The 72,089-nt window shown below is 41.2% G+C and overlaps 1 protein-coding gene across 2 annotated transcripts; it reads right to left on the reverse strand.

The window, feature by feature from the left end:
- Nucleotides 1-8,644: 8,644 nt before the first annotated feature.
- On the reverse strand, nucleotides 8,645-53,079 carry RBM19 (RNA binding motif protein 19). 2 transcript variants are annotated; one of them, XM_063454704.1, is made up of 24 exons: nucleotides 52,973-53,079; nucleotides 49,106-49,288; nucleotides 48,894-49,019; nucleotides 48,212-48,238; nucleotides 47,508-47,712; nucleotides 46,385-46,587; nucleotides 43,558-43,632; nucleotides 43,069-43,147; nucleotides 37,351-37,422; nucleotides 36,226-36,426; nucleotides 35,127-35,257; nucleotides 34,283-34,401; nucleotides 29,742-29,838; nucleotides 29,414-29,524; nucleotides 28,996-29,196; nucleotides 28,557-28,680; nucleotides 28,203-28,366; nucleotides 27,632-27,692; nucleotides 27,421-27,500; nucleotides 27,007-27,062; nucleotides 25,563-25,679; nucleotides 24,265-24,370; nucleotides 19,054-19,174; nucleotides 8,645-10,821 (listed from the first exon to the last, which is right to left on the reverse strand). In XM_063454704.1, the coding sequence occupies exons 1-24, from the start codon at nucleotides 53,006-53,008 to the stop codon at nucleotides 10,739-10,741; spliced, it is 2,778 nt and encodes a 925-aa protein (XP_063310774.1). In that variant the 5' UTR covers nucleotides 53,009-53,079; the 3' UTR covers nucleotides 8,645-10,738. The 2 variants fall into 2 exon arrangements, with proteins under 2 accessions (XP_063310774.1, XP_063310773.1); XM_063454703.1 differs by having other exon boundaries at nucleotides 46,385-46,590.
- Between the last annotated feature and the right edge of the window lie 19,010 nt (nucleotides 53,080-72,089).

The following is a 72,089-nucleotide window of genomic DNA, read 5'->3' on the forward strand; positions in this document are numbered from 1 at the left end:
GCCGGGGATAGGACCAGGGGGCACTATAGTGTTAGGAATACAGATAGTCTCCCTTTAACTCTTTTCTACTCGTCTTACCAGCTTCCCCAATCATTTCTGACAAAGGAATTCCCAAATACTAATTAAATGTAATACGTTCAATTGATGATTTTCAGTATCTATTTACATCTACTTAGTGTTCTCTTCTCAATGTCTTGCTCCTCAAATTCCATTTTCTATACTCTTCTCCTTTCACTCAAGTGTTTCCTATTTACCATGATATAACCATGTCTCTTCTTTGTAATTCTTTACCAGCATATCTCAATCTCTCAATTATTATGACATGCAGGTATATGAACCAGAACTGTATGTCTCAAGTGTGAAGGTATTCCAGCACTAGAATTATAAAGTTTTCCTGTCTAGTGCTGTTCAATTTTAACAATGCTACTACTGAATACTTTTTCATATAAGACACATCTCCGCCTAAAAGGAAATAAAGTATATACAAAACTCTATCACAGTCTATGTACAAACACCCATGCATGTGTCTGAGCACAGTAGAAATAAGTACCTTCTACAAATATATATATATATATATATATATATATATATATATATATATATATTTCCTGGCTAATCATGGCAGCATATACACATGGGTTAGCTCCTTCCCTACAGCCGATAGGACAGGAAAACCACCAAGGTTTTAAAAGGAGGCTCCATCCCTAAGGTCCTCAGTCTTTTTCCTGTCCTACAGCCCTTAGGACGTGAGCAATTTGCTCCCTTTACTTACGGACATGTACGTTTTTTTTTATCTTCATTACTTTATTTGCCTGTTTTACTGTAGTACATTATGCAGTTGTGCTTTTATGCTGTGATGCATTTAAACTTCGATATCTTTAAATTAGTGCATTATACAGCTGTACCTTATTTTTAAGATTGTGGTACATTAGGCGGTTGTGCTTTTGCTAGGAAGCATTTAACCCCTTAAGGGGAATAAAAGGGAATCATGACATGTCCCACATGTCATGTGTCCTTAAGGGGTTAAGCTGTGTTGCATTAAAGCTGAGTGGCATTTAAAACTGTTTCATTAATACTGTTGCATGTAATACCGCAAGTCATTGGAAACTGCAGTACATTTGAAAAACTGCAGTGCATTTGAAGACTGATATATTTTAAAACTGTGATACATTTTGAAAACTGTGTTACCTTTTATATCTTGAGGCCTTTAGACTGTGGTGCCTTTAAACTTTGACTTTTTGCACGTGGTTGCCTTTTCAACTCCCTTGGTACCCTAGGTGTTTAGAGGCCATGTAGGCTTCAGACAGAGTCCTCTCCCTGGTCTCTAAACAGAAAACACACTCGGAATAGGCCCACATGTGTGCAGTTTGTGCCTTATTGGGCCTAATACAGATGACTCGCATTGTGGGAATACAAGTTGTGGCAGCCATCTTGGATAAGGGCAATTGCCAGAAAGTGCCTAAAATAAAGGGAAAATTACAGTAAACATACCACACTTATTTGGTAAGTATTTGCAGGGTCTCCAGACATGGATAAGTGCTGTCTTCAGCCTGTTTTAAAGCTGTTTCGCCTGTTTCTTATCAGGGCCGGACTGGCCCACCGGGATACCGGGAAATTTCCCGGTGGGCCGCGGCACCTGGGGCTGGGCTGACAGCCCTTATCAGTGAATAGGCTCCTGTGATGCCGGCCGGCCATGTGTGAGCTGTGCGGCCGCACAGAGCCCCATGGGAGCAGGGAGAGCCAGGCGGCCGGCACAGCTCACACATGGCCAGCCGTGATCATTTAAAAAAAAAAAAAAATGTGGCGGGGTGGAGTCTAGTTTGTGGCGGGGCGTGGCCTAGCGTGCGGCAGGGGCGGAGCTTGCGGTGCGTCAGGGGCCTGGCTGACTGCAGCATGGGAAGCAGGAAGGAGTCCCTGCTTCCCCAACAACCAGCCTTCAGGAGCTCCAAGCAGGAGGTAAGAAGCAGGTCAGTGTGACTGTGTGTGTGTGTGTGACGGTCTGCCTGTGTGTGTGACGGTCTGCCTGTCTCTGTATGTGTGGATGTTTGCCTCGGTGTCAGTGACTGTCTGCCTTTGTGTGTGTGCATCTGCTAGTGAGTGAGCGAGCATCTGTGTGTGTGTGTGTGCGCGCATCTGCTAGTGAGGGAGCCTCTGTGTGTGTGTGCGCCTGCTAGTGAGTTTGTGTGTGTCAGTGAGCTTGTCTGTAGTGAATCTGTGTGTTAGTGAGCTCTTCTGTAGGGAGCGTGTGTGTGTCAATGGGCTTGTCTGTAGGGAGAGTGTGTGCGCATCAGTGAGCTTGTCTGTAGTGGGCGTGTGTGTGTGACAGTAAGCTTGTGTGTATCAGTTTGTCTGTACTAAATTTGTGTGTGTGCCCTGTGTGTCATTGAGATTGTCTGTCAATGAGCCTATTTGTGTGCATTAGTAAGATTGTCTGTGTCTGCATGTGCGTATGCTTTACTGTATAATTTAATTACCCTGAAAGAACTAATATTTTGAATTAGAAGAAGAAATGTATCAAAATATACATATATATATATATATATATATATATATATATATAAAATCTGTTGTACCTTGCACTCAGGCTTCAAAGTTGTGTGACCGGGTGCATCATCAGGGCTCCAGTATCCAGGCAATTGAAACAGTTGGCTGCACTCTCAGATTTCCTTAAAACGTAACTTTTATTGAAATATTTAAGAGAAGATCAACGTTTCAGTCCCTCTTGTGGACTTTCATCATGATCCTGATAAAAGTCCACAAGAGGGGATGAAACGTTGATCTTCTCTTAAATATTTAAATAAAAGTTACGTTTTAAGGAAATCCGAGAGTGCAGCCAACTATTTCAATTGCCTATATATATATATATACCCTACATAGCACAATGACTTATGGGGCTGGCATAGATTTTTTTCCAGGGCTGCTTTGTATCCCCAGTCCGGCCCTGTTTCTTATAGAATTTAACAGTGCACATTTTTTCTTAATACTTTACCACAGGTAATATTTAGTTATTATTATTTGTCAGGTGTCTGATTCTTCACCAGGATCTGGTTATGAGGAGAAAACAGTGGAAGGAATTGGTTATGCACTGACTTCCTCCAGAAGGTTGTCGCTTCAGCATGACCTATCACTGTGCAGCCACATGACATGCGGGCAGGCCTTAGGGGTAAGAAAAGAGGGCAGGCTTTACCCTGTGGAGGAAGTTATTTCCAACCCCAGAACTACACCACCTAAGTTGCACACTTATGGATCATAGGTGGACGCAGACCTGTCCAACATTTTACGCCTACCATTGCAGGAGGCCAGCCAGCTGTGACTTCCGCTGCTGTTTTTAGGTCCCAGAACAAGAGCAGTTCCAGGGACAAGTTTCGCCTCTCTTCTGGTGCTAAGAGGAAAAGCACATGAAAGCCTACACTGGACATAAGAGGGGCCAACAAGAGGCTGAATGTCAGAGTCTTCGGGATGGAGTCAATCAGATCCATATCTCAAGCAATCTGGAAGGATAATTACCTTACCTCTATATATCTCAAGGATGCTTACTTTCAGTCCAAGCTGCAGAGATCTTCGGCATTAGCTCAGAAGAGAACCTACCATTTGGCCTCAATGTGGCCCCAAGAATCTTTATATGTGCTTATAGTGTTATTGAGAGTCCAATACTCCTGGTTCCATTATCTGGATGATCTACTTCTGATAGCCTTAGACCCTCAGAAGGCAGGCACACAGAGGTATATAGTTCTTTCATAACTCCTAAAGTTTGGCTGCTTGATGATTATCAAGAAAAGCAGTTTCAGACCAGCTCAGTGGTTGACATTCCTGAGTGGAAAATTCTCTGCTCTGCTTTTCCCTATCTCGGGAACAGTTCCACAGATTGTAAAGGTTTTCTCTCCCAGTTTCTTCATTTCTGCTTGGTAACAGCAAGAAAATAGATGCAACTACTAGGAAACCTGGCTTCCACCAGCAGACTTGTCAGATGGGCCCAATGGCATCTTTGGATTCCTTACAGATCCTTCCTATCTTGGTCTAACAAGAGAAAGATTATTGGAGCCAGCCACTTACTATGTCCCCATCAGTGGAGTTACACCTTACCCTGGCAGCTGAAAGAGGGATTAGATCTCTGAGTTTCCAGTGAACAGAACCTCATTGGTCAATTATTGGCTCGAATTCCAGTTTTTATAAGATTGGTAGCACAGTGTTTGGACCATGTTGCACAATATTTCCATTCATTTGTATGGAACTAAGAGTAATTTTCAAGGTTCTTCTTCACTTCAGAGGCTTGCTGAAGAATGAGTGGGTCCAAATGTGCTCAAATATCAATGCAACTGTATCCTATATCTACCAAGATGGGTCTCACAGATACGTATTGATGGAATTCCAGCCCATAATGATCAGGGCACAGAAGAACAACCAGTGGCTCAGAATACAATGGCTGTTTGCTGGAGCCGAATAACTGTGGACAAGGTGGATTGGCAACCATGTCCTGACGTATCCTCAGGGTTGACGCAGATTGGCTGATATCCTACATAGATCTGATGGCCATTTCTTGGACCTACCAGGTCCAGAAGTATTTTTTACATGCTAGGACCAGAATGCTCAGGTTCAGGATACACTGACTCAAATTTAGAATTTTAGTCTGATGTACATATTTTCCGGTTTTCGACTTTCCTAAAAAGGCAATGCAAAAGGTGACAGTGGAAGACCGTGTCGACTCTAATTCCTATGATGAATAAGATGATCCTGGAACCTCCAAGGGAAATTCCTGTAGGTCCAGACCTATTACAAGGCCCCATGACACACCAGGATCCTCAAGTTCTGGTGTTGATGCGGGAGTCCATATTAGTATAGGCATCCCTGAGACGGTCATTGAGATCCTCTTACAATCCTATACAGGCTTTACTAAGCTTGAAATGCTTTTGTCTGTGGGAATTACTCCTCGTTCAGGCCTTGAAAGGTTCTGTGTTATAACACTCTAGAGGAGCACTTAGCTGCACTTTGCTTCATATAGGAATCGATTGGTGAAGCCAATATGTGACGTACCACTGGTCTCACGGGCCCTGACTGAACCATTATTCGAACCTCTAGAAGGAGCTTCCATGGTGGTAGCACAGAAAGTGCTGGTGGCTGGTACCCCAGCAAGGAAAATGGGTGAACTCCAGGCTTGATCCTGTGAACCCCCTTTCACTACTTTTCTGAAGGGTACCGATTGAGCGTTGATGCCCCTGGTGCTTTGCTTCATGTAAGCAACAATTGAACTCAAGCCTCCGCTGAGGGTGTTGAAACCAATATGTGACGTACCACTGGTCTCACAGACTCTGAACTTCTAGCAGGAGCTTCCATGATGTTAGCCCAGACGTTGCTGTTGCTGGTGACTGGTAACTCAGCAAGGTGAATGTGTGAACTCCAGGCTTGGTCCTGTGTACCCCCATTCACTGAATTTCAACAGGATATGGTTGTCTTGCATGTAGCACCAGAGATCCTGCCTAAAGTGAGAGCCTTTCAATGCCATTCTCTACCTGTACCAAAGGATTTGGGGCATTCTTCACTAGTACTGTTACAGCATCTCGTGGGCTTCCATGGCAATGGTCTCTGCTGAAACTTTGTAAAGTTGGCATTTGGACCTCTTTGAACTAGTTTGTCCTGCATTACATATTGGACATTGAAGCAATTAATGAGGCACAATTTGGACGTCACGTCCGTTCTCTACCTGTGCTGGAGGGTATCAGGGCACTCTCCTCTCATGCTGTTATAGCATAATGGGTTGGTTTCTGCTGGCACTTTTTGTAAGCTAGCATTTGAACCTCTTTAGACACGTTTGTCTGGCATTTCATACTGTTCGTTAAAACAGTCTATGATGCACAATTTGGTACTCAAGTACTTAACTCAGTTCATTCTTCTATCTATGTTGAATTATTCTGATTATTTGATTGGCTATTCTGTCCCTCCCTTTGTAAGCTTGGGTATTCCCCATGTGTATATGCTGCCATGATTAGCCAGGAAAGTGGAAAATGTATTCATACTTACCGTAATTTTCTTTTCCTGGCTATTATTCATGGCAGCATATACTTCCCACCCATTAATGTCTCTATTTATGTACTGTAGAGCTTGTAAACTGACTGAGGACCTTAGGGATGGAGCCTCCTTTTAAAACCTTGGTGGTTTTCCTGTCCTATAGGCTGTAGGGGAGGAGCTAACCCATGTGTATATGCTGCCATAAATAATAGCCAGGAAAAGAAAATTACGGTAAGTATGAATAAATTTTCCACTATATTATACATCAAGAATACTCCATTTCTCAGGCTTTATTGTGCATTGCCCAATAGGGAAAATAATCACTGCTATATTAGCTGCACATATCTCAATCTCTTACCTTGAAATCTAACTTTTTGCAGTCTCCCATATTCTCTCTCTCTTACCCCCCCACCCACACACACACACCTGTTCCCCCTCTATTGCTTCATTTTCTCCACTTTCTCTTTTCATCTTTACTATCCCTTCCATACTTTCCCCAACTCTACATTCCATCCCATATTCTCATCCTCACCATTGATGCCTGCTCTCCAGTTTATCTATTTATTTTGCTTCTTCCCATCTGTTTTTTTGTTTTTAAAACCACCTTGGACACAACTGGGTAATCCCTAAATCCTGGACTGGTAGTGGAGCCTTGAGGGCTGGTTTGGGAACCACTGGCTTAACCAGTACTCTTTCATTCACGATCACAATATCTACTGGAACAGCTATCCTTCTTTTAGGCCACAATGGATGAACTGTAAACACTCACGAATGCTATTTTTGTTGTTCAGCTAATTCGCATTAAATAAAATAATCATCAATTCTCTCCACCTTTCTTAATTTAGTAAATAAACCAAAATATATGTTCTTGCATTTAGTTCTAACCAGTCACTTCTTATTCTTCCAGTGAACCAGCAATTTGAAGCATCCTAATACATTCCACCTCATTTGCACTATTGCAGCCACCTTGCCGCCAAAGGTCCAGCTCGGGCTCTTAATATTTAACTGATACAGCACCATAAATATGGAGAATAGGAATTTTAATTAAACAAGAATACTTCTAACTGCACCCTTGGGTTTGCACTCATTGGTATAAATATGATTAATATGACATAGGCTCCTTTCCCTGGAAGTCAGAAAGGTCTTTATCTCCAGAGAGAGACTACTGATAGATTCTAGAATGCAGTGGAGGTGCAGCAATAGCTCACTTTGGTTAACAGTAGTCCAATACTAATTTTAACCCGATACACATTTTAAATTCCTTTGCTATTCTTCTGCAGAGGGTAAGAAACATCCACTATAGTTAATTAGGGTAACACTTTGCATACTGCATGGAAAGAGCCTGTTGTGAATGGTCTTTAAAAGTGGTACATGTATGTGAACAATTAATCAGTCCTACAGTTTGCAACAGTACAGCATTTCCAAGCCATTCTTCGGACTCCCATAATTTGCGTGGAGCCTTCTCATTAAATCCAATAGGCACATCTTGAGATATTTTGTGTAACTATGGCAAATAATGTCGCAATTTAGGAAGTTGGTGTGAAAAAGCAAAGATCCCCAGAGCTACTTAAAATAGCACAGTGATGGCTTGCACTTTTTTTCTTATCCCTGTACAGTAAGATGCACTCCATACTTTTAAATCAGTGGGGATACAGAATGAATTGAAGAAAATACAACTTGTGTTAAAAGACAAACAACTCTAGTCGTCTGTGTCTGATCTTCACAGCAATATGCATAGTATCAATGTAACTGGTAAATTGGGAGGAAAGTCAGCTAATATAAAGCCATTTAGAGCAATCTACATCTAATGGACATAGTGGCAGAACAAGGAGTGTGGATCCAAAGACATGTCAACAGAAATACAAATGAAAGAGATGAGGAAAATGCACAATGCATGCCACAGTGTTTGGCACAGAAGACAGATAACGGGAAAGACAAGAGATAAAGGACAAAAGAGGGGGTGGCAGTAAATAAGGGAGAGTAAGGACCTCTAAAACGTGCAGTAAAAGACAATCAAGAGGAAAAGCTTGGAATGAGGTAAATCAAAATGAAAGGAAGCAAGAAGATAGAGGACAAGAAATGGCTACTTAGAAGGGATGAGAGGGTTAATCTAGAAAAATGGGGTTGTCGTAATGAACAAAAAGGTAAGGGAGATCCAGGGAAAAGGCTTTGAAAAAATAAGGGATTTGGGATTCTGAGATGAGAGCATTTAGAAAGGAGAGATATGGGATCCGGGAGGGAGACTGTAGATGAGAGGAGCCCATCTGGCCAGTGTTACACAGAGATTGCTGGTATTAAAGGTTCTCTCGGCTGAGTGGAATCAGGGGACGGCTGGTAATGAGATGACAAAACGCTGGCAGTCTGGGAGGAGCAGCTCGGTCACAGTGCTGCGCGCTCAGCTGGGTCATTTGTAAGTGTCAATCACACAGGGCCCGGGGGGAGGGCTTCATCCTACTTCATCTGTCCCTGCCTAGAGCCTTCTAACTACCTGCACAACGCACGTACATACCACCTGTCTGCATATATATGTCTACACACTGCTATGAAGATGTGAACATACAATAAACAAACAGACTGGGCTGAGACACATCGAAAAAGAAACTGATATTGTGCAAAATGGCAGCAAAAATAAATGTAAATATTTTGTATTTGCATCAATTTATTGATGTTTTTACTATTAAATTACAGATTTTGTAAATTCTGCAATATCATTGGAGAACATGGTTGCAAAATCACAAGACCATCTTGGCAGGTTAACACACAGTAACACGTCAGTGGTAGAAATGCAAACACAATCTGCAAATATTTGCAAGTAGATATAGAAATAAATACGTGAATGTTAATACTAAACAGACATGCGTCATAGTACATATAAAAATAGATTTATACCAATGAAGAATTTCTTTTTTTATTTTTTTTTTAACAGCATGAATTTAAATTTCCACATCTTCTGGTTTGCAATCCAGATGACAACACGGGAAGAGTGGTGTACTATTCAGTCATTGTAAAGCGACTTAAAACAAGTCACGTTTGTCAGGTTCAAAGTTACTGAACTGAATCTGTCATCTCTGGGCTATTTGTATATTGTTACAGATGAGTGGACGGTGCATTTTGTCTACCATTTTGTTTTAATGTTTACTTTTTTGCATGATATTTAAATTCCAGTAAGGCCAAGTTCAGCTTCTACACACTGTTTCGTTTATCTATTTAGTCTCTTTGCATGATCCCTATCTTTCCTTGACCTTCAGCATTAGAGAGCACACATCCAGGGCCCTTCACTGCACATGGTGAAAAGGAAATTATGGCAGCATTGTGCAAAAAGAGTAGAGCACACATCGTGAGAAAAGTGTGGGTGATTAAGGAAGAGGATAAATAACACAGTAAAATTTGGTTATGTTTAGATCTGGCTTTTTTCATATTCCTCCTGGGTTAAACAAACCCTTTTTAATCAACTCAATGGTACTCATTTAAGTAACCTCACATCAGAGTAGACCCTTATTTAAGCAACTTCCTAACTGGCTATGCAGGAGTTTAATAGAAACTACAAGCAGAGTTTGAGTATGTTCATTTGCAAAAAAGAATTAAGCTACTTGGTAAGTTATTATAAGCTGCTTGGCAGCTCAGTACTTTCAATCATGACTAAAACATATATCCTATGACTCCCTACTGCGCTTCGTGGGAGTAGTGGTAAGGTCACTTCCTTTTTTTCCTTAGATTTGTCAAGAATGCATTATAAAGGGTGGGGGCATCATTATGGAGTCTGTCTTTGGAATGGTCACCCCATATTTCCATTAAAATATCCATTTACCAACACCGCCTACCCCCCCCCAATTAATAAAAATGATAAATTAAATAAAACTGCTTACCATTGACAAGCTGACACTTTTAGGAAAGCCCTAGTGCACTCTGCCTCATAATCAAGAAATGGCTGGAACATCTCAGCCAATTGAGCACTGTTTTCAATGTGAGCCCTGAACATATGACTGATTTCAGTTACTTTACCAAGCAGCTTCATTCATGTTTTTTCATGAACAGAGCTTGTTCTACTGCAGGCTCACTAAAAGCGATGAGAGAGACAGTTGTTGCTAGAGCAATTCTTTCTTTGCTGTAAGTCTCAAATAATATGGATCTCCATGCAATCTATTTAAGGAGCATACATTGTTATGGTGCCTTTAAATATAACAGTACAACAAAATGTTACTTTTTAAACACAAGTGAAGGGAACTTTTTTTTAGTGCTTTTTCACAACAGTTAGCACAAACATGACGCATGTTATAAATATTATACATACATTTGCAAATTCTCATCTGTTCAATTATACATCTTTAACTTATTATTTTAAGCTAATTCACCCATAATCAGGACGCTCCGTGGCTTAAACTTTTGAAATGTTATTTAGTCTTTATTGCTATACTGATGTATATTTGTTGAAAATTCTTAAGTAATCGTAAAAAAAGATATATACATTCATGCTATATATAAAATGTTCTGTGGATTGATGATTAACACCACCTGCCCAAGAGGGAACAGTATAAGCCTTCGTGTTTATGTCACACTTCTCAAACTTTCAATATACAACCATAACAAGGTAAAAAAAAAAAAAAAAAGGGCAAATGTCCTTCACCCTGGCTGGACATCTACATGCATACGGGTTTGAAGAGCAATTGTGCCCTCTAAAAAGCCATGGTCCTGCCAGCTGTACCAGTTGATCTGCTTGCGAGCGTGAATCCATATCCTATTCATCCAAACTATCTGGCTCCATGCTCTCCATAAAATCGTCCATCACTTCAGCAGCCTTCTTTTTCTTTTTGGGGGTTGCTGTACAATAATAGAAAGAAATGAAAGTGAGACAACCAGTGAACATACAGACCAATGTAGACAATACAACTAATAGTCACTGGTTAGGCCAAATAATAGCAATAAGCAGCACCACCACAGAGCCCCATCCTCTCCAGGAACTGCTAACACTCCAAATTGCAACTATATTGTCTCAAAGAGGCATGTGGTGAAGCAATTTATTAAGGCACACAGGCACCAGAAATATAAGTGGGCAATGCCAAGAAGGAATTGAAGGAACCTCGAGTTTTCAGCCCCTTTCCCATTAACACATTATTATATAGCTCATTGGCTATAAATGTAATTATTTATACAGTAAGTATATTAAGTGTATTTTATTTTTACAAACTATAATGAGAACGGTCACAGAATCTACATTGCTGGTGTGTTAACCTAAACCATGACTAGTGAAAATAACCTGATGGATATGGTAAGCGAGAGTGATTTGTTCTGCGAACAGCACAGCCAATATTCCCCAAATCCCCTGGATTATTCCTCACTGCTGCCCTGTCGACTTCTCTCGGGAGGTTCCTTCCTTTGAGGATGAAATGGGAGGCCCCGACTGACTGACATGTTTACAGAATGCAGAAAACTAGTCAATACTAATTAACCTGCTAGGAGACACCGTTGCTGACAGAGAAATAGAGGGAGGAGGGATGGAGGGGAAATATCCAGCGCAATGAGGATAAAAGCACGAGTAAGGATGGTAAAGCAATAAATGGAGAAGCGGGAAAGAGGAGAAAGTAGAGAAATGGGAAAGGATATCAAGATAGATAGGTGGGTGGGAAAAAGGGGGATTTGAAAGGGGGACAACAAATGTAAAATGTACAGAGTGAATAGCACAAAAACAAACTGCATGGATATAAATATATATTGTATAGACTGGCACCAAGCATTACATCACTTAGAACCCAAAGTTTTTTTTTTATTAAAAGTAACATAGCTCTCCAAAACAGCGCAATCATGGGATCAGGGGTTTCCAGTCACACAGTAAGATCTGAGCCAATCAGCATCTGAAACACAATTAGCCACACAAACATTGTCTGCCATTAATCCCGTTTTGGGGTTAAGCAAGGTGACTGTGTCTCATAGGCTCCTGATGAAGCTAGACCTTAATTATCAGTGGCTGGCCAATTTATCTGCTTAACCCTTGAGCATTGGCTATCCTTTCACATGGGTTTAAAAGAACTATAGCTATAAGTGGCATTTATAGTGGATTTTCCCATACAAGTATCATTACACTGTTATGGTAAATGTTTTTGCAAGTAGCTTATTTTGGCTTTGAAAACTGCAATTGCTAGTAACCAACACTTCAGCACTGACAATGTCGAGCATAAAATGGCATGAACGAATGTACGCACGCACAGTTTACGAATGTAAATGGCATTTTTCCCCCCAATACACCATTCAGCTTTATGTAGGTTTTCTATAACATGATATGTTTAAAAATTACTGTTTGGACTAGTGTTTCTTTGAAGGGGCACTTTAAGAACAATAACTACAATAGCTCAGTGTAGTGGTTATGGTGCTATGTGTTTACATGCACCATCACCAGGTAATTGTGTCAAAAAGTTTTGGAGCAGTTGGACAAAACATAGGGTCCTCCCTGGCACTCCTAGCCCACTCCTTCAGCAGCCATACTGATAACACGAAAATTACATAGTTACATAGGCTAAAAAGAGACGTGTCCATCAAGTTCAGCCTTCCTCACATTTGTTTTTTGCTTTTGATCCAAAAGAAGGCAAAAAAAACACAGTTTGAAGCACTTTCAATTTTACAACAAACTAGGAAAAAAATTACTTCTTGACCCCAGAATGGCAGTCAGATTTATCCTTGGATCAAGCAGTTATTACCCTACATTGAAAGATTATATCCTTGAATATTCTGTTTTTACAAGTATGCATCTAGTAGCTGTTTGAACATCTGTATGGACTCTGATAAAACCACTTCTTCAGGCAGAATTTGATATCTTATTGTTCTTATGGTAAAAAAAAAAAACACACACAAAAAACACCTTTCATTTACCTTAGACTAAATCCTCTTTCTTCCTGTCTAAACGCATGACCTTCTTGCATGTACAAACACATCCAACTTTGAATGACATGGTGGGAACAGGGTATTTATTCTTCTGAACTTACTGGTGTTATTAAAGGAATCCCTGAACATGCACTCATTCAGCATTTCTCTGCAGTTGTCATTTGATGCTGATCAGTTAATGTCACTGGGAATGTGTGCCATCTTTGGTGAAGTATTCCTAAGCAGGGCCTATTGTGTGGTACGGGTGGGACAGGGCATATGTAGCGGCTCAATGTAGGTGTTACATTATTATAACTCTCACAAATCCAACATTACAATGGCGCTGGAGGGAAGGTAAGCATTGGCTAGAAAGGTGCCTTGGCGATTAAATATTTATTTTACCCTATATGATAAATAATATATTTATTGCTTGCAGTTAAAGTAAACCTGGTCATGTTACCATAAAGCTTCATTTCACCCAGGGATGGATGCTCAGATTAGGTATACAGACCTTGATATAGAAAATATTTATTGATTTAAACAACAAGAGAGACTGCGTTTAAAACGTGGTCTAGTCTAGAATAGGTACAGGAAGCTTTGGGTGGGTCATTATTTCAAAGGCTGCAATTCTTTAAAACCAGGACAATTCATATTTTTCCAGTGCTTTAAATCCTGCAAGCTTAGGGGTATTGCAACATTAACTTTGTGAAGTGATTAATAACCAAATTCAATGATCATATGGTGCAGGTTGGGATGGAATTCCATGGGACTTATATTAAAAAAAATAAAAGGACACAACCGGCAGAGTCTTGAGCCATTTGTCATTGGAAAACTCAGGGAGAACAAATAGCATTTTGTCAGTTATTTCTGGTTTCTAATAGCAACAGAAGAAATGGGTACAGCAATAGTTAGCGTCTCCCACTGTGAACTGAATACATTTGGTGCCTGTTTATTTTAATATTGTTTCTTTTTTTTTTAGATTCTATCAGAGTTTAGGGTGTATATTAATTTGGTGATTTGGTGTTTTCAGTAACATGATTAGGGCCTCAGTGAAACGTTGTGTGTCCTGGGCTCGACTACACCAATCAAGCTCTAGTGTTTAGAGATATTTGTTATGGGGGATTGGCAGGTCCACCAGGATGTACCGTAATCTCACTGATGTGAAGGATTGTTTCGCCCATATTATCCCACGTGCATTATGCGTGCTCACTTTTTCCTACTCACACTATCCTGCATTGACCTTTTCTCTAACAGACAGAAAGAGTAACACTCAAGACAATCAGTAACAGCATGTGGGGGCTGCCTCTCCCTCTAAAGCAGAAGAGGTGACAGATAAAGGAAATGATCATGATGAATTAGAAGTCTGAATAAAGTATACAACTCTTTATTCAACCACAGCAACATAAGCATTATGGAGAGATGAAACCGCCAAATCTTTTTACATGTGCAAACGCTTACTGAAAAAAATATGTTTAAATGGCAACCATCCTTTTTTTTTTCTGTAAATCTACATCTGGGGGTCTCAAACCTTGGGTGCACTCAGGGCCGGATTAACATAGGGGCTGATGGAGCTGCAGCTCCAGGCCCAGGCCCATGGAATAGGCCCATTGATTTAAAAAAAAAAAAAAAAAAAAAAAAATTTTTTTTTTTTTTTTTTTACATTTTTTTTTTCACACACACACACACACACACACACACACACACACACACACACACACTACTCTTAGGGATTCCACCTTTCTTTTATTTTATTGGCACAGCCAGTATTTGAGGCTGCCTGGCTGGTGCCAATATTGCAGTGATACTGGCAATACAAATGCTGGTATTTTTCTCAGTATAAACAAGAGATTACTCTGCAATACCAGCACTGGCCAGTAGAGGTCGCTGTATGTGGAGACAGGCAGGGATAGGAAGTTCCAGTATATCCCTCCCTGCCTATCTCTACTCACTGATCTGCAGGGGTGCAGCTACAGAGAGTCCAGACAGCAACACCCACCCTGCAGAGACAGCCTACAGCTCAGCGAAGTAAGGAATGGGGAAAAGGATGCAAGGAGACATACACTGAGGCACAAAGGGACACTGGGAGACATTATGGCAGACACTGAGACACTAAGGGACATTGGGAGACATTATGACACAGACACATGGGGACACAGTGTGCCTAGTCTCCCAGTGACCCCTAGTCTCCCAGTGCCCCCAGTCTGCCAGTGTCTCACTGTCTCCATGTCTCCTAGTGCCTCCATGTCTCCCAGTGCCTCAAGTGTCTCAATGTCTCCAAGCTAGTGTCCCTGGTGTCTGTGGCCATGGTGTCTCAGTGTCCCCATGTCTCAATGTCCCCATGTCCCCCAGCCAGTGTCTCTAGTGTCTGTGTCCCTGGTGTCTGCGTCCCCATGTCTTCAAGTGTCCCCTATTTTCCCAGTGTCCCCATGTGTCCCAGCCAGAGTCCCCTAGTCTCCCAGTGTCACTGGTGTCTCCAGGTCTCCCCATCTTCCTAGTGTCCTAGTGACATGGGGACCCTGGGATACATGGGGACACAGGGAGACATAGGGCATTGAGACACTGTGATACATAGGATCACTGGGAGACCTGGGGACACGACACTAGGGGACACTGGGAGACATGGGGCAATGAGACACTGATACATAGGAACACTGAGACCTGGAGTTATCAACACATGGGGGCACTGAGTCATGAGGGCAATGGGAGACATGGGGGGCACTGGGAGGAATCCATCTATACAGCAGAATCAAACTAAGTAGTTTTTTGGTGATTTTACAGCATTTTCTCTTATGTCACTCCTTGTGATTTACATCATGTGATGTCACCCATACATATTTAATTATGCAAATTAGTAAGGCCGGTATGTTTTTTCCAAGAAAGGTGGCAACCCTAACTACTTTTCACATACTCTTACTTAAGTATGGAAACTTAAGAGGGATGCATGGAAATACAACTTGTGTGGACAGGCTGACAGTGAATATAGTTAAAGGGACACTATAGTCACCAGAACAACTGCAGCTTATTGAACTTGTTCTGGTGAGTAGAATCATTACTGTCAGGCTTTTTGCTGTAAACACTGTCTTTTCAGAGAAAATGCAGTCTTTACATTACAGCCTAGTGATAACTTCACTGGCCACTCCTCAGATGGCTGTTACAGATCCTTCCTGTGTCATGGTTGCCTAAAATGCATCCAAACATTCAGTGTCTCCTCCCTTTGCATGCAGACACTGAACTTTCCTCATAGAGATTCATTAATTCAATTCATCTCTCTAAGGAGATGCTGATTGGCCAGGGCTGTGTTTGAATCATGCTGGCTCTGACCTGACTCTTTGTCAGTCTCAGCCAATCCTGTGATTGGATCGGGCCACCACTTCTAATGATGTCAGCAGACTGCTTTTTTATGAGGCAAACAGCATGCAGAGTTACAGCTTCAGGCTTGAATATAGTAAGATTTTGCTATATTTATGGAGGCATGATGGGCCCAGGGGGGCTAGATGGTGGTGTTAACACTATAGGGTCATGACTTCATGTTTGTATTCCTGACCCTATAGTGATCCTTTAACCCCTTAAGGACCAAACTTCTGGAATAAAATGGAATCATGACATGTCACACATGTCATGTGTCCTTAAGGGTTTAAGGTAATGCTGACTTTGGTCTCTCTAACACTATGGCGTGTTCCCTTTCTTCTACACTCACTACATACAGCTTTTCTCTGTCCCAGACTATATACCAGGAGCTTATGCCTGCTAGTAAGAAGGTAAGGAGACAAGTGGACCAGCGATTGCTAGGGGACAGTCCTTAGAAAGCGCTGAGCGAGCGCATCATTAGATGCATTTATGCCAAGCTCAGGGTGCTGCCTGCATAGTATGCCCTTAGTTGGCCAGCTGCATGATTGGCAGGTAGCCTGACATGCATTCATGCCAGGTTGGCCTTCTAATTCTTTGTGCAGACGTGTCCTCTTTTTGGGCATGTTCGCCCCTTTTGGCAGGTTACGTGATTTGTGTCAGTGGCACACCCTTTTACCGTGCCCATTGACTTCCTGCTTGATTGGACACTGCTGTTGGGGGTTATGGATTTACTTGAAAGATGAAAACATAAAATAGAGAGAGATTAGCATAGAGTGTTTGTTTTCTTATAGCTGCTTTTTTATTTCTCTCCAGCACCATCTCCATCAGATACGTGACGCTTGGGAGTGTTTTACTGTTTTTGGTCGATATCATTCTGTAATTGGGCCCGTCATAATTGTCAGCACCAGGCCCACTGGGCTCTTAATCTGGCCCTGGGTGCACTAGTCATCTTCTCCCAAGGTGACTGCTCTATAATGTGCACACACAGATATACTCTACTAGGCACTCAGAGATTAACATTTCTAGGCACACACACTCCAATACACATACAACTGCAGCACTAACAACGCACAATTCTGAATTAACTCCACGCCTACAGCATTAACGCAACATCGCACTTTATTACTCCCACAAAGTCATTCATTAACTCTGCACACATTGATACACACTCCCGTACAGAAAGAAAGGGGAAAAAAAAACACCACACTCAGAAATCACATGCATACACACAGAAATCATAGGTGGTCAAAAATGACCTGTGAGATGGTAGTTTGAGACCCCTACATATATAATGTTTCTATTAAACAAGAAAAAAACATGTACATCTTCTGGTTTGCAATCCAGATGACAACACGGGAAGAGTGGTGTACTATTCAGTCATTGTAAAGCGACTTAAAACAAGTCACGCTCGTCAGGTTCAAAGTTACTGAACTGAATCTGTCATGTCTGGGCTATTTGTATATTTTTACGGATGAGTGGACGGTGCATTTTGTCTACCATTTTGTTTTAATGTTTACTTTTTTGCATGATATTTAAATTCCAGTAAGGCCAAGTTCAGCTTCTACACACGGTTTCGTTTATCTATTTAGTCCCTTTCCATGATCCCTATCTTTCCTTGACCTTCAGCATTAGAGAGCACACATCCAGGGCCCTTCACTGCACATGGTGAAAAGGAAATTATGGCAGCATTGTGCAAAAAGAGTAGAGCACAAGTATAGTCACAGCTCTATTAGTTTTACCTAAATATATTTCCAATATTGTGTTTAGAGCATAAACTCCTTAATGCTTTCGTGGATTAGAATAAATTAAATTCCTATTTTTTTTTACTTTTACTAAAAGATATGACTTCTTTTTAATATTTTTTTTTTCCCCAAAGATGTACAACCCTCTGAACAAATGGCTTTCACTTTTGAATATGTTATCTTCAGTAACTTGAGATAGCTTTTACATTGAACGACTGAAAAAGTATACATGTATATAGGAATAATGTAGATGTATAGCTAAAATAGCGCTGCAGTATACGTTTAAAGTGGTCTAAGAAGTCATTGCATAAATGTCCTTAAATTACGGAAATATTATTCACATGGGATTTCCAGGAGATTTGTTCGTTTTAGACAGTCATTCACAGAAAAAGTGAAAAGTGCTCTTTAACGCTGTAGTGTATAATTAAAAAATAATATTCATTTTCTAAAGGAGTAACACTTGAAAGCATGTATTAAAATTGGGACAATGCACAAGTGATTCTCAAGTGTCGGCTGTGCGCATGTGTGGAAGGCTGCAATAAAATGGTCCCTGTTCGGCTCTTTCACAGCTGTTGGTTCCCATAGCAAGTAAATGTATAATGAGGTATGAGGGCAATAACACCTCTCTTTTCTTTAATACAAGGTGTGCATAACTACATTTTATTTTGGTGGCAGGGGGAGAAGAAACACAAAGGCAAAGCAGAATAAAAGAAAGACATTACATGTTTAGCTCCTACCTTGCCACGAACTATAAACGTGTATACACGCACATGATTATTGGTTTATTCACAGCTATACAGTTTAGTACTGTTTTACCTTTAGATTATCAGAGAGTTTGGGGTAACACTGACAAATAATGTTAAAACAGAGTTATTACCTAAAGAAAGGATTAGGAAAACAATTATAAATGGGGTACAGGAAAAGACGTGACAGAGAAGTGAATGGGAGAGCTAGAGGAGCAGCACTAATATAACATGGACATGAAAAGTATTGAAGTATGAATGTCAGAGGTAGGTCAGAGGAGCTCATGTTGTATAGCAGGAGAATAAGGATGGATTGGAGAAAGCTGGAGAAGAATGGAAAGTCTCATGATGAGGTCTTTGCTTACCATGGTAGTTTTCGGCTGTTTTTCGTCTCAGTGTCTCCAGACTCTCCTCAGCCTCTGCCCACTCCAGTACAAGTCTTCGCCCATACAAATGGGTACTGTGACACAGGGCATTGAATGCTCTCTGTACAGACAAATAATCATGAATTAGTCAGACTCGATTGTATAGAAGGTACATCATATAGAATATGCAGTTGTATGACAGACTTACAGATAACAACATTAATGTAAGTTTATAACATACATTCATTTTTCATATATTGGAGCTGTGAATGCCTGCTACTACCAGATCATGAACGATATTAAATGTCAAAATTCATACATCATCTTCTTTAGACATTTATAAAGTATTACATATATCTATATATACACAAAATATAACACACACAAACCACTTTTAAATGTACACACGGACCTATTGTTGTGCAAAATAAATTTGCACCAACCTGTGAGCACCAGTGCCTTGTATTATATTATTTTTATAGATGCTGTTGGAAGGTGTGTATATTTATATATCTATCTATGTATATGCGGCTGACCTGAGGAAGAAAGGAAAACCCTCGAAAGCTTGTATTTGAAATATTATGTTAGTTCAATAAAAAAGGTATCATTACATACTGCAATACTTTGGTATTTTTGCATATATCTATATATACACACACATATACATGATATAGAATAGATAGATAGATAGATATGCACGTCCATTAAGGGCTCTCTCTTTGACTTGCAATGTATAATGTGGATGTGGTTCTATTTTTTCTCAAAATGTATAAATACACACCTACACTTTATAATTTTAATCAGGAGACAATCTGTGAAAAAGTGGATAATTTTCCTAGCAGACTGCTCTACACCACTTGATCCTTTGCCATGTCTTACATATTTGTTCCTATATCATGCAGATGTCTAGTGCCCTTACTGTATTAGTCTAGGTCACTTTACCAAGAGCTTGAATCAGTGTATCACAACACACCAGAAGAAAATGGTTTCAAATTGGTTTGAATAGCATATTTTGCTGCTCAATCACCACTGCTATCACATACGAACAACACATAAAAAGCCCTCTAGAAATCAGATAGCCCAGTCCAGCACTAAGTTGTAATGCATGTTAAATCAAATACTGCTGATATATTTAGGTTTGTCATTTTTGAGCAGAGTACCCTTATTTCTACCCACTAATAACTGCTCTAGATCGATGACTTTCCTGGGAACCCCCTTTTTTAGTGATTTCATTTATTGACAAAGGAGGGTGAAAGAAGACCACATTTGACCGAATTCCACACAAAATGAAAGGACTACATGGCAAAACATAATGCTTAACAAATCTAGATTTTAACAGCCCATACCGAGTAGTTAAAGAAACTATGCACATCACTGTTTAATGTGCAGTTCCACAAACAATTATGATGAAACACAGGATAATTTGTATTATTATTCATGGAAGCCATATAACATTCCTTGAGAACTGCACAACAGTTGGATAAGAAAGCTACTTCATCAGCCATTTCCTGAATCCAGTTATCACTCTCTATTCTTCTGGTCTTTTTACCACCTACACTACTGCAGTCTATCCCACCCCTATCCCTTCCAACCCCATAATTCACTTCTTCTGTTCTGTCCTGCCATCCATCGCACTCTTTACCACTCTTCTTTTTCCAATCTTGCTATGCCTTCTCCTTTTCCATCCATCATATCATCCTCTCTGCCCTCTTTTTCTGGCTTTCATTCAAACTTTCTCCTCCAACACTTTTTTTATTCTATTCCTCCCAATCACTTTACCAAAATTTAAACCCTCTTTCTTTTCAAATTAACAATTTGGCTTTTTACCACTTTTAGCCCATACTTCTGTAGCCTTTTTATTTATTTTTTAGTCCCCGTTGTTTTAAACTGTGGTTTTATTCATGCAACAATCTAAGGCCTTGATTTTAAGGTATTACAGAAGAGGAAAATTGTATGCTACTAGGTGCTCCTGCAGTGTGACCTACTGACTACAGCTGTCATGGGGATCAAACAGGGAACATTTGATAATTTGTGCTTCCCGTGCTTATGGACTTGTGTGCACGTAACTGCTTTACTTAGTAAACCAGTCCCATCATAGGAAGCAAGAGCAGTGAGTACACAGGGCATGTTTCAAAGTGATCACTGCATCATAATCAACTGAAATAATCACAGAGAAAAATATTACAATAATGGAATAAAATAGGATGCATAATTGAAGGTTATAACTCAACAGAAGAACTGCAGATGACATATATTATGGTGTCAACCCCCCCATAATGAGAAGAGACTGTGTGCACATATCTTTAAAATTTTGATTTACACCATTATATTTAAATCTTGTTAAATGTAAAAAAAGATAATACAAACAAAATGTATTTGATTACCTTTTGTCAACGTGAATCTTGATGTAACAAACAGGACTTAGGCATTCTGCCATGGTAGAAAATTCTAAGTGGGAATATTTTCCTCAACCAACATTTTCAAATATTAGGCAGCATTATTCACTAAAGTGTGAACTGTCAGGAATTCAAGGTGAATTTCAAGTGTCATGTAATATTAGAAACATAGAATGTGACGGCAGATAAGAACCATTCGGCCCATCTAGTCAGCCCAATTTTCTAAATACTTTCAATAGTCCCTGGCCTTATGTTATAGCTAGGATAGCCTTATGCCTTTTCCACACATGCTTAAAGGGACACTATAGTCATTAGAACAACTACAGCTTATTGAATTTGTTCTGGCGAGTAGAATCATTACCTTCAGGCTTTTTGCTGTAAACACTGTCTTTTCAGAGAAAATGCAGTGTTTACATTACAGCCCAGTGATAACTTCACTGGCCACTCCTCAGATGGCTGTTTGAGATCCTTCCTGGGTCATGGCTGCCTAAAATGCATCCAAACATTAAGTGTCTCCACTCTCTGCGTGCAGACACTGAACTTTACTCATAGAGATTCATTGATTCAATTCATCTCTATGAGGAGATGCTGATTAGCCAGGGCTGTGTTTGAATTGTGCTGGCTCTGCCCTTGATCTGCCTGCTTGTCAGTCTCAGACAATCCTATGGGGAAGCATTGTGGATCAGGCCCCCACTTCTGATGATGTCAGATGAAGTTCACAGACAGAGGCAGCAGCTTCAGACCTAAATACAAGTAAGATTTTACTATCTTTAGGGAGGCAAAGGGGGCCAAGGGGGCTAGATAGTGATTTTAACACTTTAGGGTCAGGAAAACATGTTTGTGTTCCTGACCCTATAGTGCTCTTTTAAACTCTTTCACTGTGTTAACCTCTATCTGCCCTTGATCTGCCTGCTTGTCAGTCTCAGCCAATCCTATGGGGAAGCATTGTGGTTGGATCAGGCCACCACTTCTGATGATGTCAGAGGAAGTTCACAGACAGAGGCAGCAGCTTCAGACCTGAATATAAGTAAGATTGTACTATCTTTAGGGAGGCAAAGGGGGCCAAGGGGGCTAGATAGTGATTTTAACACTATAGGGTCAGGAAAACATGTTTGTGTTCCTGACCCTATAGTGCTCCTTTAAACTCTTTCACTGTGTTAACCTCTACCACTTCAGCTGGAAGGCTATTCCATGCGTCCACTACCCTCTCAGTAAAGTAATACTTTCTGATATTATTTTAAACTTTTGCCCCTCTAATTTAAGACTATATCCTCTTGTTGTGGTAATTTTTCTTCTTTTAAATATAGTCTCCTCCTTTACGGTGTTGATTCTCTTAATGTATTTAAATGTTTCTATCATATCCCCCCTGTCTTGTCTTTCCTCCAAGCTATACAGGTTATGATCTAGGTAAAATTAGCTGAACTGAAACCATAGCGGGCTTGGAGAATTTCTTTAATTCTGCTTTTTATGGCCTAAAAAGTGAAATTCACTTTGTAGTTTTAAAAGCTTACACTTTTCTGAATAACCCAAAGGGTGTGGCTCTATGAATGGCATACAGACCTTTCCAGCAATACGGGCCATATATCAAATATTTAAGGGTATAAACTGAACAAGTTAATCGTGCTATTTTTTTTTTTATTTTTTTTTAGAAATGCTTTAAGTATTCATCCATCATCTCTTCTGGAGATATGTTCCACACCATAAGAAGAAGACGAATATCTAGAAGATTTAACAACTAAAACTGTACACATCTTTCAGATTTATCCTTTCAACCTAAAAATGTTCTGAAATGAGAATAAAAGGACAGATTGGGTACATCCGGCAATAATACTACACTGCCAAACTCGCTCTGTCCCCAATTTCTTGGGACCTACATGTAAAAGCTTTTCTCTTTCACTAGGTCAGACAGGTTGCCAGCGCTTGCGGGAGTTTGGATAACAGCTAGACAAGAAAAAAGGAGGCCAAGCCGAGAGACAGTCTGAGCCAAATATTACGAGACGTGAGAAAGTAAGAGGCTGTAATTGGAAGATCTTGTGCAACATAAATAGCATCTAAACATCGCCCCCCCTGCGCCTGTTTATTTACACAGATGCATCACTTGTTAATTGGGAAACAGGCGGTGTGAAAACAGCTATTTAAGAAGGGGGAGGTTGATAACAGAACACCCAATGTTTAGAGGGGGAGGAAGAAATTGCTCAGTGAAAGGAGGAATGCAGCTTAAAAGGGTACACAGGGAGCCAAAATATACACACAGGTACACACAGAATGAAGGGAAATGTGTGACAAGCTGGGGTTAAGCATAGAGGAGAGGCTGGAAACATGATAAAGCAGAAACAGAGAATGCAGCAATACAGAAGTGGTAAGAGGAAAGATGTGAGGAGATAAAAAGTTAGGGACACACGGAGAAGTAAGGCTGAGGATAGAATATATATAGATATATAAAGATAGAAATAGGTAGTTTCAACAGGTTAGAAATGACCAACATGCCAACCGGCAGCAAGTCTCATCTCTCTACCTCTTGTATTTGTCTGTGTATATTGTATGTTTCTCCACTAATTGTACAGCGCTGCGGAATCTGTTGGCGCTTTATAAATAGCAGTAATAATAATAATAATCCAAAATTCAGCAATGGAAAAACACAGGTGTTGCCAGCAGCTTAGAGAAAGGAAACCAATATGAAGAAATAAAATTTGGTATACTAAATCAAAACACACAAGGAGTAATGTTTTGCCTAGTTAGACTTAAAGTCTGAATATTAGAAAATGTTAGACGGGTTTTGGATGTTTGACTTTCACATTGTGGGATCTTTTCTCACCTTTGCATCCTGTTTGGTAACAAAGTCAACAAATCCAAAACCACGATGAGCCCCAGTGCCAGCCATTTTCTTGGGCAGACGTACGGTTTTCAGCTCACCAAATGTGCTACAGACAAAAATAAATAAATAAATCATAAAATGTGCAAATTAGCATCAGGACAATGGATTCAAGCTAAATTTGCTTCTAATCAATATAAAGTTTGCAAAGTGGGATTTATCTCTAAGGAATATAAATAAAAGTGTCAGATTTAAGGCTCAATACTGCCTGTCTATTTTAAGAATGTTTAACAAATACTTCCACCATAACATCTTAAAACTCTCCATGAACTTTGGTGCATACTACAAGCGATGGCCTCACATCTACATGTGTCTCTTTAGGAGTGGAAGCATTTGAGACACACTACGTGTCTCTTTAGGAGTGAAAGTATTCTTAACGCCTGCCTTTGCTACCCTGGTGCCCTTTAATGCTCGGCATGTGTTACAGATTTTGGCACCACTACATCTTAGTTTAATTTGTTCTTAAACTCCTGACAATGTGTTAATAAATGAAATTGTGAAAATAAAAAAAAATATTCTTGTGCTAAATTAATTGCTCCACTAAACAAAATGACATTAAGGTCATAACGTCAAAGAAAAAAAAAATTGGGTGATTATGCACCATGCCTTGGCCAGACCATCCAGAAACAACCTTTTTAAATTTAAAATGTTTGGATTTACGGTAATCCTGTTACATGGAAATACCGGATCTAATGTGTCATGCATTAAATCCTCATTGGAATGTTTCACTTACTGGAAGTCATTCTTGCCAAAAAATCTTTTAGGTCCTGGTGGATATTCCCCTTTGCCCCCTTCTCCCACCCGAGTCAGCCTGAGCCCATCCCCAGAATATTTCCAAAAAGAAAGCAGTATGTCTTCACTGCACACCAAGGACACGAGGAACAATAAGACAAGCAAGCGTGAAACTCTGCAGTGTTGACAAACATGGTGATATTACGAAAAGGTAGAAGGTCATACAATGTCACACTTGGGGGGAGGGATACAAGTTTACAAGCTGCATTGCACAATCACACATATATTCACACTCAGATATGTACAACAAAAGTCACAATAGCATTATATGGGTAACGCTACACACAGCATGATACAACAGCTTGAATTCATTACACGCTACCTTGCAGCAGAAATCAAGCAACACATACTCTGTAGTATAAATAAAGTGCAATAGTGCCCCCTGCTGATCACTCCCAGGAACATCAAATGTCAACAGCGTGCAAGCTGAAATGCTTCTGCCCTCTCACCTGAACAATTCTCGAATCTCACGGACAGTAGCCTGGAAAGGAACGTTCCTAACAAGAATCTTAGAACTTTGCTGCTTCTTAGAAATCTGCTTTTTGCGCACTGTTGTCTCTGCTGGTCTGTGGAAAGAGAAATCAAAATGGCCTTGATCTGTAAAAATCTGCATTTCAGTAAAATGCAATTCTAAGACCAGGAATTGCAACCCACAGCCATTTCCTTCTGAACGCTCTCTGACACAGGTGACCTAAAAAGGAGTTGTGCCTGTAGCTGGGGGACCTTCGTTTGGCCAGCCCTTCTCTATAATTTCTAATCAGACTCTGAAGTATGTTATATGTATTGTACAAATTTCATTCTAAACATGTAGCATTCTGTTTAAACAGGCTCTACCGGACAAACTTAAAGACAAGATAAATCTCACTATATTCATCTGAGTTAAGCATTTTATAAATTAAATTGCCAAAGTATGCATTTGGTGCAGTTTACGTTCTATATGCTATAGATATATCCCCTCTAACATCACAACAGCATAGGGTGCATGCTAGAATTCCCCAATCTAAATTAACATGGTATCTATCTATATACAGCTACGAAGGCTACTACATTAACAACCAAACCAACCAGTCAAGTGTCTTTGTAACCATGGCAACATGTTGGTTAAGATCTTCATGGTGCCTGAAGGTGACAAACTTTATTTTTTAAATGTTCACATTCATACTCTAGCTGATTGAGTAATATACAACATTGCTTTAGGCGTGCCGAGCAGACTGTCATGGCAAGCTACATGGGCAACTTTGTATCGCCATGGCATGTGTATAAACGTAGCGAATTATCTATCAATAATTGTATATGGAACTCCAAAAATATTTTCCTTCACATTTAAAAAGAAAAAGTTAAGAGTTTTATTTTGTTTTAGTATCTTCTACCACTAATAAAATACTTTATTAAAATGTTTGATACTTTGACTGGATATATCATTTGTTTGAGTAACAGGACATAAATGCTACCCTGGACATAAAATGTGAGGATGGAAATTGGGCTTTTTACATTAAATACAGTTTTTACATTAAATACGGATATTTGCTCCTAAGTGCAGGCTAGGCAAGGTCCATGAGCCTCTGCCAAGCGCAGCCTGAGAATCAAGTCAGTTGAATTTGATCTGTAGAGGAGATCCACAGATTATATGAATTCTAGATTAACAAACGAGCTGCACAGTGAAAGATATCAGCTCCGTTTGATGATTACCTTGTATGTAAAATACCCTGCCATTTAAAATCATTTTCAGAATCTTATACAGCATTACCAAATTCCAAAGTGGTATTTATTGTCCTTCTCAATTCAGTAAAATACAGGATGCAGCAGGTAGAGAGTTCTATGAGTCCGTGTACTGCATTCTCCATCCCTAATAGAATCTTGTGCACTGAGGGGGTGCTCTTTAAGGTAACTCACCTGGATGCTCTTTCAGAAAGTTTGATCTCCAGCTGATGCCCATCGACTGTGCAATGCTAAAGGTAGAATAAGAAGTCCATTAATTGCTGCAAAGTACATTATAGATGGGAAAATCAGTCAAACAATGTCTATGTGTTTTAGTAATGTGTTAATATATTTCTGTTTGGACAGAATGCAAGTTCCCCAGGACAGGTAGAGCGCAGAAGATACTGCAAGTTCCAGATAGGTCTGCATCATTGGAGTTCGTGTCACCTCTAAACCAATGAGACCCACAGGTGGCAGTATGCTATGTTCTATTTCTAAAGCTGTGAGATGAAATGTGCTGTTCGTGTAATAAGACTCATACTTTATGAGGTATATAGCTTTTCTGTACATATGCAAGACCGCCGTATATATTAAGTTCTGTATACGCACCTGTAGCTGTCGTAGAGCTTTTTGTGCTTGCTCTGGCTTCCTGTATTCCACAAATCCAAAACCCATAGATAGAAGAGAACCTAGGAAGAATATAACCATTGGCTGTTAATACTGCACCTGCGTCACATTTTACCTGCTGGATACATATGCTATATGTGAAAGTCCATAAAAGAATAACAATAATAAACAGAATTCGCTGGCTAATTTATACCTTTTTTGTCCTTTTTTCTGGATATGCTGCAGCTTTTTACAGCCCCAACCTTTGAGAAGGCCTGTTTAACAAATCAGATGTTATTCATGCATTCAATGGTTTTAATTTGCAATATTTCAACATTCAATGGAGACTAAACTTTGAAACTAGAGAAAAAAAAGTGAAGGACATGCTAGTGATCTAAGAAAAGAAAAGAGAGAGAGAGAGAGAAAAAAAAAAAAAGGATTTCTGTGCAGGTTAACTAGACAGAGTATATGCAGCTGTGTGTTGAATTGACCACAGTGCTGTGTGTGCCACATAAGCTACATGTGACGACACAGCTCATGAACCTAAGCCATCACTAGTTGAGAAACAGGCAAATTGTATAATTGTTTCATTTTCTATTTTCAAACAGGGGTTTTGTCCGCACATATTTGTTAAAAGCAAACTATAGTGATCTCCCCACCTCTTTCGTTCTGAACATATAAAAAAGGTCAAGCAATCAAATGTACTATATATTTTATTTGAAACTGTTACTTTTTTATGAAGATCCCTGCATAACTGTAGCTCAATCAAATACTGCATATTCTACCTCTTTAAGGGTTTCCTCATTGGTGCTAAAATTCAAGTTTTTCACAAACAAAGTACAGCCTGGAACAGTCTCCTCCTCTTCCTCCTCTTCTTCTTCTTCCTCTTCCTCTTTTTCTTGTGATTTTGGGATATTCTGTGGTTGGCTTTCTGCATCCTCTACATCATCTTCAAAACAGAATTGTGGAACACAGTATAATATAGGAGAAGAGTAGTGTGAAACCAGGTTGATGAGCAACAAATGGGGCGATGTATAATGAATCACCTATTTTCAGCAGTTATCTGGGATAAGTTTAAAAGGTGCTAGAACCGGTAATGTACTAGACATACGGTCAGACATCATGGATGATTCACTTACGGTCCTCTTTAGCTTTCTCTTTTCCTGGCACTGCCTCTATTATAGCTTCAGCTTTCTTCTGGGTGGGTGGAGTGCTGAACACATTCATTGGAGCCCACTCAAGGTAAAGAGGAACATGCTGAAACTGTAAGGTAAACAAGATAAACAAATCTCAATAAAAGGTGAGCACTGGAAGAGAAATATGTAAGATGCAGTTACAGCACAGTGTGACTTGAGTACACTAGAATTACTCCTGGCTCATACGGAGGTAAAAGCAAGGAATTCCTTATTTAACAGAAAGCTTTAATAATTTCCCAAGTATGTGTCTGTCTATGTTGGTTTTCTCACGAGCTACATGGAATATTCGTTTCAGACACTCTCATAGACCTGGTCGGTGAAGTATTTTGAAAACCTTACAAAGGGTCCATGTCCTTAACTCTTCAAAGTAAGATGCAGTTACCTTTGTGTATGCAAGTTTATTGAATGCCCGCTTTGCTTCGGTTGGTTCAAGGAATTCCACAATAGCAGTGATCCCCCCTTCTGGCAGGACTAAACGCCCAAGGTCACCAAATCGTCCAAACACCTCCTGCAGTTCTGCCACCTGCGTGTTTGCTGGGAGGTTCTTTACCAGAATCACAGTCTTACTGCGTGGTCCTACAGCCTAAACATAATATGGGAGAGGCACTAGATGTCAGCTTTATAAACAAAATCTAAAGAGCTGTCAGACAAGGTCTACAGTTACAATGTGACAGAGAAAACATGAAAACATATCCATATGTAATACTCTCACACAGGGAGATGTGCAAGAAAGCTATGCACAACAAATGGCAGTTACCCTTGTCCTTTGGAAACATGATCTTATGAATGCAGCTTTTTACCTGGCTGAATGAATCTAGACTGACTCCATTTTCAGTTAGAAATTGCCTCATGTCCTGCACCAGTTGGGTTTCACCCAATGCAACTCTCACAGCCATGCTTCCTTTCCCTTCCTGCAAATATGGAAAAAATATTACAAAACAATGCCGCATGCAGGAATATATCAACATATCATATTATATATATATATATATATATATATATATATACACATACACACACACACACACACACACACAGAGAGTAAATATACTTGTTGAACATGCATTGCCAGTTCCCATGTTTGCAGATTAATTCCCATTATGTACAGAGGCAGGGATGGGCACTCACATGATCCAGTACTTTACTTTTGGTGGTGTTGTACTTCTGCGCAATCACATCTGCCACCGAGCTGGTTCCCATGAACAGCGTATTCCAGTTATGTGAACTGAAGTGGTAAAAAGAAGAACCCATTTTCAGAAACAAGAAGTCGCTGCTCCAATTAAGCTTACTTTTGAATAGAGAGTGCCAGTGTGCTGCACAGAGACAAATCAGTTCAATATACTTCCCACTTCCTCTGAGTTCGCACTGCCAACCTATCACTGGCTGGTATGACTTGGAAGGGACTGGTTTAAGGGGAATTCGGGAAACAACAGCTGTGGACTCCAGGTGCCACAAGCACTTGAAGTGGTTATGATGTTTAAAGTATCCCTTTATTGTAAGTTACTGAATAAACAATAATATAGTTTCAGCAAGTTATAGAAATTGCTGCAGTTATCAGCTGCTATGTACAGGGACACCAAGAGGTACACAGTATAGTTTTCTAAAATTGGTAAAAATATGTCCCTAAGCAGTCATGAAACATAACTTCTGTTTACTCAAATGACCTTCATAAACCCCCCAAGACCCCTCCCAAAATGCCGGTGTCCCCCACTGTAGGAGAAACAATTCGTAAAGTAAACTATTTGCAACCACAAAACCTTTAAGGGGAGGCACAACAATGCTGAATACAAGGGAGTTCAAATTCCAAAACTAAAATGCATGCACTCAGAGGGCAAAAAATGGAAAGAAGTAAGAAAAGCACTATAGGCACCCAGACCACGTCATCTCATTGAAGTGGTCTGTATGCACTTTCCCTGTTCCCTTAACCTAGCAATCTAAAGAATCTGCAGTGGTTATAGTGCAGTGTTAAGACCGCCTCCAGTGGCTGTCTACCAGACAATATATATAATACAACAAGTCATCATTAACTGCAAAGACAGAATATTCAAGGATATAATCTTTCAATGTAGGGTAATAACTGCTTGATTCAAGGATAAATCTGACTGCCATTCTGGGGTCAAGAAGGAATTTTTTGTCCTAGCTTGTTGCAAAATTGTGCTTCAAACTGGGTTTTTTTTTTTTTGCCTTTTGGATCAACAGCAAAAAAACAGGTGTGAGGAAGGCTGAACTTGATGGACGCAAGTCTCTTTTCAGCTAACTATAGAACTATGTTAACTGAACTTTAAAATAAAATTGAAATAGTCACTCAAAGTCAGTTCAAATTCTGAAAAGTGTCTGAAACAGCGTCATAAATGTGACCTGGCCACAGCAACTACAACCTGCAAATCACCTGTTAGCATCAAGCATCAAATTAAGAATATCAAGAAAAAAAAGACTTGAAATACATGTGTCCGCAAAGAAGACATGAATCTCCCATTAAACATTAAAGCCCACGATATTCACAACAAAGAAAATGATGAGGAGAAGGAAAATAGGGACATCCCAGACATTTATTAGGACAAATATGAATACTAACTATAGATAACTAGTGGATAGAAGTATAGAGGAATGCTCGGCAGGGTGCTCAAAAAAATAAGAAGTGTTACCCTAAGTAAGTGGTAGTGTAAAGCACAAAGGGCCAGAATAGGTAGTCCATAAGGCAGTGGTCAATTGAGTGTATCAATTTTTAGCACACACTTTTTCTTTTCTGTAGATGTGGCAATGAGATTTAGGTCTAGCATTTTTATTTCTTTTTTTTTTTGAATAGTAACGATTGATCACTTTAGCCTTACCCTACACACCACCCCAGATTGCTGCTGTTGTGGGTTATACTTTGTTTGTACTCTTGGTTCTTAGATACATTTTGGGTTATGCCCGTACTTCTATGATTAGGCTTATTGATGATCTTCATTTTGCACTTGTTAGTGCTCCTGTTTCTCTTACCAGTTCTATCTTAAGTTTAGGATTTAGCTGCCCCCTGGTGGTAGAATTGCACAGAATATGATTCCACCCACCAGAGAAGTACGGTAGTAAGAATTAAACTTTTGCATTCAGTTGTGGCCAAATGGAAATTCAAACACATTTCGGGCAAATTAGGCCATTTGTACAAAACAAACAAAATAACTGCAAATCAAACAATATAAACAAAAAAACAACTGCTTGTTGGATGAAAAATTTGTCAATGCAATCGGTCCATTATTCATTTTAATATAGAAGCAACAAATAATAGCCCATGGAGGCCAATATGAACCCCATATTAGTATAAGGGAAGTTTAAAACCTCGCTCAAGGCACTACCTACTGCAGGGCAAATCCACTAAACAGAGAACAACAGTGGGGTTGTGTGCTATCATAAAACATTAGCGACTTGGCAGCTTTTGCTGTCTAGTCATTAATACAACAAAGGGGAGATACAACACGACCCCGTGCCCCCACGGTGGGACTATAAATAAATTATATGGGGAAGGCCAAGCCCCCACCCATGGCCAGTGGGTGGAGACTAATATAAGGAACTGGAGCTCCTAGTGTCCGCCTTCCAGCCTCCACCCATGAATAGCGTGAGAGCTCTAATGATGAACTTGTTTAAACAGGGTCTACTTCTACCTGTTACTGTAACAGTTTGTTATGTCTCATTTAGTGTTAAATTTCCCCTTTTAGTAAAATATTGCTATAATATTGTAAAGCGCTGCTGAATGAGTTGGCGCTAAAATAAAAATACTGATAATAACGTGGGGGGACCTAATGTCAATTCATGGGCATCTGGTGGTGCTATTCATTTAATAAAAATGGATGAGGTATCTAATGTCTTTAGCTTTTAGAGGGCTGTGGAGTGTTACCCTTGATGATATTTAAAGGATTTAAAAGACATGGGTTTTCGTGTACAGAAGTGGGTCTCTCGAATTCAGGCATTGGCTACCCCTGAATTGTGGATATCTCTAAAGGTTTGTGCGGTCTATTAAGCCTTTTCACGTTTAAGGATAGAACCCCACCCATGGTGGTGGAATGTTTAATGGTCTATTGCTTTTCTTGTTGACCTGGCCTTCCTCCTCCCACAATGTCCTATCCAGTGTATGTAAGGTCCTACAATGTATTGCCCTTCTTTTCCTCCTTGAAGTCTGTTTGCATCTTCAAGAGTTTGGGGGTGGGGGTTATTCAGTTTATACTCGGGCCAATCAACATTGGCAGTGGAAGGAGTGGTGTTCTCCATACAAAAGGTGTAATACACCATTTTACAGTTGTAAGCATAAAGCAGAAACATAAATGGCAGTCTTAAAAGTAATCAAAGAATTTACAGTGTCCACTGACTGTGGGGAACAACTAGGTGTTATTCAATCAAGCACAAGTATGTGATATGCAAGGTGGTGCTAATAATGTAGAGCCAATGGGAGGAAGCTGGCACCTTGTAAGGTATGTCATAAGAAACTCTTGAAAATATATTGTGAGGGTATACTGAATTAAGGTGTGCTATACCTTTAAATAAATAAACACTTATAGGCATGGTGGAAGTATCAGGTCCACATAGACAAACTAGGACAGCTCACAATGTACCTCCAATACCAATTTGCAAATCAGAACACAAGCTTAGAAAAGACCAGACGCATTCAAACCTCAGTCGAGGCAAGTAAAGGTCAATTTCTTAAAAGCATGCCGCATTACTTCGGTGTGGCTGGAGAGTGACGTCCTACGCGATGACGAAGGTCTGTGATCTGAAGAAGACCTACCTTTGGCGAAACGCGTCAATGTCTATGATGTCACTGCCCCCCTTCAGAAGAAATACGGCGTGCCTTGAAAACCTGGACTAATACTTACTGTTACCTCGGTTTATTTGTCACATTGGAATTGGTGGTGCATTGTGGGCTGTCCTGGTTTTAGATAAGTTGCAATTAAAGGACCACTATAGGCACCTAGACCACTTCAGCTCAATGAAGTGGTCTGGGTGCCAGGTCCCTCTAATTTTAACCCTGCAGCTGAAAACATAGCAGTTTCAGAGAAACTGCTATGTTTACACTGAGGGTTAATCCAGCCTCTAGTGGCTGTCTCACTGACAGCCACTAGAGGCCGCTTCCACGATTCTCACTGTGAAAATCACAGAGTGAAGACGCTGGATGTCCATAGGAAAGCATTGAGTAATGCTTTCCTATTGGCGGTTTGAATGCGCATGCGGCTCTGGCCGCGCATGCGCATTCGGCGCGGACATCGGCAGGAGGAGGAGAGTTCCCCAGCGCCGAGAAGGCCTGGCACTGGAGACAGATAAGTGGCTGAAGGGGTTTTAACCCCTTCAGCCCAGCGGGAGGGGGGACCTAAGGACTACATAGTGCCAGGAAAACAAGTGCTCTTTAATGCTATTTTCTACCAAAAAGTGGCTAAATTAGTTGTTTTGAGACAGTAATGTTTTTTCGTTTTGGTTATAATACTTATTGCGTGAAAATGACATCGAAAAACAATAAAGCCAGTGAGAGTGACCAAAAAAAATAATAATCCTAAATTATTATATTTTTGCATTTCTAAAACTACAACGTAGACAATATGTACACAATGAAAGACTGTTTCCAAACTGCTCTTCGGCTGTACGGCATTTTTCAGGACCAAGTCCTGAGCATGGTAGTGTAGTAACTAGACAGTTTCCATTACCTTGAACTGTTGGCCTTGTCCTTTAAAAACTTCTGTTTCTTGTATGACGAGGAATCTGCTCCAGCCTCTCCTTCTTCCTCCTTTTTTACAGTGGAGGGTAAAACATGCAGCATTCTGCCCTGTGGCAGAAAAAAAAGCAATATTATATTGTGACATAGCTTGAGTAGCATGAAAGAGAATCTATAGTTTTAAAATCTCATAGACCTTTGTTGCTAGGAACTTAAAATCTTAAGATGTGATGAAGATAGAAAGGCTGAGAAGCAAGAAGTTCAGGTAAGTTTATATGTAAACTTTGTGGGGTCTTTGAAAAAAATTGCAAGGACCTCAAAAATGACAGTGCTATTAGAAACTCTCTCTAATCTATCAGAATCTCCATATGCTATCACTAGTATGCGTAATGATTTATTTTGTACACATTTCTTTTTAATAAATTCCCTACACCCGTATTATTTTATTTTCTATGTTCTCCAGGGTTTATATGAAAGTGATCGGAATCTCAATGTAGTTTTCAAGGTTAAACACAAAGAAAATATGCAATCTTAATTTTATACGCCACTTATTGTTCTTTGTTATCACAGAAAATGTCTCCCATATTCCACCATTTACTACTTTATCACATTACATCATTTTAAAATGTAAAGTTTCTATGTTTTGGTAACCTATAGCACAACACCCATGCAGACTTCGACTGTGTAAAACTTATACCATCACATATCATTTTTTTCTGATTGCTGCAGCATTAGTGCATTGAAGGCCTCTGTTGAAAATAGAGTGTTTGCATGTATAGAACATACATAAGTGAAGTTCTCAATAGATAGCTTTATTTTAGTTCATAGTCTCTTACTTGGAAGATTTTTCCATCCACCTCCGCATATGCTTTCACTGCGTGCTCTGTGATGAGGAAAGTAACAAATGCGAAACCCTTGGGCTTCTTGGTTAAGCTGTCAATGGGAAAATGGATCTCAGAGATAGGACCTGAAAGGCAAAGAATAGAAATGGCAAAACTGTCTGCATGAGCGATTGCGAACAAGGGAAAGCAAGTGCTAATTTTACTAGTGCAGAGTAACTCTTATAATACAAATTATAACAAGAGGGGGATAAAACATGGCCAAAGTTTTTAACAATAAAACAATTTAACAATAAAAAATTAAAAAAATAAAAAACCTTTTCTTTTATAATGAACACATAATGGATCCCACGGTTCTGTATTTTATATTATCGTTAAACCGCTGTAAATATTCTTACTGCCTAAATTAATTGAAACAGGAGATGCATAGTTAGCACCTAACCATTGCATAAAGCTGCATTTTTTAATACACTGCTGTTAACAGTTACCCAGAAATTTAAATTTACATCATTTTAATTTTCTATTTTTCCCAACTTTCAGAGACATGCTTGGGAGAGGAAAAGCAATTTGATTTATGAGAGCTATTAACAAAGGATACAATGGCATTTTTAGGGGGACGATTTCCTAAAAATTGCCATCACAAAAAGAAAATGTTAGAATCGAGTACACCATGGATCAGCACTATACACAGCCTGCAACAAATCCTAGTAGTGCTCTTATTGTGCACAATGCATTCCGTTCCTGCTATAATACAGCCATGAAGTTTGACCTACAAAGTTTGTTATATTATAGGAGGAGGGATAAGGTCCTATTTATAGTTCCCTGCAGAGAAGCAGAGGGACAGAACTGAGCATAGGCAGCAAACTATGTCCCCAGATTGGTGGAAACTATCACTGGAGCAAAAGGGAAGATTATTGGTGCACTACAGGCCACAATATGTGTTGCACACATTATAAAGAGAAACCTATTGCTTATGTACCATGATATCACCAAATGAGTCAGAGCTCTGTTAAAATACAAGTAATAAAAGTATGCATGCTCTCCAAACATGCTGTAAATGTGATACTTAAATGACTGTGGTTAAATTAATTCTTACCATATTGAGAGAAGAGTTTTTCCAGGTCATCCTCAGTGCAACTATATGGAAGGTTTCTAACAAAGAGCCTTCCAGACTCTGACACGTCCTCCAACTCCTCTGCAGTCTTCTCTTTCTGTTCCCATGGTCTGTTTTGGAGTTTCTCGGCGCGTTGAGTTCCTTTCGGTCGTTCATCACGAAAAACCTCAATGTATCGCCCACCTGAAAACCATTGAGAGGCACAATTTTGAGGGACAGCAGGATATCAGATCAAGGATTAAAAAGCATAAGGCATGAACATGATCATAGTAAAATAGCAAAATGTGCTCCACATTTGGACAAAATAACCAGAACTTAATTTAAAAAGCATTCCATGGCTATATATACACACTTTTACTCTACACTTGTGTCTAACCAACTTACTTGCCTCAGTGCACAATCTCATTAAGGAGAGCACTCAGAGGACTTGTATGCAATGTAAGAAGAAAAAGAAAAAGTATACGTGAGATGATATATTTATATTTGAATATACACATACACACAGACATAAATCAACTAAACATTATTGTTTATGCATTTTGGATAATTGCTTGCTTGCCCTCAATACCAAGATGTCCTGTACAAATGCTAATTTCTACCCATTCTGCCACTGACTATGCAAATAAAAATTCAACAACGATTCATTTAATGTGAGCATAAAATGATACAATTTTAACACAAAAAAATTAGAATTTTTAAATGAGTTAATAATGATGCCTTGTTAAAAGAACCAGAACTTCTCCAATACTTTGATACTCTAACTCTAAACATTTGTGTACTGTCACACAGTAAAATGAATGGGAAACTACACACAATTGACATTGCTAGTAGCACGTTTCTCCTAAAGAGACTACAATAGTTTGTCGTATGTGGCATCCATACATTAAGCCATAATGATAGCCAAGGTATTATATTACTTTCACTGTAATTATTTTCTCTTTGCGATACATATAGAGCAAATATATAAAGATCCACAATATATTTATTTTACCCCCTGTTCAAGCCTATGTATCTCTAATCTCATTAAAAGATCTTGATGATTGTAACTCCACACCTTGTGCTTCTTGACATCTGACAATTTTAGGAAGATTGTTCTTAAACACTCACCCATGTAATCCTTATTCCTTTTTAGAGCTTTCTGTAGTTCCTCTTCACTTCCAAGGTCCACAAAGATATAACCTGGAAAACACACAACACACAAAGGGCAGATAGCAAGACGTTACAAATAGAAATGTTGTATGTAGACGATGATTGTGATAAGCATAAAGGTGTGTGAATGATAAATTATTGGGGGTTACTCGCTTTGCTCCAAATGTAAGTGTTTGCTAAAAGCCATTCAGGACACACTAAGAGATTAGACTGTACAATTATTAATGGAGCAGTTTGGTATCTGAAAAATGTTTACATTTCAAAACTTTTTTAAAAAATTTATTAAAAATACAGTTACATCACAAACATCCCTAGCCAATGTGTCTGTTTCTTGAAGAAGAGAAGAAAGGATAAGTTGTAGAGGGATGAAAGGAGGGCAGGGCTCTTTAACAACAAGGATGGCAGCTCCTCCTCCTTTTTTAACCTCGTGTCTACTCAGTGCTTTACCCCTTCATCAACCATCGTGTAACAGGTTAAACAAAGTCCTGAACCCTGAACCCCTTTAAGAAGTAAAGCCTTATGAAAGCATGAGCTACGTGAAAAAAAAAATCTGAGACAGATATAACTCTTTCGAATTCCATATAGAAAAAAAGATTTTATATATAAATGGCTGTTTTCCATCTTGCTGTGATACAGCAAATTAGTTTTCTCTTCCTCCTTTGCGGTGTCATTGTTGTGCAAACCATGAACAAACACTTCCTCCTCAAAGAGGGCAGGTGAAGATGCGAACATGCACAGCTGGCTACTTTTGAATAACAGAATTTGTGTTCCCCTGCCTTTTTCCTTAAGTTCTCTGCAAACTCATGTTGCTAACACAACATGCATATCCCTTTATCAGTTATAGTGCTTCTGCACAGAAATCAGCATTTGAGAGTGAATATGAATACCTTTACAATTTGGAGGTGCATTGTGGCTGCACATTAGAGCTGCTACTTCAATTACGAAAACAACAACTTAAAGAGACACTGCAGTCCCCAAAACAACTTTAGTTTAATGAAGCAGTTTGTGTGTACAGATCATCCCACTAAAGTTTTACTGCTCAATTCACCGCCATTTAGGAGTTAAAGGACCACTATAGTGCCAGGAAAACAAACTCGTTTTCCTGGCACTATAGTATTAATAGGTCCCCCCACCCTCATGGCCCACCTCCCGCCGGGGTGGAAGGAAGGGGTTAAATCACTTACCTTACGGAGCCCGGCACTGGGGACTCTCCTCCTCCTTCGGTCATCATCGGCTGAATGCGCATGCGCGGCAAGATCCGCGCGCGCATTCAGTCAGTCCATAGGAAAGCATTCTCAATGCTTTCCTATGAACGCTGGCATCTTCTCACTGTGAAAATCACAGTGAGAAGCGCGGAAGCGCCTCTAGTGGCTATCAATGAGACAGCCTCTAGAGGCTGGATTAACCCATATGTAAACATAGCAGTTTCTCTGAAACTGCTATGTTTACAGCTGCAGGGTTAACCCTAGATGGACCTGGCACCCAGACCACTTCATTAAGCTAAAGTGGTCTGGGTGCCTATAGTGGTCCTTTAACCCCTTAAGGACACATGACATGTGTGACATGTCATGATTCCCTTTTATTCCAGAAGTTTGGTCCTTAAGGGGTTAAATCACTTTTGTTTCTGTTTATGCAGCCTTCGAAACACCTCCCCTGGCTGTGACTGACACAGGTTGTGTAAAAATGGTTTCATTTTCAATCAGATGTAACTTACTTTAACAGTTTATATCTCCTGCTCTGTAAAGTGAACATTAATCACACACAGGAGCCTCAGGCAGGGTTTAACAAGCTATTAACAGAGCAGGAGGTAAGAAATTCTAAATAAAACAGGATTCGCAATAAAGGAAGTGTAAATATTAGTTACAGGAAGTGTTTAGGAAGGCTGTGTAAGTCATTCAGGGAGGTGTGCCTAGGCTTGCATAAATAAAGTGATTTAACTCCTAAATTGCAGAGAATTAAACAGTGAGACTGCACGGGCTTGATCAATACAGCAAAACTACTTCATTAACCTAAAGCTGTTTTGATGACTAGTGTCCCTTGAACTATCCAACTACATTGACAAATTCTTCTGCCTTTTCACTGATGGAAACATTGTAGCTAATTGCTGCACACCAACTCCTCTATGGCATGCAGCAATTCATCAAATTAAACAAGATGTCTTAGATGGCAGACTGGGCAACACGGTGTGACATAGAACTCAAATTACAAAATATGAGCATGTCAAACTCTGAGTTTGACACTCGCTGGTGTGATGTCTTAAATGTATTGTCATATATAAAAGATTAATATTATGTCATATGCCCACAAAAAATGTTTTAAAAAACATATGACGAAGTAACACTTTTTCAGAATAGGTGCTCAATAATAGTGTACAGTTAGTACTTAAAAACAACAAAGTGAGGCGATAGTATGCAGTGAACATCAGTATTAAGTAATTCCAAAATATAGAAATATAGAAATCTGAGCCAGATGATAAACGAACTCAACACACTGCAATCACCTATACGCTTTACTTACAAGTCTGATCCCAACCAGATTGAGTTCCTGGATCTAGTGATTGGGGTTGATGACAATAAATTCACCTACAGTCTATTCACAAAGCCCACTGACAAATTCTCTACTGTTTGCTACCAGCAGTCACCCCAGGAAAATAAAACAGTAACTACCGGTATCTCAATTCCTGCGAGTCATGAGGAACAATTCAGACTCCGTAAAAAGAGAAATCGAGATCACAGAGATGTTTAGAAAATTCACTGAACGAGTCTATACACACTATTTAGTGACACAAGCCCTGGTGAAAGCTTGTGAAAGATATGAAGGAGATGACCCGACTACCCATGGTGATGTTCTGACCTACAACTCCAAGTCGTACCAGATAACAAGAGCGATCCGTAACAATTGGAAACTGTTACCGAGAGACAACTCTCTACCAGCTATCCTACATTAACCACCACTTATCAGCTATAAAAGAGGAACTAATCTATGTGATTTACTTGTCCATACAGACCAATTTACCCGGTTTGCCAAGAACAATGACTCCAGAAATGTTGGATGTTACCGCTGTTTGGGATGTACCACTTGTAATCAGATGATTCCTGGCAAAAAATTCTTCCACCCACATACAGGCAAGGAATACAAAATCCGACACAGGATAACACGCACCACTGGATTTGTTATATACAAAATGTTATGCCCGTGTGGTCTGGCATATATTGGCAAGACAAGAAATACACTAAAGGAAAGCTTTGCCAATCATAAAGCATCCATAGGACAAGCCTTGACTAACCCTAACGAGGCACCTCCAGTCGCTAGACACTTTGCAACAGCGGGACACCAACTGTCCACCTTGAAATTCACGGGGATTGATCATGTGCTAAGCTGAATTGAGGGGGTGATCGAGACAAAGAACTTTTGAGACATGAAGCATATTGGATTTCTACACTAAAAATTGTTACTGCGCTAGGCTTAAATGAATGTAATACGTTACACTGTTTCTTACCATTGAGATGAATAGCTACATGTTTACTACAGGTATATAGCTGAATGAAGAGAGTTGAGTCTGTGAAACCATTCCTGCCCATGATTTCTATATTTTGGAATTACTGAATACTGATGTTCACTGCATACTATCTCCTCACTTTGTTGTTTTTAAGTACTAACTGTACAATATGATTGAGCACCTATTCTCAAAGTGTTACTTTGTTAGATCTTTTAAAAACATTTTTTTACAGGCATATGATATAATATGAATCTTTTGTATATGAAAATACATTTAAGACATCAAACCAGCGAGTGTCCAACTCAGAGTTTGACATGCTCATATTTTGACATTTGAGTTCTAAGCCACACAGTGGTTGTGGTGTATAACCGTTTAGGTGAACAGCCCCTTTTCATTTATTTTTTTTCAATCTCTTTGTGATTTATTAGTTCTTATCATTTAACATGGGCTGGATATATTAAAGTTTTGGTTGCTAAGTGAGGAAACAGGGTACTTTCCCGAAATACGTACATTTATTTGAGAAATAATCTTAAGGTGATACGGTTATATGTTTACTCACTAGCATTCTGTTTATACATCTCATTATGAATGTGTCTCTAGGTTTTTCATTTGTATTTTTATCTGGGATATATGGATCACAGTGCTCTTATTATTGTGTACAAGGTACTAATATAGTATGTATGTAAATTGTCTTGCATGTATATATATCATTTCACATTTTTTCTTGTTTAATATTTATCTAATGTATCTTATACACGATGATGCATGGATTGTAACTATTTGTATTCATATTCACATGAAACACACTGTTTAGTGGTCATCTGATGGTTCTTAAGTGAAGTTTTGTGGTCCACATGTGGCTCATCCATCTACAGTTTGCACTGTTTAGTCTGGATCTTTGATCACAGGTATTACTTCACCTTTACAAGTTTCCAGCACTTTTTTGCTATTTAAATATGGTGTTTGCTGCTATGGTGTTATCCAGATGAAAGTCCTATGATGGACTGAAACGTCGATTTGCTGTAACCCGTGTGTTATGAATAAAGACTAATAATTTCCTTCAAAAAGTCCAGCGTGTGCCTTTCTTCGTGGATATATATACATATAGCGGACATCTCATAAATGTTTCTAATAATAATTTTCTTTTTACCAAAATAATTCCAACGCCACCATGTGGTCAAAAAATATTATGGCTCTTGAGCAACATGTACACAGACATGACTGGAATTATCTGCAATACTAGGGTATCTTTGTAACCCAATCCTATTGTACAGCACCACAGAACGTTTCGGTGCTTTATAAATAAAAAAAAAAAAAAGAAAAACCTGGTAGAGGCAATTGCAAAGCAAAGATGGATAAAAAAATAACAGTGTCAATATGCTTGAGATTAAAGTTCAGCTAGCGTGGCCTAATGTTAATGTTTGGCTTGGTTTCTATTCACTAGCATATTTACAGTATGATTTGAATGCTAACATTTTGGCATGCTATTTAAAAGGAACACCATAGTGTTGGGAATACATGCTTGTATACTTAACACTATAGTGTCCTGAGACCTATCTTGTCCCACCCATCAAGTATTGAAAGTTATTTACCTTTCAGCCTGTGCTGCTCTTCTCACTGTTGCTCTGCCACTTTGACGGAGATCATCAGTCTTGTTGATTCCAGCCAATCCAATGCTTTCCCATGGGTAAGAATTGGGAGGTTAGTGTGGCACTGAGCTAATCGAATGCTGCTCTAGGATCTAGCAAAGGAAGAACCTCTAGTGGCTAACTTCCTGGCAGCCACTGTGTTAACATTGGAATGTTAACAGTGCAGTTCCTACACAAAAGCCAATGTTTTACATTGCAAGCTTCAAAAGACAGGGGCATTGCACCCAGACTACTTCATTGAGATACAGTGGTCATTTAAACATTCCAAGCGTGCAATGTGTGTTATATTGGATTTTGTTTTGTGGCACTCCCTCTTTAGTGTATTGGGAGGTGTTAATGCAGGACTGGCGGGAAGATCAAAAGAGTGTAATAGGTGAACTTACCCGCAACAGGGATGGTCCTGGCCAGAAAAGAGTGCATACATACTGGGCTGACTAGCAGCCACACTCAGGATGGCCAACACGAATCGTATAGTTAAAGTTCTATTGCATTTGCTTTTACTGCTGCTAGAGCTCGAGGCAAACATACCAGTCTTATTGCCATAAGTATTCCGCACAATTCTGATGGCAGCTGGCTTCAGTGGCGTCAGGAACTCCTGCACATTTTTCTGGAAAGATTTACACAATAATTTTATTAGACAATGACCAACGAATGGATACATATTAAAAAAAAAAATGCTGTAATAGCTTTGATGATTGAGGACACTATATGGTAATTATAAGGTAGTCCTCGACAGGAGACCCCTCCCAATAGAACCATGGATGTGTTTATGTGTCTAATCCACATTTGTAGTGCATGGCTAAATAATGGCTGCTCATGAGCCAATTACATAAAGCAAATGCACAGGTACAGGTTTTCACAATCCATTCCCAATGAACACCACTAAATGGCTATGATACAGTGACCTGGGCTGGCTTAGGGAGATCCAACATCATACACTGTTGGGTTTGACATCGGGATAGGAATGGGAAGCACTGCTCTAGAACAAGAATAATCCCGGAGACTAGCAAAACTCACTTCTGTCACATTGAATGGGGCGCCCCTCAGCTTCACAGTAAAAGGTGTTGTAGGTTCATTCTGAAGAGGTGGCTTCTGAAAAACAAAGACAAAAGTATTTATAGTGAGGATTAAATATGGATTAATGGTTATCATCTATATATCAGCCTTCTTCAGGGCAAAAATAAAAATAAAATAGAAGCGATAACTTGTTTGTAATTATGTTAAAGGGACACTATAGGCACCCAGAGCACTTGATCTTATAGAGGTGGTCTGGGTGCAGTGTCCTTGTTCACTTAAAGGACCACTCTAGGCACCCAGACCACTTCAGCTTAATGAGGTGGTCTGGGTGCCAGGTCCTTCTAGGGTTAACCCATTTTTTCATAAACATAGCAGTTTCAGAGAAACTGCTATGTTTATGAATGGGTTAAGCCTTCCCCCTATGTCCTCTAGTGGCTGTCTCATTGACAGCCGCTAGAGGCGCTTGCGTGCTTCTCACTGTGATTTTCACAGTGAGAGCACGCCAGCGTCCATAGGAAAGCATTATGAATGCTTTCCTATGTGACCGGCTGAATGTGCGCGCAGCTCTTGCCGCGCGTGCGCATTCAGCCGATGGGGAGGAGAAGAGGCGGATCGGAGGAGGAGAGCAGGAGGAGAGCTCTCCGCCCAGCGCTGGAAAAAGGTAAGATTTAACCCCTTTCCCCTTTCCAGAGCCGGGCGGGAGGGGGTCCCTGAGGGTGGGGGCACCCTCAGGGCACTCTAGTGCCAGGAAAACAAGTATATTTTCCTGGCACTAGAGTGGTCCTTTAACCCTAGAATTGAAAAACAATGCAGTCTTAGAGAAACTGTAATGTTTATATTGCAGGGTTAAGACAGCCTTCCAGACAGCCACTTGAGGCGCTTATAGCCGTTTCACTGAGTTTGAAACAGTGAAATGCTGCTGCACGTCCTCCCACTTTGCATGAAGAAATCCCGTAGGAAAGTATTGAGCCAATGCTTTCCTAAGCTAAAGGCCTAATGTGTGCACAGCACTTGCCATGCATGTGCATTAGCCCCTCCCTATATATTCTTATATGATGTTTACTTCCTAAGCATAGAGCATGGAGCCCTGTCGTGGATGGTGTGGCTAGAAGATGTCCCTGCTGATTGCCAGGTGACTTGAAATCGACTCCGCTAATAAAAAAGAAAGGAGATATCTGTACCCCCCAATAACGTGTCTCTCTCCCAAACATTCAGAATGTGGACAAGAACAGTACTGTCCAAAATAGAAAACATGATATTGGAAATGCTACAATATGAGTTGTTCACTGAGAAGAAGATCTATCCCATCAGGTTTGGATTCAACATAGTTGTGTATTTGAGCCAGATCTTGGATGCTTTTATAGTAACATCAGTATAGTACTACTTGTGTCTTTCTTCTTAGAGAACTGAAAAAGCTCAAACACTGAATAATACTAATAATAAATAAATAAAAGAAGTGATTCAGAGGTTAACTGACTGTCGTTGTAGCCTTATTTTATAAAAGTGATGATTTCAAGACAGCTTTGTCATTCGCCTTGAGCACTGGATTGGCCAGGAAATCATCACTAGTGCAAGACATTCACTTTTTCTTTTCAAATGTTGGGGTATTGCAACCAGCAACAGCTGAAAATTAAAAGTATGTGATCCTGAATATATAGTGTGACTTTACACGGGCACATTATTTTTTTTTTTTTTTTTTTTTTTAAATCTTTTTATTGAGACGTTGGGAATTGCGGTACAGAATGTCATGGAGATGCATGAATAAAAAGTAAAATTTTTCAAGATTATACATAAATTCCTGTTACAGCAGCCTCATTTTTCTTTTTGTTAAACAATATTTGACTCTGATGCCTCTGATCTTGACATGATTATGGCGTTGTCGGTCTTCAAAGGCTGTCATTCTGAGTGACAGGGCTGATTGGTGAACCTGTAGCTGTGTGAAAGAAGCTTTAATTGGGGCCATGTCAGAGCGAATGTCCAGGATGTCTTTTAAAGACGTTTTTACGCGGCCTGTACCTGCCTGTATGTCAGCATTGATAAGCTTGAAGTCTGCGGCCCAGAGCTTGTGTATGTCAGCCAGCAGTACCTTTAAGTCATCTTTTGTTGTGGGGGCCGTGCCGTCATAGGGTTCTGGGGATGGAGTCTTACAGGGCTGAGGGTCGTGCGTGGCCCTTACCTCTTCGCTCCTCACTGTGGCAGCTGGGTGTATAGGTTGCGGTATCTCCGCGGGAGGCTGTTGTGGCTGCGCAGGTCTCTGCACTCCACCGCTGGGTTTGGCCTTTGGGAGCGGGGTCCCATCGCCGGCATTTGTGTCAGTCGTAGGGGCGAGGTGGTGCAAGTGCCAAGGCTGTTTCCCGCCTCAGTACCCTTCAGGAGAGCTACCAACTTTGGATTGGTGGTAGGCCCCGGACTTGTGTCTTAACTTTGCCTGCTTGGACGGCTGAAAGAAAGGCATCGGCGGGAGCAGTTTGCCTTTGTGATGCAGGTTAGCCGGTTTGTAGGGTTGAATGAACAAGGATGGCGTTGAGATTTGGGCTAGTCGCGAGGAGCTGGACGAAATGGCATCTGGCCCGGTTGGTTGCTTGCTACGCCCCATACAAAGGCACATTATAGCTATCCATCACAACATCATTAAAATGCTTGTTACAGCCGATCGCTTGGCCTACCCACTGCTTCCATTTTCATTATAACATTAACCTGGTGGGCCCTCTTTATTTACAGACCTACCCGTACGTTGGTTTCGACACACCTCATCCTTTGCACAAGACTATGTATATATATATCACAAGCTATATTAGGTAAAGCAAAGCCATATGTTCTCATTCACCTCTTTTTTGGTTCCTCTGCTCTTTTCATTGTTCTTCTGAGGTTCATCTTTTTGTTCTGGCTTCCCCTTTGTCACTTCCTTCTCTTGGATGAGCTGTGTCTCTTCCTCCTCTCCGGAAGAGGAGAGATGTGTATCCTTCACTACCTTGGACTTAAGGTATTCCATGTCGGATATCTCTGTACGTAGAGCAAGCTTTTCCTCCTCTTCTTTCATTTACAAAAAGACAGACAATTCAGTTAATTCATAGAAATTACTTTTCCTTACACTAGCCAAGTAACCTGTTGTAGGTGCTGAAGGCATGTGAATGCATGTAGGCAGTTTAGAAATACTGTAACTGCTTCATCTAATTTCAGCTAGTTATAGTGTCTGGAGTCCCCTGTCATTGCCCCTCCATTCATTGTTAATCCATTTTTAAATGTTAATGCTAAACAAGAATCTTCAGGAGCCCATCTCCTCTGTGCTACTTGGGATAATAATGAAGCATTAGCTTGAGCATCAATGAGTGGCTGTGACTGGCTGAGAGAGTATGATTGCAGTATGACTGATGGTATGAATTGGGATATCTAGAAAGAAGAGTGTAATCTCTGCCTTAACCAAAGTTCCTGTGGGGGCCGGGTTGTGAGTGGCCAGGGGATACCAGGCACTGTAACCAATTAATTTAGTTGAAATGTTTATGGTGCCTACAGTGGTGCAAATAGCAATATCAGTTACAGTCGCTATGAAATAAAAAAAAAAAATGATCCGGCTTAGTGATTCTAGCTAATGCCCAATTTTAAATCTATTCTATGTGACTATACACTTCTGTTGAGTCTAAACTTTATTAGCTCAGTGCAAGGAAGGCTATAAACACTATAAAGGATCTCCATATACATTTTAACAACATAAATTTTAAAAACATAAAAGATATGGAAAGAGGTACATGCATTTCAACAAATAGAAGATTTATAAACACACCACACACGGAGGAGTATACACATATACAGCAAATCTGGAGACAAACTTAAAATCATTGGAATGTCTGTACTGATTGCTACACTTTTAGAACATTGCCCCAGAATTAACTTGTCAGACAAAACCTCCTTTGCGTCCCATGCAAAAATGTATATTACACACAATTGCATACCTGCGGACACAGAGCCATCTTCACCCCATTCCTCTTCCTCACTTGAGTCTTGTTCTGACTCAGAGTCAAAATTCAGGTAGTCATCCTTGGACCGGCTTTTTTCATTTTTGACTTTAATGTCCTGGGTGTCGTTCGCCCAGGTTGCGGTCTTGCTTCTATTCTGATGCACAGAGAGGAACTCTTTGAATTCTTCATCCTTTTGCAACTGTAAGACAACAACCAATGATTAAGACAAGTTAAAACATGGAACGGCCTATTCTTCAGTTTTTAGTTAGCTGTCTGGATTTGACTGTCAATCAACAATGATCTGCCAATACAGAATGGCATTTCTTCTACACCATGTGACAACACAATGCATTACAATTGCTTTCTATTAGTTGCTACAATTAAAAAATACAAGAAATCAAATAATTCCAGAGATATAATGCCACTGTGAAGTCACATAACCACGCCATCAGAAGAGTTCACGAAAATAAAAAAAACAAGAAATCTCTCTATTAAGTCTTTACTAACCGCCTCAACATTGAATGGCTACATGCCTCAGACAATTTATCCAAGGCACGTAGGGCACTGTGGCAGCACGAAGGCAAAAAACACAGGGTGCTAAGAAAACTGAAAAGTATCATACAATCTTGGACTCTTTTTCTGTATACAACCCCTTTCTTCTTTCTATGTAAACAATGTAGAAATTCAGCTCAACTTACTTCTTCCAACTCTGTGTTCTTTTTGCCCTGTGGAAAGAAATACACTGCAATTCATTATAATGATCTTAGTGAGAAAGGTTACAAGGAAGGTGGCCTTACACAACTAAAAGTGTTTATCTAATTATTAGTTTTTATTGTGGAAATAACAAGTCATGAAAAACTACTGTTCTATGAGCAATGAGAAGAAAAAAAAGGCAGAAACATTCAATATAATTAACAGCAATATTTACTTGAATTAAAAATACAGTAACATTTAAATATATTTCAATATATATGTAAAAAGTAAAACACGTATGTCTGCTTTTCTTTTTAATTCCCCTTAGAGTAGCATTTGATTGCAGGAAGGGTCTGCAATTATTTCAGTATAATATAATGACAAGGGGGTATGAGCTGCATATACAGAAACTAAAGTGATTTAACTCCTGAATGGTAGAGAATTGAGCATTGAGACTTCAGAGGTATGACCTATACACCAAAACTGCTTCAGTAAGCAAAAGTTGTTTTGGTGACTATAGTGTTCCTTTAAGATTTATCATTCCCTAAGTAAAATGTGTAACAAGGAATAAATGTGTTTTATATGCTGACTTCAGAAAATATACTAAAGGAATAAATAACAATTTAACATTACAACTCTGCATTTTATAGAGTATGATCAACCGTACATCTAGGTGGTTTATCTCACCTTCTTAGTGTCAGCAGGTTTCTGTTTTAATTCTTTCTCTGTTCTAGAATCTTTGACTTCTTTCTGGGAGTGTTTGCTCCATGATTTGGGCTTCGCAGGATCGCCAAATGATTTACACAACTCCACCTTTGAAAGACAGGACAGGATGTTATTACAATGAACCATATTTTTCACACATCAGAGTTGCAGAAGAATAGAGTATCCTCACTCACCGAGACTCTGGATGTGTCGATGTAACTCTTGTTAAAATGGCTTAGAGCAGTGTTGGCCTCATCTTCTGAACTGTAGCCAACGAAACCAAACTTTCTGAACTTGCCATCTTTTGTGTATTTCAGACTACAGTCGGTCAGAGTGCCGAATGCAGCAAAAAGGTCCCTGAACCGATCTTCTTTTATCTGGAGGAAGAATGGAAAAACATAGAATAATGCTAGCTTTTGGTCATTAGGATTCAGTGTCAGATACCCCAACCACACTTTAAAACCCAAAAGCTCACACCAAAACTTAGGTCGGCAAACTCTACACTAATCATCCAAAGAATATAAGCGGCAACAACCACATGGCTGCAAATAGACATACATATATTTTGTTGCTGCCATTTCTATAACATACTCAATTTTAAGAAACTTAAATAGTCTAAATAGTCTTTGCATTTTGCAATACTCATACATGTATACATGTGTATACATATGTATTTCTAAACAGGCACATTGTTCATTTATAAAGAAGTTTCATAAAACTAAGATGAACGAATGCTTTGCTTTAAAAACAATATTTTACAATAACTGCAAGTATTGTTTTAATACTTTTTTCTACCAATGACAACATAGCTCTAGTTAGCACAACGCTAAAGGATGTCCAAAGGATGGACCCCCAGCAATGAGGCTGGCAAAGAATCATGGAAATGTAGTTCTAGAGCAGGTCGAGGGTCTGTTTTGTGGATGTGTCTTTCCTATCTCTAATGTGCTCACCACTATTCAATACTCACTGTATGGTTATGATTTATATATTAAGTCAGTGAAGAATGCTACTTTACTTAATATATTTGAGGACAGCACGATTGCCATGTTACATTAAAGGACTATTCTGGACATGATAAATACTTCACTGAGGTGTCTGGGGTCCAGAGTGATGTCTAACCCTATGAGGTTAAACATTTTTCAAATGTTTAACCCCAAAGGCCTTTTGATGGCACCCGTAAGCCTCCTCCTCTGGCCACAAAGCACTTTTTTTTTGGACACCAATGATAAACTAAGAGCGTCAGCTAAGGCTCTTAGCCTATCACTGGCTATCCATTGAGAGACATACCTTAGAAAGCTACATATCATTCTAAAGAAAGCCTCTCAACGGGCAGCCAGTTATAACCTGAGCGCATCAGCGAATGCTCTCATCTGATCACCATAGTCCAAGAGAAAGGGCTCTGCATTGAAGCCATGCCCAGAGGAGGAGGCAGAAGGACCAAGCGTCATTAAGAAACTTTGGGGTAAACCACTTGAAAATAGTTTAACCCCATAAAGTAATAGAGTACCAAGTGACTACAGGCACCACAATGACTTCATTGAGACAAAGTCATTATGGTGCTCCGGAATGGCAGCATTATTAGAATGGTCTTATTGGATGTGGTACAAATTAAATAGAGGATATTTATCAAGGTGTCATGTTCTGAAAAATTGTGCAAAGTACTAGTGAAACCAGCAGGCACATTCCATTGGTGACTCCTTTTCTTTTACACCTTCAGGCCTCCCAATAGTCCTGCTTTTTGAATCCTTTCCCACTTCAGAGGACACTAGGGAGTTGTCCCCAGGCAATACAGCACAAGCACACCATTAGATGTGCTCTTGCAGTGCAGGGGGTAGCAGGAGCATGCTGGAACCAATTCAGCAGCACCCCCTACATGATTCTGAAAAACAAATTGTCTGGGTGATTCCCATCAATATCCATCCAGTCAAATGCTATAACTCTCATTGTCGTTGTTGTTGTCTATATGCATAATAAATATGAGTCAGACAAATAATTACCTATTGGGAAAAAAAAGAAAAACAATAAGAATATATTGTGGGAAAGTGCACATTCTGGGTCTAGTACAGGGGTAGGCAACCTTTTAGGAGCACTGTGCTGATATAGGATTGTGATGTCCCGTAGCGTGCCGGGGCATGAGGTGTGTATGTTGTCGTATTCTGCTTGTGTAATTTATACTGCAGTTGCTTTGTATCGTTGTATTTGTGCGTATATGAGCTATTATATTGTATATGTTCAGGAGTAGTTTGTGGCATCGTTTATGATACATATGAATGTGGGCTGCTTGTGGAATTGTGTGTGTGGATGGATAAGTCACATTGTGTGTTTGGTAGTGTGTATGTGTGGGGGTTGTTTGGGGTATTGCATGTGAGAGGCTGCATGTGGGGTTGTGTGCATGTATGTGGATTGTTAGCGGGTTACGTTTATGCGGATTGTGTGTGGGCTGTTCGTATTATTTGTATGAGGGGAGAGTTATTGTGCATTTCTGTGTATATCTAGCAGTGTGGGTGGCTTCCCTGGGTTCCAGTGGGGACCAGGCTGGCCAGGTACAGGTCAAGGACAGGAGCTGCAACAGCAGCTGCGGGCTGCTCTACTACAGTGTGGATTCCCATTTACAAGTGCTGGGAGGAAGTGATATGAGATAGTTATCTGAGATCACTTCCTCTACATGATGCAATGCATAAATTGAGGATTGTCCTTCACCACCTTTTCGGATTAGCAGATATCTGAAGTTTCACTGGGACTCCTGATAGGCCAGAGCCTGTTTGGCTCTAGCAGTCTTGAGTGCCGTAGGTTGCCTACCCCTGGTCTAGTACATTACATTTGCTAAACGGATCACCAGCCCTAGACTGCAACCAAGGTTGCATTGTGAATCAGTGGCGGAAGTACAGCCGGTGCCCGCACGCTTGGGTATTAAATTCTTTATTGCTGAACAGGGGCCAAGATGGCTGCCGCGGCCCTTTAAGAGCGTTACCGGGCTCCTGTGGTATCGGCAGAATGGGAGGAAGAGTACTTCTGTGTGAGTAAATATGTCAGTGAGTGTATGTGTGTATGTATATGTCAGTGTGTGTGTGTGTGTGTATCTGAGTGAGTCAATATGACAGTGTGTTTATCTATGGGTTATTGTGTATGTTTATCTATGTTAATATGTATGTACGTGTCAGTGTGTATGTGCGTACATACCAGCAAACACCAACACTACAAGCAAACACACCCTTGCAAACAAACATTACATAAAAACTGCAGTCAAATGCCAAAAATATGTACAAACACTACACACAAAAGTACACCTGCATTTAAACCTAATGCCACATACAAACACACTTCTGCATTCAAATGCAAACAGTACATAGAAGTACACCATTGTATTCTATTTGCAACAGTACATACAAATACACCCCTACACACACTCCATACAAAAACATATTGCAAACAAACAAACACTGCTCACAAATACAGCCCCAAAAGGATGGGTCAATGGTAGATCCCCAGCTACTATAACATTGAAGGAGTTATACGAGAGACAGGGATCTCTCCCTTTTGGCTACGCTTGCGCTAGTAAGGGAGCCCAAAAAAAAATCTTTGCACCAGGGCCCTCACTACATTAGTTACAGCACTGTTGTGAATAATATACTTGTTTCCATTACATATACATGAGGAATTGTTAGCTGTGATTTTATTACATACCCATAAAACCCAAAAGACGAGCACAGGGAAAGTTTAATAAAAGACAAGGGTGGCAAGAATTCTCTACTCATTTGAGCAATTTCAGACCGTAAACCACACACAAAACTTAACAAAATGTCTAACACATTGGACATGTGGGTTTTCTTTAGCCAAACATCTATCAAACTATAACCAATGAGAATTGTTCACCAAGGCGAACAGCGTGGACTGATTCCAGAAACGCAGCATGAAAAACAAAATGTTTAAAGCGACCACATGTCCGTTTCATGTGAAACTCAGTCACATTGAGTTAAACATTTAAGACCGGACTAAGCTCATACAAGACTGTTATGTGACACGTAAAACAGACAGGGATTGCCGCCCCGATATTTAAATACCCCGCTCGGTAGATTCTTCACAATTAACCGCGACATGATGTTGGACTTCTCTTAACACCTGGATTGAAACAAGATTCACGTTTTCCCTGTGGGCGCCGCCATCTTGGTCATAGTCATGTGACCAAAAGGTGGGCGAGTGGTGGCGCGCATGCGCACGGTGTTACTCCGTTTTAGTGAATTACTTGTTTAATGGGTACAAGGTCTCGGAGTGTGAATGTTAGTTTCCTGTTGATGATAGCTATAAAACTGTCTTTTCGCTCACAAAATAAAACTTGCAGCACCGGGTGAGTTGTGTATATATAGGTAGCAAGCAAGCAGGGCTAAACACGTGTAGGTCTGGGATTAGTAAATAGTGGTGCCCTTTGAGGTTGGGTACCCTGCTTGTAAAAGGTTACCAGTGAGTCTACACTGTACAATATAATGCATCCCCATTGCCTTCTGAGAGTCAATCTCTTGTTATAATATCAACTACTGGATTTTATTCATCAACACTATTCATTTTTTTTGACTAGTATTTGCAATTCTGGCTTCAGTTTAGTGAATGAACCCCTTGACTTGTAGTGTATATAATTCCATTGTAAGCCTTTAACGGTTTTGTGTTTGTAATATGGTAATCTTTATTGTTTGCATTGCTTGGCGCAACGGATTTTCAGCCTTGCCCTATCACAAGATATGATCATTTGATGCACAATATATAAACAACCACGCACTGTCACACAATAGTGAGACTCGGGAACATCGTTTTATTGTACTCAGCTGAAAAAAAGTAAATATTTGAAGCCTCCTCACAACCCAGGGTATGAGATAACAGTTTGTTCCCCTTAGGGGCCACGTGTTGCGTCTCTAGGAATTGTGTAGTTGGGTTTAACCCAAAATACCAAAAAGCTTACAAATTCCAAAACCTCTCTAAGAAGTGTTGGAACTAGCAAGACCTTAAGTAACAATGAGAAAGTAAAACAATAAAGTAAATATGACAGAAAAAATTCTTATGGGATTTATATTCAACTGTAGGTTAAAACAGAGCTCACCCCTAGTATATATACCGGTAGATATTCGTTTATATTTAATATACTTTTTAACCCCTTCCAGGTACGTACGACAAAAGAACGGTCCGTAAGGACCTCAGACTTACCCGATACGTCCGCAGCTATTTTGAGCGCAGGTAGGCAGTTAAGCAAAGCTTCGGAAGCCATCGGGCAGGCTTCCAATGCTCTGCATGTGCTGAGAAATAAGAAGATATAATCGATATTAACCCCCCTTCCCCAGCCATGTGGCTCCCAAGATGGCGCTGCCTTTCTAAAGGTAGTGCTTCTGGGGGTGTCCCTAGCCTGCCTCATCATAGGGGCAGGCTAGGGTAATCCAATTAAAGCTTGCCCCAATAACAATTTTATTCCAAGTATGTTCCCAATTTGTCTGATCAGTGTGAGCTCCCTCCCTCTCTTCACTTGTGTTTTAGTGAGAGAGGGAGAGAGATCTGTGTTTTAGGTATTTCTAGGTAGGGATTTTGTAAAATCTTGAGACCCAAAGACTCTTTTCAGGGCCATTAGCCCCTATCGTGCCAGTGATCACTATATTCACTGGCTCTTGCACAGCAGCACTTTTTTGCTGTCTGTGCATTTTTTTTAGGGTTTTTTTTTTTTTTTGTGAGACCCCAAAGCTCTTTTCAGAGCTATTAACCCCTGTCCTGCCAGTGATCACTGTGTAAATCACAGGCTCTTGCACAGCAGCATTTTTTTTTTTGCTGTCTGTGCATTTTTTTAGGGGTTCATTTTTTTTTTTAGTGTATTTTTTTGTGACACATCACTAAGTAAAGTGATTGTGAACATGTCACTGAGGTCATATAGCGCTGAGCAGGCATATGCCATCCTTGCGCTAAAGTCTGACGCGTCTATGTCAAACTCCGACCCTGATTTTGATCCTGCCTGGTGTTCAGATACATCATCACTATAAACAGTGTCTGCTGCTAGTGATGTATCTAGTTATGTTGTATATGTGCCTGCTACTCCCCCTGCCAGAAGGAGACGTGCTGCTCAAGCTGGCAGTACTGCTGAGGAGTGGGTAGTGCCTCATCACCAGAGGCCAGATATCCCACCCTTTACTGCAAATCCTGGCATCAATTTGGATGTCGCAGGTTTTAGCCTTCAGCAGTTTATGGAGGTGTTTCTGGGCGATAATGTATTGGGGAACATTGTCGCTCAAACAAATTTATATGTCGGATCAGTTCCGTGCTGCAAAGCCTGACTCTTTTTTGGCAAAGAAGCAATGGTCCCCCATCGATGTACCAGAATTTAAAAGATTCTGGGCATTGACTATGCTGAAGGGCATCATAAAGAAGCCTTCCATCCGCTTCTACTGGAGCAGTAGCCACATCTGCTCTACCCCCATTTACTCCCAATGTATGTCGAGGAAGAGGGATGAAATGATTCTGCATTTCATGCACTTCAGCGACAACAGCCTGTGCCTTCCTCGGGAGAATCCCCAGTTTGACAGGCTGTTTAAAATCCGCCCCCTGATTACCCACTTCGTTGCCAGGTTTGCAGAGGCTTATACACCTGGAAGGAATATATGCGTGGATGAATCCCTGATGAAGTATAAGGGAAGGCTGGGATTCAAGCAGTATGTTCCTTCCAAGCACTCTAGGTATGGTGTAAAGGTGTATAAGCTCTGTGATAGCGAGACTGGGTATACTCAGGCCTTCCGGGTGTACGAGGGAACGGATAGCCACCTTGACCCTCCAGGTTGCCCAGAACATATGGGAACCAGTGGCAGAATTGTCTGGGACCTGATATTCCCCCTGATGAGCAAAGGGTACCACTTGTATACTGACAATTTTTATACAAGTGTCCCTTTGTTCAAGCTACTGTACTGTTTTGATACAGTAGCTTGCGGCACAATTAAAAAGAATAGCGCAGGTGCTGTGTTTTCTTGCAATAACCATCAACAGGCTCCCCTAATCACAGTCAAAAAGCAATGTGTGTGTAAAAATTAAAATGGAACAATTACCACCACACACTTTCTCCAATTTTTTTGGGGGGGCTAAACAGTTGCATCAAAGCACTCCATATACAATACCTCGGGGTGTCTACGTTTCAAATATATACACTTTCATGGCAATAAATAAAACTGGGGTATGTGATAAGCCCCAAGCTAAAGATAGGCCTATCAGAAGAAATACTCCCAATTTCAACTCAAATTGCAAGTCATACAATTGTAACTGAACCTTCTCAAAATCCTGGCAAACCTATGCATGGGGGGCAATGGTGTACTAAGGAGGCGTTGCAGAAAACAACCTGGAGTGTTTTCTTGCAATAACCAACAACAGGCTCTCCTAAATCACAGTCAAAAAACAATGTGTGTGTGTAAAAATTAAAATTGAAAAATTACCACCACACACTTTCTCCAGTTTTTTGACTAAAACGATTGCATCAAAGGCATCAAAACACTCCATATACAATACCATGGGGTGTCAACTTTTCAAATATATGCACGCTCATGGCAAGAAAATAAATTGGGGTATCTGAAAAGGCCCCCAAAAAGATATGTAAAATGTGAAAAACACATGTCAGGCGTTTGGCTTTGCACCCCCCAAACAACCCAACAAACCTATGCATAGGTGGTATCAGTGTACTCGGGAGATGTTGCTGAACACATATTGGGGTGTTATTTGGCAGTAACACCTAACAGGAGCTGAGAATCCATGCCTAAAGTAGATTGTGTGTGAAAAATGACTACCCAAATGTCTGACAGTGACTGGTGGTAGAATTAGTACATGGAAAGTGTTAAAATACCACCATTTGAAATACCCTAGGGTGTCTATTTTTAAAAAACATATGGTTTGATTGGGGGTAAATTACATTGACCGGCCTTACAAATGTCCCAAATGGGACATGGGTGCATGATGACCAGCTGTGAAAATTCCAAGTTGGAAAACTGGAATGCACACCCTGCAAATAAGGTCTTTTAGCCCCCAGAGAACCCGACACACCTATACATGGGTGGTATATCTGTACTCAGGAGATGTTGCTCAACACATATTGGGGTGTTCTTTGGCAGTAACACCTAACAGGAGCTGAGAATCTATGCCTAATGTTTGAAAAAGTGTGTTGGTTTTTTTTTTTCAATCTTTCATCATATTTTACTTTGTTTTTTCTAGTAAATTATATGATATGATGAAAATAATGGTATCTTTTAGAAAACCCATGTAATGGCGAGAAAAACAGTATATAATATGTGTCTGTACAGTAAATGGGTAAGAGGAACATTGCAGCTAAACACAAACACCGCAAAAAGAGCCCTGGTCCTTAACGGTAAGAAAATTGGAAAAACGGCCTGGTCACTAAGGGGTTACACAGATCCATTTTTTTTTTTAGCAAAACCCTTATGATCATCATGTAACAAGTGAAGAACCAGATAATTCTTTATTCTTATATAAGAGAATAATTCACTTGAAGGGATACAAAGACTCAATTGTAGTTGCGATAAGGATCTTACTTTATTTCCCTCAAGCAGATCTACTATTTTAGTTAAACCTGGTTTTATCCAATTGCCTATTTGTATTTCTATGATATTGTAATCAATTGTTTTTGTAGGACTATACTTGGAGATTTTATCGAGCATCGGATATCTTTTTATATCCATTTCAATATTTATAAGGCAATATATGTGCAAATGATTGCTACTAAAAAATTTCAGAATAATTGTAATTGGTTAACTCAAGACAAGGTGCTGCAGCAACTAAAGAAAGTTAATATAAACAAAGCTCCAGGGCCTGACGGTATCCATCCACGAGTACTTAAGGAACTAAGTGTAGAAATAAGTGAACCTCTGTTTTTAATCTTTCAAGATTCTTTTCTTTCAGGAAGTGTTCCAGAGGATTGGAGGAAGACAGATGTGGTTCCTATATTCAAAAAGGGTTCAAAATCCTTGCCTGGAAATTTTAAACCTGTGAGCTTAACTTCTGTGGCTGGGAAAATATTTGAAAGGTTATTAAGGGATAATATTCAAGAATTCCCTGAGAAGAACATGGTTATCAGCAAAAATCAGCACGGTTTTATGAAGCACAGGTCATGTCAAACTAACTTGATTGCGTTCTACGAAGAAGTAAGTAGAAGTATAGATCAGGGTGTTGCAGTGGATGTTATCTATTTGGATTTTGCCAAGGCATTTGATACAGTTCCACACAATAGATTAGTGTTCAAACTTAAGGAAATCGGTGTAGATGAAAATGCTTGTTCTTGGGTAGAACATTGGCTTAAAAAACGAGTACAAAGAGTTGTCATTAATGGTAAATTTTCAAGCTGGACAGAGGTGGCAAGTGGTGTCCCTCTGGGGTCTGTTCTGGGACCCCTTCTATTTAACATTTTTATAAATGATCTTGAAGACAGCATTAAAAGTCAAGTTTCAGTGTTTGCAGATGACACAAAACTGTAAAATAATACAATGTGAGCAAGATATTACTTTGCTGCAGCGGGATTTAGATGGACTGGGCACTCAAATGATGAAATGCAAAGTTATGCACTTTGGCGTAAAGAATACACAAGCAACGTATACCCTTAATGGAAGCGAATTAGGGATAATAACACACGAAAAGGACTTGGGAATTGTTATAGACAACAAAATATGCAGCAATGTCAATCAGCAGTGACCAAGGCCAGTAAGGTATTGTCATGCATGAAAAAGGGCATTCATTCTCGGGACGAGAATATCATTTTGCCTCATTATAAATCACTGGTAAGACCACATGTTGAATATGCTGTGCAATTTTGGACACCTGTTCTAAAGAAGGATATTATGGCACTAAAACAAGTGCAGAGGCGGGCTACAAAATTATTAAAAGGAATGGAACATATCAGCTATGAAGAAAGGTTAACAAATTTAAACTTATTTAGTTTAGAAAAACGTCGCCTGAGAGGGGATATGATAACATTATACAAATATATTCGGGGCCAATACAAACCATTGTGTGGAAATCTATTCACAAACCGGACTTTACATAGGACACGAGGTCATGCATTTAGACTGGAAGAAAGAAGATTTTGTCTAAGGCAAAGGAAAGGTGTTTTTTTTTTTACTGTAAGAACAACAAGGATGTGGAATTCTCTGCCGGAAGAAGTGGTTTTATCAGAGTCCATACAGATGTTCAAACAGCTACTAGATGCATACTTGCAAAAACAGAATATTCAAGGATATAATCTTTCAATGTAGGGTAATAACTGCTTGATCCAAGGATAAATCTGACTGCCATTCTGGGGTCAAGAAGGAATTTTCTTCCTACCTTGTTGCAAAATTGTGCTTCAAACTGTTTTTTTTTTTTTTTTTTTGCCTTCTTTTGGATCAACAGCAAAAAACAAATGTGAGGAAGGCTGAACTTGATGCACGCAAGTCTCTTTTCAGCTATGTAACTATAAACTTCTACCAGGGTATGCAAACTTTTAAGCACAACTGTACAATGTCATATTATATAAGCGGTAAGGTTTTATCATTCCAAAAATGATATGTATACAATCAAGCCACATTGGTGGAGGAGTGTGTTACAGACAGGCATGTTCAACTTGCAGCTTGCCATCATGATCACTCTCTTCATCTCCACAGGTAACCACAAGTTTCTTATCAGCTATGGGTTCCATACAACTAAGGCCAGATTAGAACTCATTCAGATTATACTGATATACCTCGGGTGCTAAAGAGACAACAAAATATATCAGTCATTATCCTTTCTCAGGAGCATGTAACTGCTCTCGTCATCCAATCTACATTTCAAACACTTACAACTAGTGAAATTTGTCCAAATGCACAGCGTTGATATCATTAATGTGGAAAGGGAGTGTATGCATTAGTAGGTGCCATGCCATTACTGCCTTGGAACCCAAGTAACAGTAAAAAACAGGTTTGACTCTTAACAGTGGAACAATGCCAGGGAATTACTGGCACCACAACTACTACAACGTGCTGTAGAAATTAGTCATCCAAAAAGCGGGGGTCCAAGGAGGAGTCAGAAAAGAGACCATCACCTACATGCTAACTGTAAGGAAATCTACCTCTAATGATAATCAAAGTAACAGATTGCCACAGCTACGATCTCATGGAATTCCTTTGCTAGTTATTAGATGCATATCATGTGGATAAAATTTAACATAGACATCCTTGGGGCTGGACTTAGTAAAACTCCAATAGAAAAATGTATCCCCAAACGATCCCTAATGTCCGCACACTCAGACCTTAGTAGTACATTCCACTACACACCAATCTTTTTAGAAAAGGTACATTTGTTTGCAAATAATATAAAACATGAAAATACAAGCAAAAAATTGCCTAGAACAGTCCTCATATGTCAAAGGTATAACAGAAGCTAGGAAAAAATGATAAAAGAATGACACCTGTGAGATGGGGGAAGAACCACATAGAAGTGACCCAAGGAAGGACAACATTGAGAAAGCACCGTGCCAAGTGTGAAATGTGTTCAGGGTATCTTGGTCCTTCCTTGGGTCACCGATTATTCTACAACACTTTGCTAAATCTTCCCTGGCAGTAGCACCCAGACAAAGGAAGAGTTGCATATCTTCAACATTTGCCATTATGTATAACTATTGTAATGGACAGATCATGTTTTCAAATGATTTAGTGCAGAGCAGGCAATATTGTATGTGCACTATCCTCTGTAATATCAGGGCAGCAATGGGATATGTGTGTATTGACAGTGGGAGAGCCAAAGAGACAGAAACAGTGTAATTCTGTCTCTGTAAAGAGAAGGCTTGAGTTAACGACTGCCTGGATGGACAGAATTAATAGGCCAAAGGTGCTGCACTAGAGAGAGCCCCAGATTTTGCAAAATAGCACCCACAAGTTTTTACAAAAAGAATATGGGGGACAGTGCCCAAAGCCTAGTGGCAACATAGCAACTACACCAAGCTGCAATGTTGCTTAGGCTGCACCTGACAGACAGAGCTTAATTACCAATTAGACATCTGCTCAGGGCCCATGATCAGACAGGACCCCAGTGGGCTCTGTGTCTGGAGCTCCAGCTCTGGCTGGTTGGGGCACCATAGTTGCCAACTTCCCCTCTTTTTGCTAGGGCAGACCAATGTTTTAGGCTTCTGTCCTGCCCACACGTGGCTGCTATGCTGGAAGGGAGTGATTAAAGGGACACTCCAGGCACCCAGACCACTTCTGCTCATTGGAGTGGTCTGGGTGCCAACTCCCACTACTCTTAACCCTGCAAATGTAATTATTGCAGTTTTTCATAAACTGCAATAATTACATTGCAGGGTTAACTCCACCTCTAGTGGCTGTCTACTAGACAGCCACTAGAGGTCACTTCCTGGGTTCTAGCACAGGAAACCAGTGCTAGAGCGTCGCTGGACGTCCTCACGCTGTGTGAGGACCTCCAGCGTCGCTCAAAACCCCATAGGAAAGCATTGAAATGATTTTTCAATGCTTTCCTATGGGGAGACGTAATGCGCATGCGCGGCATTTCCGCGCATGCGCGGCATTTCCGCGCATGCACATTACGTCTCCTCGGCCGGTGGGCGAGATCAGTCTCGCCCACCGGCCGACGCAATCACTGGGAGGAGCGTCGCGGAGGCGGAGACAGCGGCGAGGGACATCGCCGCTGTCCCAGGTAAGTGATTGAAGGGGTTTTCACCCCTTCAGTAACCGGGGATTGGGGGGTGGGAGGGAGAGGGACCCTCCAGGCACTGGAGTTTCCCTTTAAATTCCTCCCAGTGCAGAGAGACACGTTATGGAGAGACACAGAAGGAATATATGTTCAACTTAGGCAGAAGACTCCATCACTAAGTTACCTCTACGAGGAGGATGAGATTGCAGACCTTGTCCTGGCACTTCCACATAGCACATAATAGGATCCAGCAATAGCAGGTCCAATTGAAAGGTAATTGCAAGATATAGTTGTGATCAAAATTATTGAACCCCCATTGAAAATCAGGTTTATTAACAAAACTTACAGGCTTTCAACTGTTTGCAATGAACAAATCCAACAAAAGCAATTGACATAGCTCAACACAACGAATGCTTCAAGGGGTTTCCCAGAATTCAACAAAAAATGCAACTTATAATGGCAGTCAGCAGTTTCAAGAGAGATTGATTTTTTTTAGTGTGAGTTGGGGAAACATCTTGATATAGGGTTACCTGGGTTTGTTGGATCCTGGTAAAGTGTTTACCCATAATTGTGGACGAGCACAAATCCTTTTGGGAGCAGCCAATGTCAGTGTTATTACTGTGATGGAAATTGATTGCAGATAGCGTCTTGGAGCACTGAGGGCTTTAAGTGATTTTCATGGTGAGTTTGGAATATCTGAGAAGAGTACTATGACTTTAAATTTAGAAGGACTCATAGTGATCGTTATATAATGCTAGAGATTGAATAGCTACACAGAAAAGTAAAAGCTGTTTCAAAAGTAGGACTCCCCCTTCTTTACATAGTCAAATATAATTGCTAAGCATAGTAAGAGATTTCTGGCCAGTGTAGAGAAAAGTTACATTTTATAGTGTATGGCAGATTTTGGTCGATACTGTGATCAGTATCCATGAGGAAATTCCATGTAGTTGAATGCTGATGTACTGGAGGCCAGCACTTTGCTCTATATCACACGATCACAATGCTCAATCCCTGTAAAAGGCTCCTTGCCATGAAGTAAAGGTATGATTTTGTTTTTGCTGTGGCAAATATTGAGTTGGCAAACACAAATAGCGTGATAAATGCAAGTATGGAAACTGATTAATCCATGGAGAATCCTGCTTATGGCTATTTGTAAAGAACCTCATGGCATTTTTTGCATTCATATGCCATCACTACACACACCTGCTTTATACAATAGCACTCCTATGTTGAAACAACCCATTGTGTCACAGAAAATATATGTATCTTAAAAAAATGATTGGGTGCAAAAGAAGCAACTTATAAAAAGAAAAACTGATAGATATAATAAATTGCACAAAGTGTTTGCCAAAAATTAAATGTGAAAGTTTTGGTGACATTTTGATAAATCTTCCTTAAAGTGTCCATGGAAATGATTTTCAAGTGTTGGCCACTTTGGGTTGCTCTTGCGCTCAAAACATCTCCCTACTTGGTCCGGTTCCCCTAGCTCAGTGATGGCGAACCTTTTTGAGCCCGAGTGCCCAAACCGCAATACATGCCAACATTTTTCCCCTCAAAGTGCCAACATGGCAATTAAACCTAATTACTGAGGTTTAAGTTTAGAAAAAACAACTTGTACAGTTGTCTGAACTAATTAAAGCGGCACTGTCATGCCGAATCCCGTTTTTTTTTTTAACCCCCCTCCCGCCTCCACTACATCCAATCGACCCCCTAGTCACCCCCAAATGCCCCTAAGCCCCCCACATTACCTCTTTTTAATTCTTTATCTTCTGCCCCGATCTTTATTCAGGGCGCCGCCATCTTTGTGTGGGTAGGTGAAGTCCCTGTGGGACACGTCATCTACCCACACTACACAGACTGTGAGATTCCCGCACATGCCCAGTGAAACACCTGGACATGCGAACGGGAATTTCATCTATTCATTCATTCATCAGACAGACGAATGAATGAATAGAAAAAATCAGACGAACAAACTAACACTGTGTATCAGTGTTAGTTTGTTCGTTCAGTTTATTACAAGGAGGGAGCTACCGGCGTGCAGCTCCCTCCTTGTAATATGTAACTATAGAAGCGGCAGGGAGCAGTGCTCCTCGCCACTTCCTAAGCCCCCCATGTCCCCCCTCACTCTATGGGGGTCAATATGACCCCCATAATAGGACAAGGGAGATTAAAATCTCCCCAATGCCCCTACTCGCTATACCGCGAGTAGGGGCATGTCCACTAAACAGTGAGCAGCCTGTGGCTGCTCACTGTAAAAAAAAAAAAAAAATGGTAATAAGGGGGGGACCTACTGTCGTCCCCCCCGGCCCCCACCCCTGCGCGGTGGGTGGGGGCCCTAATAAAACAATAAGGGGGGGGGACCTTCTGTCCTCCCCCCCGGCCCCCACCCCTGAGCGGTGGGTGGGGGCCCTAATAAAAACAATAAGGGGGGGGACCTATTGTCCTCCCCCCCTGGCCCCCACCCCTGCGCGGTGGGTGGGGGCCCTAATAAAACAATAAGGGGGGGGGGACCTATTGTCCTCCCCCCCTGGCCCCCACCCCTGCGCGGTGGGTGGGGGCCCTAATAAAACAATAAGGGGGGGGGGACCTATTGTCCTCCCCCCCTGGCCCCCAACCCTGCGCGGTGGGTGGGGGCCCTAATAAAACAATAAGGGGAGGGACCTACTGTCCTCCCCCCCGGCCCCCACCCCTGAGCGGTGGGTGGGGGCCCTAATAAAACAATAAGGGGGGGGACCTACTGCCCCCCCCCCGGCCCCCACCCCTGCGCGGTGGGTGGGGGCCCTAATAAAACAATAAGGGGGGGGGACCTTCTGTCCTCCCCCCCGGCCCCCACCCCTGAGCGGTGGGTGGGGGCCCTAATAAAAACAATAAGGGGGGGGGACCTATTGTCCTCCCCCCCTGGCCCCCACCCCTGAGCGGTGGGTGGGGGCCCTAATAAAACAATAAGGGGGGGGGACCTACTGTCCTCCCCCCCTGGCCCCCACCCCTGCGCGGTGGGTGGGGGCCCTAATAAAACAATAAGGGGGGGGGACCTACTGTCCTCCCCCCCTGGCCCCCACCCTTGCGCAGTGGGTGGGGGCCCTAAATGGACCCCCCCCCCATCAAGGTGACTAGGGGTCCCAAGCCCCTAGTCACCCCCCACCCAAAACATTCTATCCCCTACCTACCCCCCTCACCCTAAAAATAGTGAGGGGGGAATAAAATAACTAACCTGTAAAAAAAAAAAAATTAAACTTACCATTTGACGTCTTCTTTTTTCTAAATTCTTCTTACTTCAGCCCCCCAAAAGGCCAAATAAAAATCCATAAACCCGTCGCACTTTAAAAAAAAAAAAAAAAAAAAAAAAACGAGCGCAAACAAAAATTAATCCATCTTCACCCATGGAGGGCACGCCGCGTACTGAGCTCCGCAGGGCGGGTCAAGGCTTATAAAGCCTTGCCCCGCCCTGCAATTAGGCTTAGAACACAATGATTGGTTGGTTTAAACCAATCAGAGTGCTCTGTGTCATTTTACACAGCGTGGGAAAATTCAAAAGAACTTTCCCACGCTGTGTAAAATGACAGATCACTGTGATTGGATGGTTTTCAAGCCATCCAATCACAGTGCTCTGTGTCATTTTACAAGCGTGGGAAAATTCCAAAGAACTTTCCCACGCTTGTAAAATGACACAGAGCAGTGTGATTGGATGGATTTCAAGCCATCCAATCACAGTGCTCTGTGTCATTTTACACAGCGTGGGAAAATTGAACTTTCCCACGCTGTGTAAAATGACACAGAGCACTGTGATTGGATGGTTTGAAATCCATCCAATCACAGTGCTCTGTGTCATTTTACAAGCGTGGGAAAGTTCTTTGGAATTTTCCCACGCTTGTAAAATGACACAGAGCACTGTGATTGGATGGCTTGAAAACCATCCAATCACAGTGATCTGTCATTTTACACAGCGTGGGAAAGTTCTTTTGAATTTTCCCACGCTGTGTAAAATGACACAGAGCACTCTGATTGGCTTAAACCAACCAATCATTGTGTTCTAAGCCTAATTGCAGGGCGGGGCAAGGCTTTATAAGCCTTGACCCGCCCTGCGGAGCTCAGTACACGGCGTGCCCTCCATGGGTGAAGATGGATTAATTTTTGTTTGCGCTCGTTTTTTTTTGTTTTTTTTTTAAAAGTGCGACGGGTTTATGGATTTTTATTTGGCCTTTTGGGGGGCTGAAGTAAGAAGAATTTAGAAAAAAGAAGACGTCAAATGGTAAGTTAAATTTTTTTTTTTTTACAGGTTAGTTATTTTATTCCCCCCTCACTATTTTTAGGGTGAGGGGGGTAGGTAGGGGATAGAATGTTTTGGGTGGGGGGTGACTAGGGGCTTGGGACCCCTAGTCACCTTGATGGGGGGGGGGTTCATTTAGGGCCCCCACCCACCGCGCAGGGGTGGGGGCTAGGGGGGGAGGACAGTAGGTCCCCCCCCCTTATTGTTTTATTAGGGCCCCCACCCACCGCTCAGGGGTGGGGGCCGGGGGGGAGGACAGTAGGTCCCCCCCCCTTATTGTTTTTATTAGGGCCCCCACCCACCGCGCAGGGGTGGGGGCCAGGGGGGAGGACAATAGGTCCCCCCCCTTATTGTTTTATTAGGGCCCCCACCCACCGCTCAGGGGTGGGGGCCGGGGGGGGAGGACAGTAGGTCCCCCCCCCTTATTGTTTTTATTAGGGCCCCCACCCACCGCGCAGGGGTGGGGGCCGGGGGGGAGGACAGTAGGTCCCCCCCCCCTTATTGTTTTATTAGGGCCCCCACCCACCGCGCGGGGGGGGGACAGTAGGTCCCCCCCCTTATTGTTTTATTAGGGCCCCCACCCACCGCTCAGGGGTGGGGGCCGGGGGGGAGGACAATAGGTCCCCCCCCCTTATTGTTTTATTAGGGCCCCCACCCACCGCTCAGGGGTGGGGGCCGGGGGGGGAGGACAGTAGGTCCCCCCCCTTATTGTTTTATTAGGGCCCCCACCCACCGCGCAGGGGTGGGGGCCGGGGGGAGGACAGTAGGTCCCCCCCCCTTATTGTTTTATTAGGGCCCCCACCCACCGCGCAGGGGTGGGGGCCGGGGGGGGGCAGTAGGTCCCCCCCCCCCCAATCTTTAACCCCGCGCAGGGGAGGGGGGGTGTTTATTGTTTTTTTTGTTTTTTACAGTGAGCAGCCACAGGCTGCTCACTGCTTACTAGACATGCCCCTACTCGCGGTATAGCGAGTAGGGGCATATTATTTACTAATACTAAGTAATCTTTACTTAGTATTAGTAAAGTTGGCTGAAAGACCAATTCAGGTCTTTCAGCCTTTTAGTAGATAGCTCCCTGATACCGTGGGAATTAGGGAGTTATCTACTAAGCGGCTGCAAGATGCAGCCGCGGCAATGAATAGGATCGGAGTTTCATTCATTAGAATGAAATTCTGATACAAACAAAGTACCGAATTGCATCCTAACACCAATGGAGAATTCTGTTAGGATGCAATTCGGCAGTTTTGCCGGCGTTCTGTCTAAGTGACAGGACGTTTGGCAATACTGACAGGAAGCATTGTGGGAACAGGGAGGAAAGCTAGGGATCATGGGAAAATTGCTCTGACCAGCGGAAATGAAGCACACTTTGCTCCTCCGCTGGTCAGAGCTGGTCAAGCGGAGGAATCCCATAAGACAAAGAGTCCCTACTTTGTCTTATGGTTTTAAAGAAAACTAAAGGAGACAGGAGGAAAAGAAGAACAGATCATGAGAGAGGGGTAGAAGAGGAAGAGATTGAGGAAAGGTAAGTTCGGCATGACAGTGCCGCTTTAACAACTTTTGTTTTAAAAGAAGAACACAACAGAGTTCAATGATACAAATTTTAAATTCTATAAATAGATAAAATGAAGCTTATATTTATTAGTATCTCCAACAAATGCAATACATACACACAGACTGCTGAACACATTCACACACAGACTGCTTAATACATACACACACAGACTGCTAAATACACATGCACAGACCGCTGAATACTCACTGCTGAATACACACACACACACAGACTGCTGAATACATACACGGCTGAGTCCACACACACACGCAGACTGCTGAGTCCACACACGCAGACTGCTGATTCCAAACACACACACAGTTCGCTGAATACACACACACGCAGTCCGCTGAATACACACACACGCAGTCCGCTGAATACACACACACACAGTCCGCTGAATACACACACACACACACACTGCTGAATACACACACTGCATTGAGGGGTGCAGTGTTTGTGTGGAAGGGTGGGGTAAAGAGATATTAAAAAAAAAAAAACACAGCCAGCCCTGGTGGTCCGGTGGTGGTAAGTATGGCTCTGTGAAGCAGCTCTCCTGTCCTCCTGCGCAATGTTGTGTGGAGCATTGCCATGGTAACGTGCGGCAACACTCCACACAGATTGGTCGCAGGAGGACAGGAGAGCTGCTTCCTCGATCCCTCCCCCTGTACTCCCGACACGGAAGCAGAGTAGGCACCTGCTGTTTCGGGCAGGCAGGTGCCTACTCTGCATTACAGCAGAAAGCCAGCAGTCTCCTCCCCCGGCGACCTATGGCCGCGTGCCCACAGAGAGGGCACGGCGTGCCATAGGTTTGCCATCACTGTCCTAGCTCCTGCACCTCTATTGGGTGCAGACCACTTTAATAGCTTCCTCATACCTAATAGCTACCGCTCACAGCAGTAATTGGGGCTGGGTAATTACCTTACACAGCAGTAATGGAGGCTGGGTATTGACATTACACAATAGTAATTAAAGGGACACTATAGTCACCAGAAGAATTACAGCTTATTGAATTTGTTCTGGTGAGTAGAATCATTACCTTCAGACTTTTTGCTGTAAACACTGTCTTTTCAGAGAAATTGCAGTGTTTACATTACAGCCTAGTGATAAATTCACTGGCCACGCCTTTAGATGTCTGTTAGAGATCCTTTCTGGGTCATGGCTGCCTAAAATGCATCCAAACATTCAGTGTCTCCTCCCTCTGCATACAGACACTGAACTTTCCTCATCGAGATTCATTGATTCAATTCATCTCTATGAGGAGATGCTGATTGGCCAGGACAGTGTTTGAATTGTGCTGGATCTGCCCCTGATCTGCCTCCTTGACAGTCTCAGCTAATCCTATGGGAAAGCATTGTGATTGGATCAGGTCACCACTTTTGCTGATGTCAGCAGACTGCTTGTTTTTCTGAGGCAAACAGCATGCAGAGTTACAGCTTCAGGCTTGAATACAGTAAGAATTTGCTATATTTATGGAGGCATGGGGGCTAGATGGTGGTTTTAACCCTCTAGGGTCAGGAATACATGTTTGTGTTCCTGACCCTATAGTGCTCCTTTTAAGGTTGGCTTATTGCCTCACACTGGAGATTCACTCTACACAATAAGTAACTTCGGAAAGGGAGTTATTGTGTTTATTGTAATAACTGTATTGTTGCCAGCTACAAACACAGAGAGACAGAGCTCCTGAAACTGGAGTATACATTGTAAGGTGGGAAGGTGAATGAGGGCTGAGTAACATTATGTGGAAAGACTAAGTGACATTGTATTGATACATTATGAAGTCAATGGTTGCTAAGTAACATCCCATGGATACAGTTATGGGGACAGTGTAGGCTGAGTAACCTCCTATTGATGCCTTATGAGATCAGTGGTTACCGAGTGAAATTCCATTGACATACTGTGTGGTCAGTGTTTGCTGAGTGACATCCTGTGGATACACTGTAAGGTGAGTGTATGTCTTGTGACATCATGCAGTTACCATGTGGACAAATCAGTGACATCTTCTGCTTATAGTTTGAGGTGAATGAAAGCTGGGGATACATTGTGGACATACTGTAAGATTTGCATTATTTCCATACACTAGTTAGCTATAAAATATCTATGTGTATATAAACAGAAATAGATAGACATTCTTAAAAATGATTCTTAAAAAAAAAATAAAATTACACATACATATATTTTGTTTGGCAAAGCAGAATGTAAAGGACTATAATAGCTAAAATGAAAGTGACATTTGTTGATCCAAGTAAAAATCATATTGGCACTTGGTAGTGAAGAGGGATTTTTCACCTATTTGTGGAGAGGTTAGAAAATTGCTTGAAATATGGGTTTTGGCCAGTGGGAACGGATGTGTTAAAGGTTGTAATGTACTATCTCTTCTCAACTTATATAACTATAGAATTATGCTGTTACTGAGACAGAGATGTCACAACTATGGCATTCATTACCTCAGAGCTCAACTATAATGACCATAAAGTAGTGGTGATGCTATTAAAGGGACACTCTAGGCACCCAGACTGCTTCAGCTAATTGAAGTCCTCACGGACCTCCAGCTTCAGATTTTTCCCATAGGAAAGCATTGAATAATTATTTTCTATGCGGAGGTCTACTGCGCACAGCCATTGCCATGCATGCGCATTAGATCTTCCCCATTGGCGGTGGAGGAGAGTGGGCAGAACCTGACCCTGCACCGAGGGACATCGGTGTTGGATTTAAGTAAGTGGCTGAAGGGGTTTTAACCCATTCAGCCCCATGGGGTGGTGTGACCGGATACTACTGACAATTACTGCATAATGTTTTCACTGGCGTGTGATTTAGAAAATAACTTTATAAGAATGAAGTATGAAATATGGAATAATGGCTGTCACAGCTATCTGAAAACCACTACAAATGTTTGAGATGCTTTAAATTCTATAACTCCTTACACACCTTCACTATGCATGTACACATATGTGCATGATTATAAATAAGTTCAAAATTAATCAACAAATAAATTACTTGATAAATATATAGAGAGAATGGGATATTATTAACATAGAGCATAGGCAACCTTCGGCACTCAAGATGTTTTGGACTACACCTCCCATGATGCTTTGGCAGCATTATGGGAGATGTAGTCCAAAACATCTGGAGTGCCGAAGGTTGCCTGTCGCTGACATAGAGAATCATGTATTAAAGGAACACTAGTGTTAGAATACAAAAAATGTCTTCCTAATGCTATAGATTTAAGCTACCTATTTAGACCCTCAACCTCTCCATGCCTTTGAGGATTTGAAAGGCAAGATTTACTTACATTTTAGGCTTTCCCGGTCTCCATTCTGCCAGCTTGCTTTCTTTGCTGAGATTATTAAGATTGATGAAGTGGGGCGGGGCCTGACCAACATGGCCGACAGACATACATGTGGTGAGCTCCTCTCACAAATTAAGCAAAACAGGGCAAAAGACGTGTTTATACCCACAAAACTGAACCTCAAGCGACGGTACACGGCACCTGCACAAAAGGGTATGATCACAGATTACTCCAGAGACTCACCCGCTGATCCGGCATCAAGCGACACTTATGAGGCCTACACCCGCGGCGAAACCCATGGGAGGAGGAAGCGGCCGATCCTTCAACCTGGGGCTGCAAGGCTACAGCAAATGACCCGTTCCCCCCCCCCCCCCTCTGGACCGGTGGGGGTTATCCCGGTCCCAAACGCCTCGACTGGCAAGACCCAGTGGACACTAACAGCATCAAACTTGCAAGCAGTCCGTGATAGCAAAATGGCGGACAAGCAACCTCGTGGACAAACTGGGCCTCCATTACGAAGCCCCAACACACTCGACCCTCTTAACACCCGCCTAGACAAACTGTTTGAGGCCTTCTGGGCTAAGATCGCGGCCCGACACAAGGCAGAGCGACCCCAGCTACTAGTGAGCGGAGGTGCGGGGGGCCAACAAGGCGACACCAACCGGAGTGGGACCAGGCTGCCCTCGGGCGAAGCCATGAAACCACAGCCCAAGACACTCCACACCAGCCCATCTGGGCCAAGGGCCACCAGGGGATCAACCCCAGAGCATCGGCCACGCAGGCGGAGACCCATACGCCGTAGGCGGCACACCACCAAACCCAGGATCTCCAGACCTACCCTGAAAGGGAAGGACTCTGCCTTAAATAGCCCCCGAGTCCGCGGCCACAAGGTGCCGGCCCAGCAACAGGCCCGGAGCGGGAGGGCACCACTGGTTAGCTCCAGGCCGACCGCCAAGCTCTACACTACCCCACACAAGCTCCAGAGGGCACGGCAACACGAATCTGTGACAGGAGCTCTACCAGCGCGCAAGACACAGAGCCCACCGAAGCCATCAGCAACACGGAGGGGAAAACTGCAGAGATACAAGCCCCAGCCCTACATCCAGCTTTACATACCATGGAGAGCCGGTTCCCTGACTACAGACCAGCACAACCTCCAACCTGGGACTTACACTGGTAACACCCAACCCTCTCTAATCTGCAACTGGAAACACCATGGCAGGAGAGCAGAGCAGCGGGAACCTGGCAAAAGACCGCTGAGCGGCATCGGTTGACAATGACTGGCATTACCACACATTAAGTAGAGCAGAGCCTGTCTCCTTTCGTTCACAGCTGCACCCAGCAGCTTCCTAGCTCTGCTGTAATTTCAATTTTAGAGAGGTCAGTTCAAAGGCCCTT

Source organism: Pelobates fuscus, chromosome 5 (assembly GCF_036172605.1).
Source record: "Pelobates fuscus isolate aPelFus1 chromosome 5, aPelFus1.pri, whole genome shotgun sequence".
In the NCBI taxonomy this organism is placed as follows: Eukaryota; Metazoa; Chordata; class Amphibia; order Anura; family Pelobatidae; genus Pelobates; species Pelobates fuscus.

Excerpts from the sequence above, each read along its gene's own strand:
- RBM19 (XM_063454703.1), bottom strand. The coding sequence starts at position 53,008 with ATGTCGCGGTTAATTGTGAAGAATCTACCGAGCGGG. Across the intron at positions 47,713-48,211 it reads AGAACACAGAGTTGGAAGAA|TTGCAAAAGGATGAAGAATT; the intron begins GTAAGTTGAGCT and ends GTTGTCTTACAG. Across the intron at positions 28,681-28,995 it reads ATAAACTTGCATACACAAAG|TTTCAGCATGTTCCTCTTTA; the intron begins GTAACTGCATCT and ends TTTACCTTACAG.